Source organism: Ictidomys tridecemlineatus, chromosome 3, assembly GCF_052094955.1.
Source record: "Ictidomys tridecemlineatus isolate mIctTri1 chromosome 3, mIctTri1.hap1, whole genome shotgun sequence".
Lineage (NCBI taxonomy): Eukaryota > Metazoa > Chordata > Mammalia > Rodentia > Sciuridae > Ictidomys > Ictidomys tridecemlineatus.
Window position 1 is genome coordinate 17,680,108 of NC_135479.1, and position 57,915 is coordinate 17,738,022.

At 47.7% G+C, this 57,915-nt stretch overlaps 1 protein-coding gene and 1 non-coding gene across 3 annotated transcripts; both read left to right on the plus strand.

Moving 5' to 3' along the window:
* The first annotated feature begins 1,287 nt into the window (after nt 1-1,287).
* On the plus strand, nt 1,288-1,361 carry Trnav-cac (transfer RNA valine (anticodon CAC)). Its single transcript has one exon. It is a non-coding gene; the product is annotated as a tRNA-Val (tRNA).
* A 12,417-nt stretch (nt 1,362-13,778) lies between these two features.
* Nucleotides 13,779-56,514, plus strand: Map3k14 (mitogen-activated protein kinase kinase kinase 14). 2 transcript variants are annotated; one of them, XM_005328141.5, is made up of 16 exons: nt 13,779-13,893; nt 36,830-37,105; nt 38,198-38,267; nt 39,801-39,999; nt 40,102-40,716; nt 41,873-42,010; nt 48,170-48,299; nt 48,749-48,880; nt 49,396-49,500; nt 50,410-50,573; nt 51,062-51,212; nt 52,752-53,078; nt 53,198-53,304; nt 53,602-53,746; nt 54,599-54,699; nt 54,981-56,514. In XM_005328141.5, exons 2-16 carry the CDS (start codon nt 36,850-36,852, stop codon nt 55,143-55,145), a joined length of 2,805 nt encoding a protein of 934 aa, XP_005328198.2. In that variant the 5' UTR covers nt 13,779-13,893; nt 36,830-36,849; the 3' UTR covers nt 55,146-56,514. The 2 variants fall into 2 exon arrangements, with proteins under 2 accessions (XP_005328198.2, XP_077898069.1); XM_078041943.1 differs by lacking the exon at nt 36,830-37,105 and having other exon boundaries at nt 13,783-13,893.
* The last annotated feature ends 1,401 nt before the right edge of the window (nt 56,515-57,915 follow it).

Sequence of the window (57,915 nt, forward strand, 5' to 3'; positions counted from 1 at the left end):
ACAGGTAGCCCAGGATAGGAAGAGAAAAAGCAGAGCACACCCATCCCACCTTCAGGGGCCCAGGAAATGCAGAATTTTGTACAAGGATGAAGGACCATCTGCAGTGGCTGCTAAACTGAGTGTCTGAGTGCCAAGTGGGAGCAGAGCTGACTCCAGGCAAAAAGGGGATGATGTCTTGGGCTGGGGCTGGGGCTCAGTGGTAGAACGCTTGCCTCACACAGGTGAGGAACTGGGTTCGACCCTCAGCACCACACAAAAATTAAAAAAAAGATATTGTGTCCATTTACAACTAAAAAAAAAAAAAATTAAAAGGCTGGTGGGGGGGCTCTCTTCAGGGAATCTGGGAGGAAGCTTTTCTTAGAATGTGATTTGACCTGCATCAACAACCATGCGACAGGCTTACACAGGAGTATTTATAAGTGCAGTTTGGGAACAGGATCACTGTTAACCCCCTTTCTCTTCTTCATCCACGGAGCCTCACAGAAGAACTCCAGGCAGGACACACTGTGTCTTGCCTTCTTGCAAAATATCTCTCCACTGATCGATTAATTTCTTTCTTCAGCAGAGATCTTTGAGCACCTATTTCAGACCCCAAAGGTACAACTATAATCAAGGTAGATGAGACACCTGTTCCGATGGGGACAATTAAAGACAGCCATGAGGGGCTGGGGTTGTGGCTCAGTGGTAGAGCACTTGCCTCACATGTGTGGAGCACTGGGTTCAATCCTCACATAAATAAATAAAATAAAGGTATTGTGTCCATCTACAACTTAAAAAAAAAAAAAGACAGCCATGATAGAGTGGGATAATGCACTATGTGAGCAGAGAAAATACTAAGGGAACAGATGATAGCCCATCAGCAAGACCTGAGTGCCATGGCCAACCTGACCTCAAAGGACACTATCTCAGCTCAGAGGGGTTAATTGTCCCCAGGATCATACATCAAGGTAAGTGATAGATGCCAAATCAACTCACCTGTGCAGTTTGCCACTTTTTAGCTAAGCGCCCATGGGCAAGTTACTTACGTATTCTGTCCCTCAGTTTCCTCATCTGTAAAAGGAGGATATAAGAAGTCTGAGGGGCTATATGGGAAATTTTAATGCATCGGTATAGCAGTTCTCTCAAAGCATAAGGAATCCCAGAACTCTTTCAGGACGTCCATGACATCAAAACAATTTGCATAGTAATACTAAGACATTATTTACCTAGATTGCTCTACAGTGAAGTTTTCCAGAGACCGGATGATATGTGACATCATAACAGATGAAATGTAGATATAGATTGGCTGGGGATGTAGCTCAGTTGGTAGAGTGCTTGCCTCACATGCACAAGGCCCTGGGTTCAATCCCCAGCACCATACACACACAAAAAAAGAATGACTCAGATGAAATGTAGATATAGGAACCCAATTTTCTTTGATTAAGCTAGATGTTAAAGAGATTTACGAAATAATGTCATTTCACTACTTTTTTGTTTTGGACAGTATAGTTTTTTCCATAAAGAATGTTATTTATATGGGCTGAGGTTGTGGTTCAGAGGTAGAGTGCTCCCCTAGCATGCATGAGGTACTGGGTTCGATCCTCAGCACCACATAAAAATTAAAAATAAAGATATGTGTCCACCTGTAACTAAAAACTAAATATCTTTTTAAAAAATGTCATTTATATTAATAAGTAGTAAATTCTTTTTCTTCAGGATTGAGCCCAGGGGCACTCTACCACCAAGCTATATCCCAGCCCCTTTTATTCTTTTTTTTGAGAGGTATCCTAGGGATTGAACTTGGGGACACTCAATCACTGAGCCACATCCCAAGCCCTATTTTGTATTTTATTTAGAGACAGGGTTCTCACTGAGTTGCTTAGCATCTCATTGTTGTTGCTGAGGCTGGCTTTGAACCTGCGATCCTCCTGCCTCAGCCTCCAAGCTGCTGGGATTACAGGCATGTGCCACATCCTCGGCTTGTTATTAGAACTTTTGATGAATTTATATTTTTAATTTCTAATATAAATATCACTAAATATTTCAGTAGCATGCTAGAGTCAGCTTGCCCTGGCTTGGGGAAGTGATGGCAGGTTGTTATCTTGATCTTGGCCTCAGTAAAAGTATTTACACCGTAGAAATTGACAAATGCTACAAACCAGGACTTTCCCTCAAAGAACTAATTGTTAGACATTTAACAGCATAACACCAGATACAATCTACATAAATAAAAGCTCTTTAGGGTCCTCAAAAAATGTTATGAGCTAGTCAAAAAGTTTGAGAGCCACTGAATTAGCACTTATGAAATTCTTCCATCAGTGCCTGGTACATGGCTGGTTCTCAGTAATTAATTGTGAGCTATTAATCACCAGATTTCAAAGCTTAAAGACTTAACCTTTAATGGATGACCTTTTTTTTTTTTTTTTTTTTTTTTTTAAGCTGATGCTGCTGGGAATTGAACCCAGGGCCTCGTGAACTTTAGTCATGCACTCAACCACTGAGTTCTACACCCCTAAGCTCTGCCCTTATTTTTTGGTTGTTTTTGTTGGTTGGTTGGTTTTGTGGTACTGGGGAGTAAACCAGGGACACTTTACCACTGATCTACATATCCAGTCCTTTTCATTTATTTTTAAATTTTGAGATGGTCTTGGTAAGTTGCATAGGGCCTCGATAAATTGCCCAGACTGACCTCAAACTTGTGATCCTCCTGCCTCGGTCTCCCAAATTGCTGGCATGTGCCACCACACCCAACCTGGCCTTCCATATATATATTTTTTTTTCATGGTTGTGGACCTTTATTTTATTTATTTATTTATTTATTTATTTATATGCAGTGCTGAGAATTGAACCCAGTGCCTTACACATGTGAGGCAAGTGCTCTGCTGCTGAACTACAACCCCAGCCCCTGACCTTACCTTTTTGGGGGTATTTTCTAAGCTCCAAGATGCTCCTCTCATTGCCTGCTCGCTCCCGACCCCTCCTTCAACCCTGGCTCCTCTTATCTCGCACCACAAAGTTTGTTTGCCTCTGGGTTTTAAGGTGCCACTCATGCTCTGTACTGTGTCCCAGAGAACAACCACTGGGAGAGACTTATTGCCACCCACTTGGCATGGGCAGCACACTTGTGAAATGCTCCATTTTGCATTTGTTTGCATTTCCAACCACCGAGCTAATTGTTTGTGTCTTTAGCTAACAAGCTGTGGGTGATAACAGGTCCACTGTTGGTTGTGGGTGTTGCTCAGAGGCTCTGGCTTTGAGATCCTTGAAGGCTTGCTTGGGTTTGGTTGTTTCATCATATTATATTTTAAGAGAATTACTGGGCAAGCCTCAGCCAGATTATGCAAATCTGACTAAGTGTACTGTATAAAGGGCTCTGGCAGAAGCATCTCCAAACATCTCCAGAGCCAGGAATGATGATGAGGCTGGGCATTTGGAGATTCCAGTGAAAGAGATTCTTCTAAAAGGATGTAAATGGGTGACAGTTTATTAAATAAGACAAAAAACTTTCCTGACCAGAAGCCCAGTGATATCTAAGCCTAAGAATTATTGAACAAATGATAAATAAAACAAAGGATAAGAAAATAAACTGCCTAGCCGGACACGGTGGGAAATGCTTGTAATCCTAGCAGCTCAGGAGGCTGAGGCAAGAAGATCCCGAGTTCAAAGCCAGCCTCAGCAATTTAGCAAGGACCTAAGCAACTGAGAGAGAGACTCTGTGTCAAAATAAAACATAAAAAGGGCTGGGGATGTAGCTCTGTGGTTAAGCACTCCTGGGTTCAATCCCTGGGAGAGAGAGAGAGAGAGAGAGAGAGAGAGAGAGAGAGAGAGAGAGAGAGAGAGAGAGAGAGAAGAAGAAGAAGAAAAAGAAAACTTGCAAGGTGAAAATATGGAGGTGAGACCATTCCAACCCCAAAGTTGAGCGAGGATATAAAAATAAACATCCATTCAGGATAAAGAGGCTATCCTTTCTCCTTGCTTTGTTTAATTCAGTGGTTTTCTAACCTCAGTCGTTTGAATATCACATCTGAGTTCCACCTGTATGGTTATTTAACTTTTTTCCTAAATTGTCTCATCTTTAAAAAAAAAAATTATTTAATTAAATTAATTAATTTATTTAACCTTCATATTTCAAATGGACCCTTCATATTTTGAAAGGAAACTTCATACCCTATAGAGGGAACATCACTGTCATTTCTTTTTTTTTTTTTTTTTAAGAGAGAGTGAGAGGGGGACAGAGAGAGAGAGAATTTTAACATTTATTTTATTTTTTCTTAGTTCTCGGCAGACACAACATCTTCGTTTGTATGTGGTGCTGAGGATCGAACCCGGGCCGCATGCACACTAGGCAAGCGTGCTACCGCTTGAGCCACATCCCCAGCCCATCATCACTGTCATTTCTTACGTAAAATAAATTCAATAACAACCAAGTATTGTTATGAACTCTGGCTAGGCTCTTTTTCCGGCAAACATTCCAGCCCTGAGGCTAACACTCTCTGTCCGAAAGAGATTAGCAAGATATGAATACATCACCTGTGAAACCCACATCATGTACAACCTCCAGAATGAAGTCCTAATTAGAATAAGTTATACTCTATGAATGCATGATATGTCAAAATACACTCTACTGTCATGTATATCTAAAAAGAACAAGTTTTAATTTTTTTTTTTTAATAAAAGAGAGATTGGCAAGAGTCAGAGAGAGGTATTAAGGACACATTGGCACTAAAGTGAAACTTTCTCACTTTTAAAGTGAGGCTTTCTTTTTGACTTAATTAGGATTAAAAGAAAGTGTGACCCACTTCTAGGAATTTATTCCATGGCTATTCTCCACTGTGAATCAGCTACATGATCGTAGTCACTGTAGTCACTGCCAGACCCTCTGAGCCTAGAGCCAGTCTGGTGCTCAGAGGTACTTAGTAAATATCTGTTGACTGCATGGATTAATTAATATGCAAAATGAAACAGGCATAAGGATATTGACTCCAACAATTCTTACAGTAGGAAATAGCTAAAAACAAGTAACTCCATTAACAGGGGACCAGGTAAATTATATTTCAACCTTACAGTGGAATAGATACAGTTTTATAAAGAATGAGGCAGCTATACATATAGCATGCGGAACTCACCAATGTGCTAAATGAAGTAAGCACAGTATAGAGCAGTTGTGTGTAGTATGCTTGCATTATTTTTTTATAACTTTATTTTGTTTATTTATTTTTATGTGGTGCTGAGGATTGAATCCAGTGCCTCACGTGTGCAAGGCAAGCGCTCTACCACTAAGCCACAACTCCAGCCCCCTTGCATTATTTTTTTAAGAGGCTATATGAACATATGAGTTTGTTGACCCATAAAATATACCTGGAAAAACACAAAAACAGGTACGAATAGTTGCTTCAAATGAGGGGAACCAGGGTCAGGAAGTGAGAGAAGCATGCCCTTCTGAAGTATTTACAGAGCACACTCATCAACTACTCAAGAAATGGACACATGAAAACAAGAATTGGAAAAGAACTAGCCCAGCATGCGTTCCTATGTGACTTACAGTGCGGCCTGCTAGCGCACACTGGAGGACCCTGTGCCCCACTCTGGGGAGCCTCGGTTTATGGGAAGGCTCTGTCTGCATGGCGAGAGATTGTTGGAAGCACTCTGGCCTCCAGACAGGCGGCTTCGCTAATCTCCACATCTTAACACTCCAGTTTCCCTCCCCCCTAATTTAAGCATCCTTTATCTTAATTGGGTGAAACATATCTTGCTCCCGGATCGGCCCATTAGCAGGAGTCACGCAATCCTTGACTGACATTCCTGGCATCCATTCACCCATTATGTCATTCATCCCCTTCCACAGCTTTCCCAGGCCAGGTCCTTTTCTCAGAAAATGGGAGTGGCGCTCCTGCGCACCCAGCGGCAGACCTGCCTCTTTCCTGTCTCCATGTGTTACCCAACCCTAATGAGCCTACACTTGAGACATTTTGAGGCTTTTGTCACTGTGGGATTTCATCCTATGGCTACTTTTGACTGTTGGGCATCCTCAAGTTGGCTAAATCCTTCAAATCACTGTACAACCAGTCTCGCATGTCACAGACCCAGCTCCAGGGGCTTAACTATGTAGCCAGAAGCTGAAGGCGGACATCCCTGGTCATTTGATGGTTCCAGGAGGCTACCAGGGACCCAGAGCCTGTAGAGCTTTCTATCACAGAAGGAGGTTTTCATTCTTATGCTGAGACGCTGGCTGCTACACTTCCAGGCACCTGGTCCACATTCCAGACAGAAGAGAGGGCATAGGGCCAAAGGCAAAAATTCAATGTTAGGTTAAAACACTGTCTTTTGTCTGGTGTAGTGGCACGTGCCTATAATCCCAGCAGCTCTGAAGACTGAGGCAGGAGGATCTCGAGTTCAAAGCCAGCCTCAGCAACTTAGTGAGGCTCTAAGGAACTGAACGAGACCCTGTCTCTAAATAAAAATTCTAAAAGGGCTGGGGATGTGGCTCAGTGGTTAAGCACCCCTGGGTTCAATCCCCAACACCAAAACACACCAATACACACAATAAGGAGCCACAGCAAGTTCTTGATTTGAGGAATGGTTTTCAAATCAATTCCATTGAACACACATTTACTGAATACCAACTCGCCATATGGTGATTATAAGCTGCCATCAAGGTGTATACCACTGTGTGTTAAGAAAGATAAGGCAGGCAAATAAATAATTGGAAAATGTGATCCCTGGAGAGGAGGCATTTCGCTGGGGACTGCATGATCAGGTATGATTTGACAGGCAGAGGCAGGGGACTGGGAGGCGCGGTACACTTGGTCTGCAGCCTTGGGTATGGATGAACCAAGAGGTATTTCAGAAGCTTATCTGCAGGGAAGCTGCGAAATTTTTTCCCCTAAAAAGGGCTATACTGGGAGGACATTGAGAGCCAGATAGTAAGCTTGAACTTCATACCTAGGCAATGGGGAGCCATTGAAAGTTTTGAGCAAAGGAGTGAGAGACAATGTAGGAAAGATTGACAAGGAAATTAAAGGAAGAAAGAGGGAAAGGTGAGCTCTCCTGAGGGCATTGGCAGGAAGGGGAGACGAAGGTAGAGCAAAGACAAAGCGATGATGGAGATCAAGTCAACGAGGCTTGGGGTCAGATAGCAAGAAGGGTCTGGGGCTGGAGGTGACAACATTCACATAGAGAGGGCAAGGAAGAGTTTGGGGGACAAGGTAGAGTTGAAGGTGCCAGATGAGTAGAGGGCGGAAGACGGGCCCATGGAAATTCTGGTTTGGAGCTCAAGTTGAGCTCAGAAGTAAGGTGTTGGTTTGGAGGTCAAACACTGAGAGAGGACAACGAAGGGACAGAGGAAGCTCGGATACACGAGGTCCAAAGCCAGCGCTCCTCCTCTGCATCCCAGAATCCTCTCTCCTGCTATGGCTCATGACCTCAGGAGCAGCAGCGAGGCCCACCCCTCCCTCCCCACCCACACCCTGGCTTTCTACTTACTCACTCAATACTGAACCTCTCTTTCCCATCTCCGCTCCTTGCCTCACTTGCCTCGGCCACCTTGTCCCCATGCCTTTGCCTTATTACTTCTCCTACTCGGATGTCCTTTCCACCTCATTCACCTGGCTCACTAGTGCATCTGGTAGCAATCAATTCAAGCATCACCTCCTCCCTGAAGCCTTCTTTGATCTCTTCTATGTGTTCCCTCCACATTGTATCGTAGACATGCCCGTCTCCCCTGTTGAGACCCATTCATGACTCATTCATCTCTCTGTGTCATCAGGGCCTAGTCAAATGCCTGGCACATAGTAGGTGCTCCATTAATGTTTACTGAATGATTCTATGAAGCCAGGAGTGGATGAGAACTCCAATAGAGAGAGTGTAGGGAAGAAGGGGCTCAGGACTGAAAGCTGAAGACTTCTTTCATTTTTTAAAATATTTTTTAGTTGCCAATGGGCCTTTATCTTGTTTATTTATATGCAGTGCTGAGAATTGCCTCACACATGCTAGGCAAGGCTCTACCACTGAGCCCCAGCCCCAGTCCCTAAGCTCTCTGAATTTTAAGAATGGGAGAAGGAAACAGAAAGAGAAAGCACAATCTCTCAGAAGCCTTGGGAAAAGGATTGGCTCAAAATGCCAGGGATTGATGGGAATACTTTCGCCTCTTTAACGTCCCTCTTCTTTCAGGTGGCAGGTCCTGGATTCCCTCTCTGAGCATCCCCCCACAAGCTTAGTGGAACAATATGACCTTTGTCCTTTCCCACCCTGTATCTGTGCTGATCCTGGGCTGTGTGCCCTCTGCACTGCAGGTGACTGACCCCTGCAGTTTTCTGACCCAGTGAGAGGCTTTGGCCAGAAACTAGAAGGCCAAAGGAAAGGAGAATCTAGGTTTTCTCCCCATCCCTCCTGGTCTTGAGAGAGCTGTGGAAGTGGGTGTGTCTGCCCTGTGGTTTCAGCTCCTTCCAGGTGACCCTGGCCCCCAAAGGGGACTAAAGGGCCCAGCCCCTCCCACCAGGGGGCAGTAGTGGATTCCTGGTTCCTTTGGCATCTTCTGGCCTTCTCCACTTTTCTATCCCCTGTGACTTGTTCCCTACATTAAATTCTGTTCCCCTGGTTGGATCCTGCCTGACACAGTACTATCTATCCCTCCTGGGACTATCCTTGCCACCCTGAGGATGACTTAAGTTCTCATCTGCAGGTACTTGCTCAAGGTCTGCCCACCCACTAGACTGGAGGCTCCCTAAGGGCAGGGACTGATCCAGAGGTTCTTTGCTCCCTCCCCAGAGCCTGACACAGGGATGCTCAGGGTGTCCCATTTTCAGCTGCAGATAAGAACTGAGACGAGGCCATCTGCTAGGGGAAGAGAGTGGGTATCCACGGAAAGAAGGGATAATGGGCAGAGACCAGACTGCAAGGGGTACACTCAAGTGGGAGACCAAGCAGACACCTGGAAACAGCATAAGGAAGCCAAGACGGGGAGGTTTTATGCATTTCTTATTTCTAGGCTGGGGAGCTTGGTTGTATTTTCAGGTTAGAAGGAAAGGGCAAAGGAAGGAAGACGAAGGGCACCAAGGGCACCCATGTTGTAGGACTTGAGATGCTGGGGCTTTGGGTGGAACAATTTGACCAAAGTGTCTCTTAGGAGGATTAAATCACCAGAAGGGTTGAGGATGACATGGAAAGGAAACAATCGGTAGGGAGGTGAGTTAGGAAGAGAAAACCAGTCAGGAAACAAGAATTTGAATCAGGCCAGCTCCCTAAGAAAACTCCAAAATCTAGAGGAGGAAGGTCTCAGAGAGCTAGGTCCAGGACCCAGTCTTGGTAAGGTCATCTTTGCCCAGTGCCCCACAAAGTATCCCACCTAGGCAGCTCCACCCTTGGCCAAAGTTTGGCACCTCTCCTCCCTGTCACCTACATCCCATGGCTCCTTTTCTCCTCCACTAGCTGAATGGTTCATGGTGCTTCTTCCATCTCTCTGTGTGGGGTGAGTTTGGTGGGCAATAGGCAGGGGCTAGAATCAGCATGCACTGGTGTGCTGGTGAGTGTTTTACAACCAGGTGGGGGAGCGAGCAGCCCTGCTTGCACTGTTTGCCAATTTCCATGGTGTAAATACCCACCAAGTCCACTACTGAGTTACCAACCTGAGGTCACAGATTGCACAATAGGAAGAGAGCTGCATAATACCCCCGCCTGCCTCCCTGACCACCCTGTTTCTAGACCACCATCATCCCAGACCTCTGGAATGATGGCAGTAACAGGATGGGTCCAAACTGGGGATGGTAGCAATGGCACCACAATGGTAGACTTGGGTGGGCCCCTGATGGAGAAGGTAAAATTATTTCTCCTCCAGAAACATCCATCTCCATCTCATATCTCAGCCTCACATCTGAATTCTTCTCGAGTGAAACTCAGGATCTCACAGGAATGTGGGGCCCAAGATCCCAAGGCCCTCGGATGACTCACCAGCCACTTTCTCACTGGACACGGCTGGACACCATAAACTGTGCTGACTAAGGCAGTAAAAAAACAGAGTATAATTTCCTTTCTCCAAGGCAAACAGAAAAGGAAAAAATGGTCCAAGGGACCGAATTCTCTCATGAATGCATCAGGCTTACACACTCTTCCACAGAACTGATGGACAAGTTGGCTTCTTGAAGCCCAAAGTCTCTTTGTGGAGTTCTGCAGGCAGGAGGGCAGGGGCTCTGAAGTCACACCAGGTATGAATATTGGATCTTCTATAATAGCAAAGTGACCTTGGGACATTTACTTCTTTCTTAGCTATAGCTTACTCACCTATAAAATGAGAAAGATGGTAATAGTACCTACTCTATGAATTCAGACTGTAGGAGTTTTCAATGGGATGCAAACTTGCTCCCTTGGGGACATTTGACAATGCCTGAAGACATTTTTTGTTGTTCCACAGTATGGATAGAGGAATGCTACTGGTATCTATCTAGTGGAAAGAGTCCAGGAAAGCTCTGAAACATCCTACAACACCCAGGATAGACCCCTTCTAACAATGAGTTATCCAACCTAAAACATCAATAGTGCCAGGTTGAGAAAGCCTGGCGTAGAGAGAATATTCAGTGAGGTTAAATGTAGGAAGCAATAAGCATCTGGCTCAATTTACTTTTTTATCACTACCTGAAGGAATATATATATAACTCAGGTTGAGTTACCAACCTGAGGTCATAGATTGCAGAATAGGAAGAGAGCTGCATAATACTACCACCTAATATATACACCAATATATATATATATTGTAGATGGACACAATACCTTTATTTTATTTTTATGTGGTACAGAGGATCAAGCCCAGGGCCCCACACAGGCCAAGCAAGCACTGAGCCCCAACCCCAGCTCCCTGGCTTAATTTCTCAAGCTCTCAAAAAAAAAAAACCCGAAGAGGCCATTCTTTTGGAGTAGCACAGCCTCAGCCTTCTATTTTCAGACCTGAAATAGATGGGATGTGAAACCCCCTGAGTACTGAGAACCTAGTTCACTGCTCAAGGCGTGAGTCACCTTGTAAATGCCAATTATTTTATTTAAAGCAGGACCAAGGCTGCACCAGTGACTCAGGGCTAGAAGCCTTCCCAGGTTGTTGTGACTTAGGCCAGGAGGAAGTCATTTTGCCCTGAAGCTCTCCTTCTAGAGGGTGTGTAAGCATTTCAAGACTCAAACACCCCAGTGCTCCCTGGCAAGGGCTGTCAGATTGTTTTGTCTCACCCCACAAGCAGTGAGGCTTGAAAAGACCTGAGAAAAGCAGTCAAAAAGAAGTCCCATTTGTCCCAAATACTTTCTTTACTAGTATGTAGTGGTTGTTCCTCCCCTGACACCTGACCTGAAATTCTTTCTCTGGAATTGAAACTTCTGGTTAAGAGTCAGGCTCTCTCATTAACATGCATTAGTATTCATGCATAGGTTTAAAAAGAGGAAAATCCAGATGGGAGAGGTGGGGCATGCAGGGGAGCCAGGACCAGAGAAGGGTCAAGGGAAGCTGGGTAAGGCACTGGTGTTACCGCTGTTGACCGGTGACGAGTCCTTGCTTCCCCAATGTTGAAGAATAACACCAGAGAAGCACGCAAGCAGGCAAGGTCAGAGTGGAAAATTAGAAGTTTATTAAATGACAGAAGAAAAGACTTCTCCCGGAGGAAAAAGGGGACCCCAGAGGTAGAATCCATTGAAGGGAGAATGTGTTCCCCTTTTTATAGTATTTGGTGATGGAATGTAGGTGGGAAGGCCCAAGGGGTAGGACACAGGTGGGCCAAAGAAGTAATCTGGGCAGGAAGGACTTCTGAGGCAGTATCTTCAAGTTTGCTGTTCTTTAACACTTCTTTGGATGGGCTATCTTCAAATCTGCTGGGGCTGTTCATTAACATTTCTTTGGGATGGGCTATCTTTAAATCTGCTGGGGGCTGTTTTCCGGACTTCATTAACATTTCAAGAGTTGCTCAACTCCTCATCTCCATTTTAGATCTCACTCGATATTAGACCGGATTTACCTAACTACACTGACTACCTAATTTTAAATCTGGCTTCACTGGGACACTGGGTGTCCTAAAGAAGGGTGAAAAAGGGAGAAGGCAAAAGCAAGCCAGGAAGTGCCTGCACTATCTGGGCCTGTGCCCACATCTTTCCAGAGAAGTGCTGCACCCAGAGGCCAACAGGTGATGGGAGGGACCATACAGGCACCTAAGACCTGATACCAACCTGAACATCTGACCCAGCTCCGCCCTCTCCTTGAGTCACTGAAATGAAAAAGCCTGGGAATGGAAGGAGTTGTAGGGGCCCCCAAGTCCAGCTTCCTTCTTGCCCACCATCTCCCAGCAGGTCACAGGTAGAGCCAGAATATGCCCCAAAGACTGTTTGGCTCCAGAGCAGAGGCTCAATGCAACCCCCAACCTGAAATGTTTGGGGGGGGGAGGCCCAGTCGTGATATAAGGTTGAGTGGATTGGGAATAAGATAACCATCTGGGGACTATAGGAGACTGTAGGCTCTAGTCTAAGGCATTCAAATACACACACACAAAAGGGCCAGCCAAATAAAGCATATTTCTGACCTAGGTGAGTGGGTGAGGCCCTCAGGTTGTGAGTTTTCAACAATTACCTGAAGGAATGTGTAGCCCCCTAAATCAGATGTCTGCTGAGTACAAATCTCCAGAAAGAGGCTTTAGGACGGTCTGCAAAGTGGTCTCAAGCAAATGGTGGCTGTGGCCTTGGCTCAAACCATTCCAGAAATGGAGTGCTCATTACTTCTCAAGCCAGCCCCCACACCTGCAGGAGACCCCTTATGGAGTCAGGAAGCCTAGGGTAGGAATCCCTCATTATGACAACGTAAAATCTGAAATGTTTATGGAAATCAACTCAAGACCACTGTGGAAACATTAGCAAATACTGGAAAAGTAAAACTATCTATACGTTCCGTACTTCCCCCTCCTTCCAGCCCCACTCTGAAAGTGGCACTGTTGATACCTCAGTGTATACTCAAACTCTATCTTCTCATTTATGTAAAAATCTCTTCTCTCTGGCTCTGTGGCCTGTAAATTCAAGAGGTGATGCTTCGTGCAGCACTCACACCACACTGCTTTTCCAACAGCCTAAAGGGGATGTACCACGCCACAAGCACGCTTAGCCCTGGGTTTCAACACACGTGGTCTGCCCTGTGCAGGCCCCTAGCTCCCTAAGCTTCTCGAAGACAGGCAGTGTAACCTTCTTACTCATCCTCAGGGACTCTACAGTGCCAGGCACACAGTAAGTGCTCGATAAATGTATTTCCAACCAGACCACCCTCCACCCGCGCCACAACAGCCCCGCCCTCTCAGCAGAGGGAGAAAACGAGACCCGGGAGGAGAGCGCCTCTTCGTCTCTAGGGTAACCGAAGTTAGAGCTGGGAGTGCCCACGCATGCGCACAGTCGCCCTTCCTTCCCGTAACCTCAAGAAGAATGCAACCGGTTAAAAAAAAAAAAAAAAAAAAAGAGTGCCAGAATCCGAGTGCGCATGTGTAGTCACGCCAACACCAAGGCCGCCTCCGCCTTCTGTAAATCGGTCCGCAATCTCCTCTATAAACCTTGACCGGAAATAGTGCCCATTTCTGTAAACTTGACCTCGTTAACCAATCGTTGCTGGGGAGAGGAATGACAGCAGACTGGGATGGGCCGTCTCATTGGCTGGTTTGGGATACTGGGCGGGGCCAAGGGTCGTGGTGTGGCCAAAGAAAGGAGGCTCCAAAGCCCGGCAAAGTCGCAGCCGTGGGGGGAGGCGTGGCCCCGGGGATGGCCAAGAAGGTGGAGAGGGGGTGGGGCGCGGTCCCGGGGCGGGGCCGGGGCGGGGCGATCGTGGGCTCTGAGCACTGCGTTCGGCGGCCGGCGGCGGGAGATCGCTGGCCAGCGGCACGCCACACTTGCTTGGTTGGGGAGATCGGCGCTCAGCCGGTAGGTGACTGGGCGGGGCCGCAGTACCTGAAGCTGGGCACCAAGGGAGCGGCGGGGATGGGTCGTCCCCCAGTCCCGGGCCGGGCTGCGGCCTGGCCCGCCGCGCGGTAACGGGGAGGATCAGTGGTCCGGCATTGGCTTTCAGACCCACTCGCGCCGGATCCTGGACGCCCGGGGTGTCCGCCTGCGCGCCCTAGCACGCGCTGCCAGCGCCGCGGTCGCCCGGAGCCTGCAGGCCGAGCACCTCCGCAGGCCACACGTTCGACTCGATCGCGCATAGGGGCGCTCTGCTTCCCCTTCCCCAGTACCCTTGCTGCCGTGCGCAGCTGCCCCACCACCAGGTCCGCCCCTCATGCTTTGCGCCCTGGATGAACCCCTGAAGAAATGCGCACTCCCACCTGTTCTGGCCTTCCCTGGGAAGTGCTTGATGTCACACCCCATCAACGGCCACCCGCAGCATCCTCCCTTCTCGCTGACCGCGACCCATCGGGACTTTACCTGTCGGTTCAGATGGAAGCCCATCATGGCTCTGGCAACTTGCAGCCATTGGGCACCAGGCAGAAAGAGGCCAGTTGTACAGTGCAGATGCCCACCTACCCAGGAACCTCATTGTTGCTTGCTAACTTCAGAAAAAGTCTTTCCTTCCAAGTTGAAATTAAAATGTTGCTCTCAGCCCTCAAGGCTGGACTGGGGTGTGAATAAATTAATGTGGAGAGGATGAATGGAGAAAAGATACAGAAATCAGTGGTGTCAATGACAAAATTATTTTTAACTAGAGACAGTGAGCACCAATGACCCATTAAGGACTCTAAAAATGAATGAAATTAAATGATGAGATGGAACCATGACGCAAAATAGCAGACTAAAGTTTATTCCAGGAAAAATGTTGAAAACCCTGTGACTAAAAAAATAGTCTTTCTAAAAGATTAAAGGAAGATAGTATCTTAATATTAGTAATGCATTTTTTTGCTTATTATCTTCATACCTATAATCTTTTCCCTTCAGCCCTTTGTGTTCTATGATTGTCCAGTTTTATTGGTGAGGTACCTGAGGTGATAGGCATACATCTTGCCTGATGCCACATAGCTAACTGAGGGTGGGTGTCTCAGACTCCTAAATCAGGACCATGTAATAGCATTCAGATGGAGAAAGGATGGAGAAATGTTTGGTGTGAATTTATACTCTTAATGTGAGAGGACTCTTGCAAGATGCTTGTTGCTTAGGATGTATTTCAATTTTCTCTTGATGTTTCTAAAGTATTGTCAAAGTGAGTTTTTGGAGTGAAGCCAGGCTTCTGAGTTTCTCAAACACCTTTGAGACATCCTCATTTATTTGGAAGGGTGTGATGAACTTCTCAGAAGATGTCAAAAGTTAGGGTGTCTGCCTTTAAGTTTAGAAAGAAGTACCCAAGTATATGTACCCAGAAATATAATATGTACCAGTTTGTGAAATCAGACAGCAATAAGCTGCTAAGCTTTAGGTCATCTTCTGATTGTTTTCTGATTATAAGGAGCAGTTCTGAAGGGGGTTTTTGCCTCTGGTGTTGTCTGTTAGAGTTTGTGGGAGCGGCACCACTGAGACCCTGCCAAATGAGCCTTCATCTATTAAACAAAAATGTCTGGTTGAGCCGTTTCGCCTCAACAGATGGTAGTTTGGTTCCTCATTTTGGTCTCCTGGTGAACACTGACTCCTTTGTGATCTGCTTGGAGTGTTTATCACTTAATGCTGAGAAGAGGGCCAGCCCTGATTGGTTGTCCAGCCCTAGGTGACTGTTGTGAGCTTTTTGGTAAGTGATAAAGAATCATCTCTGGCTAGGATCTGGTGAGAGACCTGTAGAGGTGAAAAAGAGATAGAAACTTTATCAGAGGTTGTTTACTTGGTTTTTTGACCCCTCTTAAGAGTGTTGTATCGCTTTGGCCTGTCAGTTTTAGTTTCCTATTTTCTTCCTGTCTCAGTGGACAGCACATGGACTTTCCTAAGAGGCCCGCCTGGCTTGTGAAGAGCTGACAGATTCATCCTGGTTAGCTTCACAGATTTTCTTTCTGGGTAAAAGTAGAAATCTTAAAACTAAATTCTGTCCTAAATAAAAGGTTGCAATCAGCTTGATACACACACAACCAGTATATTTCTACTGATGGCTTCCATCATCTCATAGCTGTTTTTTTTTTTTTTTTCCTGGCAAAAGGTTAAAATGCAACTAAAATTATGCTTTCGTGATTAATAAGTCACTACCGCAGTTGTGTCTGATGCTTCCTGTTTGCCCCATTTTAGTATTTCAGTTAAACTGGAAACATCTGAGCATTATGGGCACTTTTGATGGCACCAGTGTGAAACTGGTGGAGAGGAGGACAATTCAGGGAGTGGATTGGGAAGCCATATGGATAAGTCAGCCCTCTGGGCTGGGCATACCAAGATCCCGAATAAGGGAAAGGAATGGGGGCTGAGAGTCCTCCCTGGGTCGGGTGAGCATTTAAAGTGTGAGAGCTCTGAGTTGACTTGGTGCTGCTGACAGCAGTAGATTAGAAAGGGAAGGCCAGACAGGCATGTGCGGAGATTGTATAGGAGAGCATTTCTGCTGCGCTGGGGACATTGAGGTGCGGGGTCCTTAGCTCTGGGCTTATTTTACTGCCCAAGTGACAATGCAGAAAAAGTAAGTTTTCCTCAGTGGCCTGTGTATTCTTCTTTGTATTCTGGTTTAAAAGATCCTCTTTCCTTCTTGCTGCTTTAAATCTTTATTTATTTATTTATACATACATATTGCAGATTGAACCCAGGGGTGCTCTACCACTGAACTATATTCCGAGCCCTTTTTGTTTTTGATTTTGAGACAGAATCTTGATAAGTTGCCCAGGCTAGTCTCAAGCTTGCAATCTCAGCCTCCCAAATTGCTGGGATAATGGGTGTGCGCCTGGCTGTTTGTTTTACATTCTTTAATCCCTTAGCACCCTGTTAAAAACCCCTTGAAATACGTGCATCAGGAGTAATTTTGTAGCCAGTCTTTATATTTTCTTACAGTACTTAATGAAGAAGCAGAGATCAGAAAAGTGAAGCCAATAAGAAGAAATAGAGTAGACAAGACTACTCAGGGAATCAATGTCTTGCCCAGAGTCTAAACTCACTTTTCCTGACATCTAATTCCTGTCAACTGCTTTTTCTAACTTGCTCAAGAAAGGATCAGGATTTGTGTTTGTTTTTGTTTTCCCCAAAACGTGACAATGTTTGAACCTAACTAAACCAAGCCAACTTTTCTATTGTAGCAATTATATAATTGATATATATAATCAATTTTCTATTGATTGATATTGCTAATTATTCAAGGGCTAAAAGATTAGTAGCCTGTCATCTAGACAAGTCTGCCTATGTCCATTTATTTACCAGAAAGTAAGACAGAGAGGTCAAGTGATCTGTTCAAAGCAATAGAGTCATTCCCGGTGTCCCTGTGTCAAGTGTGGTAGTTTTGGGCAGTCAGCACACACAGACTGGGGAGGGCGGGTCTGCTGCTGTCTGCCTGTGTGTCCTCAGGCAAATTGCTTCACTTCTCTAAGCATTGGGTGCCTGGTCTGTAAATGGGATAGGATACTTCATGGACTATTTTAAACAGAAAAAAAAAAAAAAAAAACAGAGGTGGTACTATAGTGTCTTGCTCAGTGCCAAATTGTTGTTGTTGTTGTTGTTGTTAGTGGTAGTAGTTGTTGTAGTAATAGCAGTAGTAGTAGTTGCTGATTACTACAGTGTGATTAGACCTGTTTTCTGTAAGATGATGTCAAGAAGAGTCAGATCGCCTGACAGGACAAGGAGGCATTTTCTCAGTAGGACCTCCAGGAGGCTGTTTCTCCGGCCTAGAGGTTTCAGCTGTCAACGTTCTCCCAGTTTTACACTAAATTCTGCCCTTACCACACTCTAAATGAGCCTTAAAAGGCCCAGGCTCTGTGCTGTCATAGTTGGCGATCCTAAGCAGTGGGCACCATCAGGACTTCCCAGGACTTCCAGCCTCTGGCAGAGCTGGGCCTGTCTAGGGACTCCCTGCTGTCCTGCATGAGCTAAGTAGGTTCCAGCACTAACTCTGAGGTGAAAAAAAAAAAAATGCTCTGTGGATCAAGATAAAAAATACTTGATCTTTTGGGGGTAGGAGGCAATATTTGGTTCTGTAGGGTAATATTCCCACCACCATTTGACACCCCCAGACCACCCCCTCTTTCTCCCTTAGAAAAATGTCTTATCAGCTTATCTCCACTACTTGGTCTGGGAGTCCTGGATCTGTAGAGTCAGGACTTATAGATTTCCCTTAAATTCTCAAAAAAAAAAAAATATATATATATATATATTAGACTAAATTTTTTCTTTCCCTGAATATAAAACAAAAATATAAACTCCCACCAGATGGATGTTCCCTTTAAATAACATTTTGTTTTCTCTTGGGGAAGCTGACTTGATGGCCGAAGAGTCATTTCTAAAGTGAACCTAGTTTTTAGAAAAAATAGATCACCGGATGTCAGGCTTCATGTGGAGCTCGGTTCAGATGAAAATGAAAGCAGCAGGCTCGCAGCAGCCCTCCCTTGGCTTCAGGCTGGAGGAGAGAGGCAGTGTTTGGACCCTGCTCAGTCACCGGCTGGCCCCACACTGCATTTGATAGGCGCCTTAGTCATTTTCCAAGCAGCTCTGCTTAGGTGAGCAGAGCACTTTCTCTGGAAGGTGAGTCACCCGTGCAGGGGTGTAGGTGACGGGTGATTTGTTCCCCAGCACAGTTGCAGAGGAAGTCCTGAGCAGACCTTGTTGAGAAGCTCTCTGCCAAAGATCACTCTCATTCCAGCCCAGGAAGCCAGCAGGAGGCTCTGGGCTTGCTGACTGACAGATGGCTCCCCTGGCGGGGGTCATGTGAACAAGGCACAAAGCCCAGATCAGCAGTGTCCCTATGCTCCTGAGTTGAGCCACCTTAAGGGTGGAAAATGGCTCACTTCCAGGGACAGTCAGCAAAGCAGCAGGAGGGGAGCTTTGGCCCCAGGGAGCTGGGAAATCCCTTGGCAGAAAGCAAAGAGATACAAACTGTACTTTGATATGAAAGACCTTTTGGGGAACCCTCTCCCCACTGCCTTCCTTCTAACTACCTGAGTTGGGGGCTTGCAAGAGCTCTGGTGATTGGAGAGGCTAGATTTCACCCTGACCTTGGGAAGCTTTTGGAATTCTAAGCCTGCCTCCACCTGGTTGTCCATGTTTCCAGGTCCAGTGTTTAAACTCAGCTTCTGCTGACTCTATTCCCACTAAAGTCACCATCAGGTGTCCATCAAGGTAGAGGTTTGTTCCTATTCTCTGTACTTGATTAATGCGGTTGGTGTTGAGTTGCACTGCTGATGGGTCAGGGACATCTATAAGCACAAGGTGGCCTTGACTTTATGGAGCTGCAACAGAGGAACTGTTATTCCCTAGCAAGTGTTCCAGTTTCCTGTCTCAGTCACAGACTCCTCCCCAGCTCCAGTGCCCACACCCCACCAGTCTAGCCTAACCAGCGGTCACTTTGGGCTGGCATGGCTAATTATCTTAGGCCCTAACTACTCTGTTAAGAAAATGGTTAGGCCAGGCACCATGGTGCATGTCTGTAATCCTAACAGCTCAGGAGGCTAAGACAGGAGGATCGCAAATTGAAAGCCAGCTTCAGCAATTTAATGAGGCTCTAAGCAACTTAGCAAGACCCTCTCTCAAAATAAAAAATAAAATAAGTGCTGGGGATGTGGCTCAGTGGTAAGCACCCTGGGTTTAATCCGTGCGTGCACCAAAAATTAAAAAAATCAAAATTTAAAAAAATAAAGAAGAAAGAACTATTAGCATTTGTACCCTCCCTGTTTTGCAGAAGACAAAATGGTGGCCCAGAAAAACTGAGCCAGTTGCCAAAAGATGCCCAGCTAGTTAATGGCCGAGCCTGAACTAAAACCTGGGCTCCTTTGAGCTGGGCTTTGCTGCCACTGGTCAAAGGAACTACTGCTGGATCAGGAATTTTATTTTGTTAACCGGCTCCTCCTTTTATTTCCTCTCATCAATCCTGTCTCTCTCAGCCTTCCTTCAAGCTCCACCAGGCCTAGAAAGGGTGGAGCCCAGCAGCTGCTGCCCTGTGTCTAAGAAAAAATAAACAGAAAGCTATTTATTTGGCACCCTCTTGTATGACGAGCTTTATGTAATCAAAAGAAGGCCAAGGTTGATAATACAGGTCTGGGCAGGGTTACCCGGAAGTCTCAAAGGTTGCCTGCACCTTTAAGGCATTTTCCAACCTTGCCAAGCAATGTCTGACCCAAAGTGGGCATTTGGTGACAATGGGTGATTGCTTGCAAGGCTCCCAACCCACCGGACACCTAGAAGCTCTTTCACATCTTTCTTCTGTAAAGAAATGGCATGTTGCCCATGGTGTACAGGTGGCTAGAAGAGCCAGAGTGCTCGGGCATCATCCCACCTGGATTCGCTGGGCTTCTGTCAGTGAGAGGCCCTTCCTTGAGGGCAAAGCATGATGTCATCTCCAGATGCTGGCCACCTATAAGTGCAAAGAGCCATTGTATCTGAGATCCACCACCCACCCCTTACTAACATTGACCTTTCCTTTAACTGGGACAGAATCAGTGTTCTAGTTGGTACACTGGAGAGACTTGAAAGGAAAGGGGGTATAGCCAGCCTCGAATGAGCATGCGATTGCCAATTAACATTATGCTTGGAGTCCTTTAGGTGAACCCAGCCCCTTCAGCCATGCCCAGCAGTCCCTCATGGCAGATGCTGTGCTTTGAGAAGCAGGAATAGCTCTACAGAGATAAACGTAAAAGACAGAGGTTGGTGTACCACCTCCCATGTGGCATGCATACGCACATCTGAGCCGGTGGACTTTGTCCGGGACACAAGGGTTATTTTCTCGTACATTAGGAATAATTGGGTCTCAGCTGGGTGTAGTGAGGCACACACATAATCCCAACAACTTGGAGGCTGAGGCAGAAGGAATCCAAGTTTGAGGCCAGCCTTAAGAACTTAGCAAGTCCATCTCAAAATAAGAAATAAAAAGGACTGGAGGTGTAGCTCAGCGGTAAAGTGCCCCTGGGTTCAATACCCAGTATAAGGAAGAAAGAAAGGAAGGAAGGGGGTCTCTGGGTCAGCATTTAGAAAAGGGACTGACAGCAGCCAGTTTACAGGACACTTTCTTGCTGGGGAGCTGTCAGAATATAACCTCCATGATATGGCCCCTTCTGCAGGGATCTAGTTCTTTCCCCTCCTGTGGGCCATACGATTAGACATCTCAGAGCCTGTGGCCTTCACTTATTCTTCAGGAGTGTGTCAGTCATTGTTTTATGCAGGGAATGTTTGCCAGGGTGTGTCAGTTGTGCCAGGCTCTGCAAATTGCAAGAAATTGGAGTTAAGGGTTTTCACCTTTATGGTGGTACAGAAGCAATACATATTCCGTTGAAATCATACTTCACATTTTGAATTTGATCTTTTCCCTGGGCAGCGACACATGGTAGGAGACTGTGGTGATGCTGGGCAGTGGCAACGAGCTGCAGCTCCCAGGCAGCCCTGCTCAATTGTTAGAGTGTTTGTCTAGCATGTATAAGGCCCTGGGTTCAATCCCCAGAACCACCAAAAAAAAAAAAAAAAAAATGTAATGGCAGTGGTTCAGGAGGCTGAGGCAGGAGAATCGTGAATTCAAAACCAGTCTCAGCAATTTAGAAAGGCCCTTAGCAACTTAGTAAGACCCTGTCTCAAAGTAAAAAGGGCTCGGGATATGACTGAGTGGCTAAGCACCCCTGGGATCAATCCCTGGTACCAAAAAACAAACAAACAACAACAACCACAAAAAAACAGGGCCGACCTCTCCCACCTTTGGAGGTATAGAGAAAAGGAGAAACCACACCTGCAAATCCCATGTGATTGGTGCCTCTCAGACTGAGTCATAGGCTGATAGCCCAAGACCTGAGAGTGATCACACTTCTTGATAACTAGGCCCACCATTCCAAGGCTTTTAGGCTTACCGCAGGGAAAGTTCTCACCTGACTTGGTTACTGTCATATTCCAGCTGGTCAGCACAGTGCCTGGAACATGGAAACTAACTGCTGCATAAGTATTTGTGAGCAGAATCACAAGAGTCAAATCTAAATTCCTCCCAGGAATTGGTCTGAGATCATCTGAGAGTTACACCCTGCTTCCAAGGTCTTTCCTTCCTTCCCAGGGGAGAACAAGAATGTGTCTTGTTATTATAAAAGGGACATGTCAAATGCACCCTGGCCACTTATGTCCTCAAGCTGGTCACTTGAGCTAGTTTGTCAGAGTATTTAGGCTGATGTCTGAAACTAGGTCATGATCAGGGTTCCACTGCCAAAGGGCAGAGTGGCCCATGTGCTTCCTTCCATCCCCCCCATGCCTTGGAAGTCTTCTGTGGAAAGCCAACTTATCTGGGTTTCTTGTTTATTCTGAAGTTCCTCAAACTAGTTCCTCAATTTCAGAACCAGTCACTAGTAACTACTGTGAACTTGAAATTTCCTCCCTTATAGGAGCCTGAGCCAGTCTTCATCTTCTCTTATTACAGGTAGACCCTGCCTGAAGCCAGTACGGCCTGTTAAAAACCAGATTTACAACCCCCAAAAGCAGGGGGTGGGGTTATATTTCAGAAAAATTGACTATATCCTAGGGTCCTGCTCCTTGTTCTGAATCTAATCTAAAAGGTCAAATAAGAGAGTTGCTTGTAATGATGGTCTCAAGGCTTGGCAATCATCAAATGCATTTTAAATGATGAAAGAAACTATGTTTGGCATGATTCTAGACTCAAGGACAGCAGATAGATAGATATTTGGAAACTGGTCATTGTTGAATGGTATATACTGCAGCCCCTACTGTATGCATGAGAATATTTAGTTACACAAAATATTCTAAAAAATTCCTTGCTGTTTTTTTGGGGGGAAGGGAGTGGGGCAGGGGTTGGAAGGGACTGGGGATGGAACCCAGGAGCACTTAACCACTGAGCCACATCTCCAGCCCTTTATATATATATATATATATATATATATATATTTTTTTTTTTTTTTTTTTTTGAGACAGGGTCTCACTAGGTTTCTGAGGCTGTCTTTGAACTTGCGATCTTCCTGCCTTAGCACCCTGACCCTCTGGAATTACAGGTATACACCACTGTGCCAGGCTCTGCTGCTTATTGTATAAAGTGAAGTACATGTGAGGTTGGTTTTTGTACTCACTACCATTTTCCCTCCTTGTTCTCCCACATTCCAATTGCAAATTGACCTCTGTGAAGCAATGATACTCCCTGGCACATGATTTCTTTTTGTTTTAGGCTGTCCCTGTGCATGGGATTTTATCATTAAATTGAAAATGCCATTGTAATGCTATTCTTTTAAAGTTTATCAAATGTCCTGTATCGGGGCCTAGAGACAAAGTATCGACCATATTTAAGACAATGGTAGTTGATACTGAAGGCTTTGTTATAAAAGAATAATAATATAGACAAGAAGATTAGAAGCCAGGAACAGTAATACACACCTATAATCCCAAGCTGAGGCAGGAGGATCACAAATTCGAGACCAGCCTGGGCAAGACTCTATCTCAAAATTTTAAAAGAACTGGGGATGTAGCTTAGTTGGTAGAGATGTTTAATCACTCTATAAGGAATAATGTCTGCCTAGCATATATGAGGCCCTGGGTTCAATCCTCCCAGTACTGGGGTTGGGTGGGATGGCCTGGAAGCAGCAGAATTATAAAATGAATGGCAGATTTGAACTTTGTCATAGAGTTGGTCCTTGGGATGGGCCCTGCGCTGGTCTAAAGAACACAGGCTTGCCTTAGAGTCTTTGCTCCCAATTTCTTTCTCCAGAACATTAAACTGGCTGTGTTCATGCTTCCTAATTAAGATGCTTCCTCCTGGGTCAGTCCCTGGGTTTCTCACCAACAAATCTTTGGCTTATGACAGCTTCTGCATTTAGGTCCCAATTTTAAAGTTTAGATCATTTGAAAGGGGATTCAGTGTCATGGCTAAGAGTACGTGTTTTGATGTAAAGTCCCCTGTGTAAATCTTGCCCTTGCTATTTCCCTGCAGTGTTGCCTTGGGCAAATTACTTCATCGACTGAGTCTGTTTCTTCCTCCATAAAGGGCTTTCTCGGATTTGTGAGGATTGATACACAGCAAGCACTAATAGTTGTCACTAGTTGGGAGCTGTGGCGCACACCTGTAATCCTAGCAGCTAGTAATCCTAGCAGCTCCAGAAGCTGAGATAGGAGGATCGTAATTTCAAAGCCAGCCTCAGCAAGGCAAGGCACTAAGCAACTCAGTGAGACCCTGTCTCTAAAGAAATAAATACAAAATAGGGCTGGGGATGTGGCTCAGTGGCCCAGTGTCCAAGTTCAATCCCCAGTACCTCCCCCACAAAAAATAGTTGCCATTATTAATTTGTATTATTATTGACAACCAGCATGTTGGTAGTGGAGACAGGCCAGATGGGGTCTACTGAATGTTCTTCAGAGGGTTGGTTGCTGACTGCTGTGCCCTTCTGCTCTCAGGATTCTCCTCCTCCTCCTCCTCCAACAGTGTGTAATAGACTTTCTGCTACTAGGGCTGCTGGCTAGAAACTGGGAGTGGGGGTGGATTTCAGCTCTGCATAGGCAAGGACTTGCAAATAACTTGCACTTCAAACATGGAAAGGACTGCTCATCTTAACAGCTTCCATCTCACTGGAGGAACATTATGCTGGTGCCAGGCACTGTATTGTATAAATTAAACATTGTTCGTATAGTTAATCATTCTGTAAAATCCTGTTAGGTAGGTTTGAGAATGCCTATTTTACGGATGAGACAAAGTCTCAGATTAAATAAACTGTGCCCTGGTGGTCACACACCAGAATGTTGAGGAACTATGATTGAAAGTTGGCTTTTGCAACTCCAAGGCCACACTGTTATATAGCCAGATAGCCGTCCCTCAGCATTGGTAAGAGATATGTTGGAACAGATTACCTCTAAAGGCCCTTCTGATCCTATGACCATTTTGGAAGTCCTCTATTTATTTATCCCTCTACCCAGTTTGCCCCCAACCCCAAATACCTTGAGGGCAAGGATCATCTTTCCAGCAATAACCAGTGTGTTTGGGAACCACTGTCTGATGCTGCCTACTTGCCCAATCCATAAAAAAAGGAGAAAACAGTCTGCTAACAAAAGACTCACCCAGAAATTCCAGCCCCCAGGATTTACCACTTACAGTTACTCATATAAATATACAAAAATGTGATAAGGGTGGGCCTTTTTGAACTGTAAGTGAAAAATATGGCTCAGTGGCACAGCACTTGTCTAGCATGAACAAGGTTTTGTCTTTGATCCCCAATACCACAAAAAAAGAAAGAAAGAAAGAAAGAAAAAGAAAGTGAAAATTTAATTAGTAACAAACTCCATCCATAGAAAAATAGGTGGAGAAATGATGATATATCTGTAGCAGGAATCTCAGGAGCCATTTTTTTTTTAAGTGAAATATTAATTGGGAGACTGAGACTGGAGGATCATAAGTCTAAGACCAGCCCAGGCCTCAAAATAAAATAAAAAGGGGTTGGGGATGTAGTTCAGTGGAAGAGCACTTGTCTAGTTTGTACAAAGCCTTAGATTCCATCCCCATTACCACAAAAAATGAGACAGATCTTTATGTACTGAAATGCAAATTAAGTGAAGGTAGTAATTTATATAATATCAGGCATTACATTCCCTTCTTTATCTAAAATATAGTGCCATCCTATATATTTTTTTAACTTTTACTTTTTTATATATATCTTTATTTTATTTTTATGTGGTGCTGAGAATCGAACCCAGTGACTCACGCATGCTAGGCGAGCACATTACCACTTGAGCCATATCCCCAGCCCCTGTATGTTTATATATGTAGAGTAATGGAACTAGAAGGATTTACACAAAGCTTAAATATTTCTTATGTTTCAGGGAAGAGGGAATTCTTCAGGGATTTTTGTTAGGTTTAGTTTTTTATTGTTGTTTTGATTTATAGAGCACTTATGTATTGCTTAAATTTTAAAACGAACAAGTATTTTGTATTTAAAAAAAGTGAATATCGTATTTATTTATTTATTTATTTATTTATTTTGGTACTGGGGATTGAACTCAGGGGCACTCGGCCACTAAGCCACATCCCCAGCCCTATTTTGTACTTAATTTAGAGACAGGGTCTCACTGAGTTGATTAGCACCTCCCTGTTAATGAGACTGGCTTTGAACTCCTGATCCTCCTGCCTCAGCTTCCTGAGCCGCTAGAGTTACAGGCGTGAGCCACCGTGCCCAGAAAGATTTTATTTTATTTTATTTTTTAAGAAAAGGAGGGTTTGAGATCATATGTAAGCAAGGTAGGGGAGACTAGCCAAAAAACTTTCCCCCCGGGGCTGGGATTGTGGCTCAGCGGTAGAGCGCTCGCCTAGCACGGGCAGGACCCGGGTTTCATCCTCAGCACCACATAAAAATAAAGGCATTGTGTTGTGTCCATCTACAACTAAAAAATAAATATTAAGAAAAAAATGGGCTGGGGATGTGGCTCAAGCGGTAGCGCGCTCGTCGGGCATGCGTGCGGCCCGGGTTCGATCCTCAGCACCACATACCAACAAAGATGTTGTGTCCGCCGAGAACTAAAAAATAAATATTAAAAATTCTCTCTATCTCTCTCCCTTCCTCTCTCACTCTCTCTTTAAAAAAAAAAAAAAAAGGAAAAAAAAAGCTTGCCCCGGGGATAAGCCTAGGCCAGCCCTCCAATCCCAGCCCTTCATGCCAGCAGCAGAGGAAGGACCAGTGGTTTTCTCTGTGGTCCAGTTCTTCTATATTTGCCACTCTTTGGGGCCATTCATCCCAAGAGCATCCCTGACATTCAGCCTGAGCAAGGCCTGTAACCACTGCATACGTTCATCACTGGATGATGACAGATAACAGCAAGGCAGTGGCCATCAATTTGAGGGCAGCTGATGGAGCTGTCTCCGAGCACCTTCCTTCTTGAGTCACAACTGATAAAACTCACAGCCCCCAGGGGAACAAGAAAGAGAGTGAAATGAAAACCAAAACCATCTCCAGCCTGTTGTTTAAGTAACCCAGCTGCCAGAGCTCAGTGACCACCTCAAAGGTAAGGTTTCATGTGCGCCTGCGCGTGCATGGGGGGGAGGGCGGCTCACCCCGAATTTATCAAGCCCCCTCACAAAAATGACCACGTCTCCTAAGTCCTTATCCCATACGAGGAGATCCATTTTTAGTTGTAGCTTGTTTTCATTATAAAAGTAATACAGAGAACATCTGTGGAGGGATATACAAGAAACTAAGGGGGATCCCCTCAGAGGAATGCGGGAAGGGTGGGAGGGACTTATGCTTCATGTTATGTTTTTTCTGTATTTTTTTAACCACTTGAAAACATCTATTAAAAAAAGTGAAAACTGAGAAGACTAACACATACTTACTGGAAAAATTTAAAAACTATAAAAAATATTAAAACATCCATAAACCTACCACCAAAAGAGAACCATTGCTCTATGTCTGGGCTGGGTATCTATTTTTTATGAATGTTAATATACTATATAGACTTGGGGGGCATACTTTAGATATAATTCTGTGTCCTTTTTCTGTTAACATTGTATCCCATAGGCATTTCTTCATGTTAATAATTATTTATAAACATTTTAATGGCTAGGCAGTGATTTCGTTAATAATTACCTTTTGTTTCAGTTTTTTACTATTATAAAAATACTCTATAAACTCTTTGATTATGCATCTTTCTCTGTGTTTCTATTTGTTCCATACCTAGATGCAATTCTGACTTGTACACACACAAAAAGTAGCTGTCATCTCTTGGTATAATCCCTGATATCTTTCAGCTGCATTATTTTGAAGAGTGAAAGGGGGTGAGTGTGTGATTAAGGGCCAGGGTGAGGGTGAGGAGAGAGGTGCTATTAGCAGTCAAAAAAGGGGGGCCAAGCTGTTGGGAGGGGCTTCCTGGAGGTGGAAGGCCTGAGCTTGCCTGTGAAGAATAAGTAGGAAGTGCGGGTGGGGGGGGCATGAGACCCACAGAGTTGAGTAGTTAGGGGATTGGGGAGAGGTTAGACTAACCAGAGTCAAAGTTTCCCATGTTTCGGAAACAGTGGTCAGATAGATTGTAGACCACAGACTTGGGACTGGTCCCACAATCAGTGCCAACAGATGTCTTTGAGCTTGAAGTTGTCTGAAGGACATGTTTTGGGATGAGCTCAGGAGGGTGTGGATGGGCGGAGATCAAGGAGAAGCTGGAAGTGGGTGAGATCTGTGCTGGTAGAACAGATGTGAGGTGATTGCTTTGGGCATCTGAGGGGGCTTTGTATACAGAAGCAGTGTTTCTGTACACTTGGGCCTCCTGATCCCAGACATGCGGTGAGAATTGGAGGACAGTCATAAATTGTATTTACCCTGCAGTTTGGCCTGTGGAATTGGCAGTAAGACCATTTTTTTTTTTTTGTGGGCATGTCAGATTTTGGCTTTGTTTTTATTTTTTTCATAATTGATCGGGAAGACTTTAATGATTGATGAACTGTCATATTTCATATTCTCTGTAATGGGAAATGCATATGCAGAAATTGCTCTCCTGGGAAGCAGACTTCAACCTGGCCTAGGAGCAGGTTCCAGATGCTCCTCCAGCTAAGTTTCACTGAAAGTGCCCAACCCCGGGGATGCCCCTGCCTCCTTTCTAGTGATCACTTGCCCACTCTGTCTCCACCTGAGAGAAAAAATCAAGCAGGCCTTCCAGCTTATAATGGCATTGTGCCAGCTTGGCATGAGGGTTCTGCATCACAAGCCATATTTTCTTGTGATGCCCAGCATCCCCCATCTCCCTGTGAGGTCCCCCATCTGCAGCTCTGCCCCCAAGAGTAGAGAATAGTGCAGAATTTTAGCCCCCTCATTTTTCTGAGAATAAAGCGCTGACCATATATGAGGACTAAGTGCACTTGCATGGCCTGGTACCTCATCTTCACCTGCAGTGTCATCTCCTGTGACTGTGTGGCTTAAGTTTACTCACCCACAGCTTCAAGGCATTTGTGATCCCTACTCACACTCACCTCTGGGCCTTAGCTTGCTGTGCCTTCTACCTGGAACACCCTCTCTTTTTCTTGGGCAATTCTTGACTTTCCCAGTCAAGGCTGGGTGTCCTCCTTGTGCCTGCTGCATGTCTCTGTTCCCATGCTCCTATATGCTATATACCTCCCCAGTGTCCTCCAGCACCCAGCACACCCAGGGCTTGCCCCAGGCCGGTTGTGCTCTAGGACCCTAGAGTGCTCTGAAGTTGAACAGGACACGCTGATTGATGACAAGACCTTTCCACCAAAAACCTCACCCACCCTGCCTCCAGCCATGGACTCTGAGGCTCTTTGTTGGGTATCTACTAGTGAATGTTAGGTCTTTGTGTCATAAGTATTCTGTCCAGTGTGAATATTACATGTTTTTTGGTTAGTTTGGCCTAGCATCTCTCCTCCCATCCCTCTATTTTCAAACTCTTCTCTATAATTTTGTGTTGATTCTTTTAGTCAGCATCTAACTATACCCTTTAAAATTCTGGTTTTTTTTTTTTTTGGTTTCTTTGGCTTGGGGCTTGGTTTTTTTGTTTTTGTTTTTTATTTTTGTTTTTTGTTTTTGTACCGGTGAGGCTGGCTTTGAACTTGAAATCCTCCTGCCCCAGCCTCCCAAGCCACTGGGATTACAGGCATGCACCATCACTCCCACCTAATACGTAAACATTTTCATATATAAATTTTCCAAAAAGCCAAGGATCTTATTACCTTTTATCCACTGAACAACCCACTCTACCCTTTTTCCTTATTCTTGTCTAGATTTTAATGTTTAAACTAATTTTTTATCCTCAGTTGTTAATTAAATTGGCCGACATGAATTGCATCAGTTCCCGTGCGTGATGTTTCTGGCATCAAATTTCTTTTCTCTGGTTTACTTTTATTTTTTTCCAAAGAACATCCTTAAATGTTCTTTCAGTAAAGGCAGCCCCATGTTACTGGGAATTCTTGGGTTTTTTACATGTATATTGTGTGTGGATTTTATGATTTTTAATAAAGTTAAAAATCATAACACCTCAGGAACATACTGATGCAATTCAACTAGAAGTCTGACCTGTTCATTGCTGATTCAACCTTTACTGATGAGACCGTTCTTTCTTAGTTCTTGTGTTTTCTGTCTACAAGGGCTGAGAAATTACTACCAACAGTGGATGGGAAGATCCTATGGGTAATAATATTCACATAGCTAATAATACTGCTCAGTTCTTAGATGTTCCAGATACCATAGTCAACAAGCTTTTATTCTAGAGAAGAACTTGCCATCCTTGGTTCGTGGGGAATGGGCCAAGAGTGTCCTGGTTGAAACGTTAACTCCCTACTAGGTGCTTTAATTGTGTAAATTGAGCCTTCATTTGTTCTGGCATGTAACTTACCTCTCTAAGCCTTAGGGTTTTTTCATCTGTAAAATGGGAACAATAACACCAACCTTGCAGAGTTGCTGTGAGGTGCATCAGTAATGCAGGTAAAGCACCCAGCACAGCGCACAGCACATGGAAGTGTTTGAGAGTTGTGGTGGTTATTGCCTTCCTGGCATTTAGGAGATACTTCGCGATCACTTGCTGAGTGAACGCAGGAGGCTACCATAAAGGCTTCACCAAGGAGATAGGTCTGAAAAAATATCTGAGATTTGCGCATACATATAGAAGAGGCAAGAAGGTATTCTCTGTGAGAGGAATGGGGACAAGGAAAGGAATTAGGGACTTAACTGCCATGGCTGCCCAGCTATTCAAAGAATCAGTTCGGCTGGAAAGAGGCCAGGCAGGGGTTCAGGGAAGGCAGGCAGGACAGAAAAGGGGGCCAGGGCTGGGCCTGTGTGGAGACTTCGGGTCCTTCTAGTCAGACTGGCTCACTTGACCCTGGCACTGGCCCTTGTTCCCCCTTCCTGCACAGCCCCTCATTTTTGATGGCAGGAGCTTGCCCAGCGTGGCCTGATGGCCAGGCAAGCTGAAGACTGAAAAGAGGAAGCATCAGGATGACACTGGTTTTCAACCAATATCTTATTGAGGAAGTTGAGTCATTCCACTTCTGCTATTACCCTCTCTGGGCATTCAAAGAAGGGCAGGGTTTTATTTCCAGATGAAATAGGCGTGAGAAGGATTTGCTCTGGACCCTCCGTGGGCATTTTGAGATGGCCCTGTAGGGCAGATATTTGCATTTCTTTTTCATATATGGAGAACCAAGGATCCAAGTATGGGTGCCATAGCCATAAGTCACCTGCAGACACCTTGGTTACAGGCTGCCAAAACAGAGGAGTCACAGTAGCCAGGTGATAGCACTTAGCAGCCTGATAAAGGGGAAGGGAATGAACATTTATTTAGCATTGTCTATTGGCTGGGCCAATTGGTTGGCATTTCATGTATTGTAATCTCTCTGAACCCTTGAAACAACTCTGAAGAGGCTGAGAGAAGTCGGGGGTGCTGCTCAAGGTTAATGCGCAGGCTCAGGAGGAAGCAGCTAGGCCCCACCTCTTTATTCCATAGCTGCAGAACTTTCCTGCCACACCACTCTAGGCCATACCTTCACATCTAAAAGTGAGATTGGTAATGGTAGGTGCTTAGTAAATATTGACCATTGTTGTTCTGGATTGGAGACACCCAGGCCACAAATTATTCTGACAAATCTGTTATGTTCTCAGAACTAGAAGGAACTCAGAAGATTTCCAAGGCCAATGATTCTCAAACTCTTTTCTTCAAGACCTGGATTCTTCAGGGGTCCTTGGTGGTTGGAGGAAGTGGAGCAAGTAGAAGTCTTGCCCACCTCCCTGAACCAGAGCCACTAACATAAGACACATGCCAGTTGCTTGCTTTATATATAGATTGAGGTGGAATTTCATTCCACAAAAATGGCCATACTGCACTTTTTTTAAAAAAAGTTGCCAAGGCTAGATAACCCCATAACTTCTGGTTCCCAGTTTGGCATTTTCATTGTACTGTGCACTTACTAAAAGAGGGAACTGAAATATGATTCATTTTAGAAAGGTTATCTTCTATAAAGAGCAACGGTTAGGACATTATTTTTGTATCTTCTAGTGAATCAAAAACTCATTTAGCCTAAACTTTATTCCTGTCCCAGAATCCTAAGAAAAAAATTTTGCTGTCAGAGAAAGTTTTGCTGTCACAACCTCAGATCAGCATGACCTTGGAACTTTCTGCAGGGATGGAAATGTCTTCCATCTGCAGCGTCCAGTGTGGGAGCTACTCTAACAGACTGATTTTTAAATTTTTCTTGATTTTAATTAAATATAGCTACGTGTTGCCAGGCACTACCATTTTGGACAGTGCAGCCTTAGAGTATAGAGCAGGGGCCAAATGACAATCCCTGGCCCCTTGATATCAGAATCAGCCAGAGAACTTGCCGAAAGTACAGATTCTGGGCCTAATGCCCAGTGACTCTGATTCAGCAGGTCTGGGATGAGTGCGTTTTAAGAACTCATTTGGTTATTCTATTTGCACTCAGATTGGAAACTTGCATTATGTGAGCTCTTGGAATGAAAGAGGAGAGCCAGAATCAGCCATCAAGTCCTGGCCCTGAGCTTCTAGGGAGACTGGAGCAACCTTCCCGGGGAATGGCAGACCCTTAGCAAATGTGTTGAATGCCATGGGCCTATTCCCTGGAAAAAATGCAAATTGCATTTCATTTCTGGGACTCACAGACATCCTTGAACTCAAACTAAGAGCTCCTCTTACAGATATGGCCCAGGGTAAGTCTGGTACCACCCCAGACATTCCTGCCTCCAGACTTCTGCTGGGGTCATCAAAATATTGCAGAAGGAAATTAGGCAGTGTACATGCATCAGGCCTGAAAGAATGCTGAATGAATACTGCTCCTTTTCTTTCTTCCTTTGTTTTGGGGGCTTGTGGGTGTGGCTATTGCCACTGCTCTGCCCTTTTTTTTTTTTTGGTTGTGGGGAGTACTGGGGATTGAACTCAGAGGCACTCGACCACTGAGCCACATCCCCAGCCCTATTTTGTATTTTATTTAGAGGCAGTTGCTTAGCACCTCAATTTTGCTGAGGCTGGCTTCAAACTCATGGTGCTCCTGCCTCAGCCTTCCAGGACGCTGGGATTACAGATGTGTGCCACTGAGCCCAGCTTGCCCTTTTTTTTGGGGGGGGGGTACCGGGGAATGAACTCAGGGGCACTCAACCACTGAGCCACATCCCCAGCCCTGTTTCATATTTTATTTAGAGACGGGGTCTCACTAAGTTGCTTAGCACCTTGCCATTGCTGAGGCTGACTTTGAACTCGAGATCCTCCTGACTCAGCCTCCTAAGCCGCTGTGATTACAATCATGTGCCACACGTTCTGCTGCCCTTTGCTTTTAATGGGATACTGAGAGCAGGGGCTGAAGAGCTGGAGATGGGGATGCAGCTGGGAGAGCACAGTGGAGCAGGATCGTGACTTGCCCTAAAGACCAAGGTGAGGTATAGAGGCTCCCACTTAGTCCTCACTCCCCACATGCTGGAGGAGGAAGAAGGAGCAAAGCTGTAGGGCTGTGAGCTTGGGGAACAAGCCAGTGACCAAAACCCAGGGCTGGGAAGGCCACCTGGCCAGCAGTCCAGGGATGAATAGAGAACCCTGAGTTTTGTGGACCAGACCATAGAGAAGCTGGGAGGGAGGGAACGAGTCGTGTAGACGTGTATGTGCAGAAGAGCTGCCATCGGGCCAAAGCTTCCAGAGAACAGCCTCTTGAACTTGGAGGCTGTCTGTGAGGGTCTGAGTCATGGTCATGTGGCATGGGAAAGCCAGCCACAGGAGCAACTTTGCCGCTCCCAGGCCATGGTTTTGTGCCCCTGGGAGGTGAGTGACAGCCTGTTCTCCCTGTGCCCTTCACAGGTCCTGATGCTATCTGCTGGGTCAGCTTCTCAATAGCCTCCCTTGTCTCTCTGCCCGCCAGGCTGAGTGAGTCATCAGGACGTGCACAGGAGGCTCTGAGCTTGGCGGCTCGACCTCGGCCTCAACTTCTCCCCAGAGAGAGAGGGCCTGGCTTGCGCGTGGAGGGAGGATCAAGGCTCCTGGCCTGCTGCCCAGCCAGCCGTCAAGATTTATGTGTGGTTCCTGGGACTAAGGGAGTGCCCCATAGCCTCTCTGGAGGAGCTTCAGCTCAGGATCAACTTTCCAGAACATAGGCTATCTGAACCTGAACACAGCTAGGCCTCTGAACAGCTAGGCGCCCACTCAGCCTCATTTTACTCTTTCATCAGCTTTGCTATCTTCATTCTTGGTGGTCAGGGTCATCCTGACTCTGAAGGTCAAGGAGAAGCACTCCTGGTCCTTTGATTCCTTTGTTCAGCCAACAGCAGTTGTCTCCTTAGTACCCCGCTGTGTTATGTACTGAGGATGCCACTGTGTTTAGGGGCCCTTCTCCCCTCTGCAATCCCCTGACTAAAGTGATTACATGAGTGCCCCCCTCCTTGTGTTTGCCCATAACCCAAGAGATGTGGGGAATAGGCACAAAATCTAAAGGGCCTAGGGTCTGGGATTTAGTTGGTGAGCTGGGTAACCTCAGGTTAAGTCTCTATGTAATGAAGACACAGATTCTGTAATTGAAAACGAGGAGATCAAGTAGCATTGACCTCCCTGTAACTGTAAGCACACCTCTACTACTGTTCGGTTTGGAGGTTTTTTAGTTTGTTCTTTTTTCCTCCTTTTAAACTTTTTTGTAGCTGTAGATGGACAGCATGTCTTTATTTTAATTTGTTTATTTTTATATGGTGCTAAGGATGAACCCAATGCCTCACACCTGCTGCAGCCCCACCCCTTTTAGTTTGTTCTTAGGATCACACTTTCCCTGGTAAAGAGGCTGAGAAAGATAAGATCTACTCCACACCTTAGATCAGTTCTTCTCTGGAGGAGGGGGCCTTGGGGCAGTGTATAGGGCGATGAAAGAAATTACAAAAATTAGCCTTCCCTGGAGGCCTTTGGCCAGTTTGAAAGCCAGAACAGGGCTGGGGATGTGGCTCAAGCCGTAGCGCGCTCGCCTGGCAAGCGTGCGGCCCGCGTTTGATCTTCAGCACCACATACAAACAAATATTAAATATTAAATATTAAATATTAAATATTAAAATTAAATATTAAAAAAAATTCTGAAAGCCAGAACACCCTTAGACCTTTTAAGATGGCCAGTCATGGTGAGGTTGCCCATCTGGCCTGCTCAGCACCTGGCCTCAGGAAGCAGCCATGTCTGCTGGAAGCTGGAGCTGCTTTGAGTTGAGAGCCAGGCAGCCCTTGAAGGCTGAGATCCAAGGAACAAATTAACAGCTCAACCAACCCCTCCTACCTCCAAGTCCCACCTCCCAGCCCAGGGCTATTTTACATAGTAATCTGTGGGAAAAGATAAGTGAGGCAGATTAGAAGTCTGGCCTGGTGTTCTTCAGCTTCCGAAATCTTGTTACAACCTTTGGGCCTGACGGAGCAGAAGGCCAGAGGGTTAGTTTTGTCTACCTGTGGCCTGCCTTTCTTCCTCAAGAACAAACAAAGGCATTTACCTGATTTAATGGCATTATAGCAGAGAAGACTACACCTGTTAGTGACAGCTTTAAGACTGACCTGTGATCCGAAGGCAATTATTAAAAACCTGTCCGCGTTTGGTTCCGTCTTAGGCTTTGTCTAAAGCAAGACACACCCTAGCAGGCCCTGCCTTTAAAAAGTCCCTGTCTTTAAAAGAGGTTTCCAAATGCTAACAATCTCACACTGCCCCCCCCCCCCCCGCCCCCGTCCCCTTTCAGGATAATTGTGGTCTCTGTGCTGTTTATATGGATGGTCAGCAGCATGGGGCTGCTCTCCCCTGCAGCTTCCTTGGGAAGGCTCAGGGCTGGTGAAGAGGATCCCAAGACAGATTCCCCATGCTTTGACCTCAGATTTCTAGAAGTATTGGTTGGTGTTGGGTTTCCAATATAAATGCCACTACTAACACTGCCTAAAAGAAAAATGATATCTAGAAATTTTCAACGAGTGAGTCTGAACAGTAGAGGAAAAAGCATGTCAATCCCTTTTGGAGAACACACTCATATGCATCTTGGGAAAGGAGCCACGTGCTGAGCACCATTGCAGATTGAGTATTAGACTTTGTAAGATATACATACACATATATACTGTATATATGTATGTATTATATATGAATATATTTTTATACATTTATGTGCTGTGTATCAACATTTTGATCAATATTGGATCAGATAATATAACAATGGCCCCATTAAATAATGTTGTCTAGTGACTCATAGCCATTATAGTGGTGTATGTACATTCTATGCCGTTCACACAATGGTTAAGCTACCTAAGGATGTGTTTCTCAGGACATATTCCCATCATTAAGCGATGCAAGGCTATGCATGTATCTACCTCTTGTGAGGGAATAACATAGTACCTTGATTTTGTCCACTTTTTTTTTTTCTGGAGAAAAGGCACTGTGGGCTGCATAGACATGTCCTCTGTGAAGGCAAGGCTTCTGTGGGGACGAAGAAGTGATGGTTTGGAGGTTGGGAATCACTGCCTGTCCTGGGGAAAGAGTTTGCCAAACAACAGACCATTCCGTTATTGTAAAGGGCAAGAAGCATCCAGGCCTGATGTTTATATTGTTGCTGTCCCAGGGGGAACAGGCTGGAATCCTCCCTGTTGGCCTGGCACAGGAGTAATTTATGTCGGGGTACCTGTGGGGGTCAGGATCACACACTTGGAACATGTGTAGATGAGAAGGTTGACTCCTTGGCCACTTGCAATGTTTGAAGGTTGTGTGCATGGCATGAAGAAACAGAGACCATTTGTCCCCTGTGTCTTTCCTGACCCCTGAGCCTGCCTTACACCCACCCCACTAGGGCCTGAGCTTAGGAGTGACCTGCTCTGTGTTGGTTCTCCTCAGGGTGAGAGTGAGCCTGGGAGATGGCAGTGATGGAAGTGGCCTGCCCAGGCGCCCCTGGCTCAGCCATCGGGCAGCAGAAGGAGCTGGCCAAGGCCAAAGAGAAGACGCAGTCACTGGGAAAGAAGCAGAGCTGCGTCTACAAGCTGGAGGCTGTGGAGAAGAGCCCCGTGTTCTGTGGGAAGTGGGACATCCTGAATGACGTGATTACCAAAGGCACAGCTAAGGAAGGCTCTGAGGGCGGCCCAGCCGCCATCTCCATCATCGCCCAGGCTGAATGTGAGGGCCTGGATTGCAGTGGGCATGGGGCACAGGGGCGGGCTTGCAGGTGGGTGGCTGACCACAAATAAAGGCCAACCTCAAGGCCCCCTTTGAGAGAGCAAGATCAGGGTGACCACTTCATAACGTTCTCAAAAGACACCTTGGGAGTCTAATCCCCAAATCAATATGAACTGGGAATGATAAAAGTGCCCGGATGGAACACTGAGCTGGGGCATAGGCTGTGTCCATCGTTGTAACCAGAGCAGAGGAAGAAAGCCAAGAGGAAAGAGCACTAGGAGGATCCTCAAGCAGGCCACTAACCTCTGCTGTGATCTTGAGCAGCCCAGGTGTCTGGAGAGGCCCAGACAGGAAAAGCCAGGTTTCCTGGAAAGCCCCACCGGGGCTTCAGGCCCTTCACCACTTTCCATCAGAGTGGCCCCACCCCAGAGAATGAGCACCCTCCTCTCGGGTCTGCTGGACCAGTCTAGGGGCAGTCAGGCACTGCAGGGTGAGGCCAGCATGGCCCTTTCTGTTTCTAGCCCAGATGCCTTGGGCTGACTAGTAATGGCAGCTACCACAGAGGCAGAAACTCCAGGAGGGCTGGGGAGGGCCAGGATCCCCCTCCTACTGTGTCACCTCACCTTCAACCCAGGAGCCGGACAGCTGCTGGTGGCGTTTCCCCACATAGACACAGCCTTTGTCTCCCACTGCCTTCTGGTTGGTTTTTGAGGTGAAAGAATATAAATTAGTGAAGACACATGTATACATAAACATGAATGTATAATAGCTTATATTTGTTGAGCCACCACCGGGTGCCAAGCACTGTTTGAGTATTCAGGTGGCCTGTCTCACTGAAGCTTCACAGTGTAGTGAGGTGGGCACCGTACAGCCCCCATCTTGTAGATGTCCCCTCTGTTCTTGACCAATAAACTGGAGGGAGGGTGACCACAAGGGAGAGAAGGAAGCTTGTCTGGGAGATGAGCCAGGTGAGCTGGGAGGGGAAGGAGGAGCCCCCAAGTGGGACTGTCTCTAAAATCTCTCTCCTAAGTGCTGAATTCCTGATCTTTCTCTTCTTTCTGCTAATCTAACCCTTTTTCCTTGACTTAAAAGGTGAAAATAGCCAAGAGTTCAGCCCCACCTTCTCAGAACGAATCTTCATCGCGGGGTCTAAGCAGTACAGGTAAGAAAGCATGCTGGCACAGAAAGGGGACACTGCCAGGTGTCCACCTCTCCAAACGCCTGCCCTGGCTGCTCCCCACCACCCCTGGCTCCCTGCTCAGCACCTGGGCTCAGCCCCTGGCAGCCGCCCAGCTTTCCCAGCCGAGCCACGCTGTCAGCCAAGCAAGCTTTGCAGAAGTTCCCCACAGCTCACAGAGGACTCCTGGCTCCCATCAGCTTGACATTTTATTTTTATTCTCTTCTGAGTCCTGAGGCACCCCTGGTTTCCCATCAATAGGAGGATGCTGGGAACAGCAGTTACTTCCAGCTGGTGTGCAGCCATGAGCACAGGCCCAGAGAGGCCACCCTTACTGTCCTCAGAGAAAACACCTGAGATGGCTTACTCCTGTGTGACACACCAAGTAGGCATAAGGCTTGTGAAAATAGTAAGGGACACAGATTTTTTTTTTTAAGTAATAATTTGAGCCTCTGAATTTTTTTTTGTTTGTTTGTTGTTGTTGTTGTTGTTTTAGTTGGCAGTAGACCTTTATTGTATTTATTTGTATGTGGTGCTGAGACCAAACCCAGTGCCTCACACATGCTATGCAAGCTCTACCACTGAGCCACAGCCCTGCCCAGGTCACAGATTTGAACCATTTGATGGCCCTGTGGAAGGAAGCCAGGGCCAGACTCTCTCTGTCCCCAGATTCCCCATTCCCTCAAAGGTGAATTGTGGCAACTGAGAGTTCAACCTAGAAACAGTTCCCTCCACCCCACCTGGCAGACATTTTATCATCTTAGTAGGAAACTGCTAGTGATGAAAAGGCCAAAGGGACTTGGTTGTTGCTCAGGAACCAAGAAATGCTTGGCTGGGTCAGGCTTGGTGGCGCATCTGTAGTCCCAGCACTCTGGTGGCTAAGATGGGAGGATCCCTTGAGCCCAGGTGTTTGAGACTGGCCTGGGCAACATAAAGAAGTCCCAACTCAAAAATTAAAGAAAAAAGAAATGGGGGCTGGGGTCGTGGCTCAGTGGTAGAGCACTCATCTAATATGTGTGAGGCACTGGTTCAATCCTCAGCACCACATAAAAATAAATAAATAAACGACCAACTACAACTAAAATATATATATATTAAAAAAAGAAAGAAAGAAATGTTCAATGCTTGGTCAATTTGCTTACATTGCCTCCGACTACATATGGCCCAGAGAAGGGGGATTCTAATGAACCCACTTCTGTCAGCTGCCTGAGAGAAGCCCACAGGCCTCCAGCCACCTTTGTGAGGACAGTAGACCACATACACAATAATGGTCCCGTGAGATTACATCACCTAGTGACTTTATAGCCGTCTTAGTTCCTGTAAGTACAATCTGTTACATTTGCACGATGAAATCACAGAATACAACATTTCTTGGACTGTCCCCCTTTTGTTAAGTGATGCATGACTGTAATGAGAAAGCTGGGATTTGTGCTCAAGTCTGTCTCACCCTGTTATCTGAACCATTCCATCTTCCTGCTTTCTTGTACTCAAACTGTGGATCTGTCCCTTTTTTGACAGCCATCCTGAGAGTCTTGATCAAATCCCCAACAATGTGGCCCATGCAACTGAGGGCAAAATGGCCCGTGTGTGTAGGAAGGGAAAGCGTCACAGCAAAGCCCGGAAGAAACGGAAGAAGAAGAGCTCGAAGGCAGGAGTGTCCTTGGCCAAACCTTTGCCCAGAACCCCTGAGCAGGAGAGCTGCACAGTTCCAGTGCAGGTGAGGCCCACGGCCCCCGCCCAGGCCCCAGCTCACAAGGCCTTCGGAATGGAGCCTGTGCCCTGATCCTGGCCCTGTGTCCTAACACCTATTTCCCCACAGGAGGACGAGTCTCCACTAGGTGCCCTGTATGTCAGAAATGCCCCCCAGTTCACAAAGCCTCTGAAGGAACCAGGCCTTGACCACCTCAGCTTTAAGAAACTTGGAGAGGATCTACGGCCAGTGCTGCCTCGACCGGAACTCCACAAACTCATCAGCCCCTTGCAATGTCTAAACCACGTGTGGAAACTCCACCACCCGCAGGACATGGGCCCCCTGCCCCATTCCGCTCACCCCTTTCCCTACAGCAGATTGCCCCATCCTTTCCCGTTCCACCCTCTCCAGCCCTGGAAACCTCACCCACTGGAATCCTTCTTCCTGGGCAAACTAGCCTGTGTAGATGACCAGAAGCCTCTTCCCGGCCCACACCTAAGCAAACTGACCTGCATAGACAGTCAGAAACCCCTGCCTGGCCCACACCTGGAGCCCAGCTTCCCGATTCAGAGTTCCCGTGAGAAGTTCGTGGAAGAGTACCTGGTGCATGCTCTCCAAGGCAGTGTGAGCTCAGGCCAGGCCCACAGCTTGGCCAGCTTGGCCAAAACATGGTCAGCCGGGGGCTCCAGGGCCCAGAGGCCCAGCCCTGAAACCGAGGACAATGAAGGCGTACTGCTTACTGAGGTAACTATTCCCTGCGAGTCCTTTATGCATACCTTCACCCTAACTCCCAGGCCAAGAGCCACAGCTGGGGTCAGGTGGTGCCTGCTGTGGGATGGTTCTCTCCCTGTCAGAGTCACTCATGCCCATGGTAACAAAGCAATTAGTAGCAAAGTACTTGGGGATTATGTTAGCTCCCCATTACTGTGACAAAATACCTGAAATAATCGGTTTGAAAGGAAGAATGGTTTATTTTGCCTCATAGTCTCAGAGGTTTCAGTCCATGGTCACTTGATCCTGTTGCTTTGGTGGTTCAGCAGGAGTGCCTGGCGAGGAGGCCTGTTCACCTCCTGGTGGCCAGGAAGCAAAGAGAGAGACAGGAAGGAATCCCAGTATCCCCTTCAAGGACACTTTCCCCCAAATGACCTAACTTTCTCCCATTAGGTCCCACCTCTTGAAGGTTCCACAACCTCCCAATAGTTTGGCGATCAAGCCTCCAACACATGGGTTTTGAAGGGACATGTAAGATCCAAACCATAGCAGTCATATTTCTTTCAACCTGCAGCCTCACTTTCCACAGCCTTTCTAGCTATTTCTATTTTTTGTTCTTATTATCCACCTCATTAATATTGAACTGTACGGATTGTATGAATGATACACATACTGGAAAATAGGAATAACCTGATAGGGAAGATGGGGACTTTGCCATCACCATTACCCTTTCCTTTCTTTTTCCTCTAGTTCTTTCCCCAAATACCTTCAGCCTGTAAATGATTGATCTTAACGTTACTTTGGTGGGTTTTATTCCATTTACTTCACATGATCCCTTTAGCCCTGCCCTTTTTCATTGTTCCTCTCTTTCTTCTTCCTTCTGGCTCCTGAGTTACATGGTCAAGGTTGTTGCAATTCTATGTCTGTCCCTCCACGAGAGGTCTTCCTCACAAGAACCTCCTGGCCCCAGGCAGCTGGTGCACTTACCTTTGCCTTCTCCTTGTTTCTTTAAGCCCCATTGCTTCCTGTTCTGTGGTCCCCCTCAGAGCCTGCCTTGACCCAGCCGTGTCTTTGGAGGCACCAGCAGCCCTGGCAATGGCCCACAGCTGGAGAGCCTTCCCCACTGCATCCCCTTGTCCCTCTGCTGTCCTGACCACTGAAACTGGCCTCTCTCTCCTGCCAACTCTAGAAGCTCAAGCCAGTGGATTATGAGTACCGAGAAGAAGCCCACTGGGCCACGCGCCAGCCCCGCCTAGGCAGAGGCTCCTTCGGAGAGGTCCACAGAATGAAGGACAAGCAGACAGGCTTCCAGTGTGCTGTCAAAAAGGTATGCCAAAAAGGTACATCAGGGTTCTGGGGGCTACAGGGGAGCCAGGCAAGGGCTGTTGCCATCCACATTCTGTCTTTCAAGGACAGCCACAGGGTTGCCGTGGCTCTGACTTGATAACAACCTGGCCATCGCTAGCTGCCCTCGGTCAGCTGGAACTGGAAGGGAGCAATGTGTCACATGGCCTGGGCTGGTCACTGCCCTCGGTATGCATGTCTGTGAGAGGCAATGTGAGAGCACATAGCTTTAAGGTCTGAGTACAGCCAGGGCCACTGCTGACACCAGGGCCTGTAGGGGCAAGTCCAAACCTGGAAGGTGGTCGGATCCTCATGAAATCCATGCTGAGCTAAAACCTGCAGGCCACCCGGTGGGGCTACTGTACACTTGGACCGGAAGGTAATTAGAACAGTAGCCTCCACTTGTCAGGTGCCCCCTGGAAGGTGGCAGACACAGGGAGTTTCACACGGGTCTGCTCCAGGTTCAAGCCATGCCACCTGCTGGCCAGGTGCAGCACAGATGGCCATCACAGGGGAACACAACTCAGCAAGAGATGGAGGAGCTGGTTTAGTGCAGCAGAATTGGGGTTCAGACCCAGGCTTGTCTGACCCCAGTGTGGCTCTGTGCCCCTGTTCAGGAAGAGAGGAAGGAGGGAAGAAGACTTATGGTCCTAGGGTCTTGATTAGCAGCAGAAGGCGGAGTCGCCTCTCCTACCCCTCATCTCCCCAGTGACTTGCCCAGCTGGGCCTAAAGCCCAGGCCCAGGTGACAATCAGCAGCAGCTGCAGATCCACAGACATAGAGGGTGTTGGCCCTACTCCCCACAGCACTGTTCTCCCTCCCAACTTGGAGCTCCCCTCAATCGGAAACCACCTTGTTCGCAGCCCAAACTCCAAACCCCAGGGTGAACCATTTTCTTGGCCCCTGGGGCAAGGTGAAATAGGCTCAGAGATGGATTGGTTTCAAGTGGCTTATGTCAAAGACTCTGATCCCCAAAAGGAAAAGGATCAAGCTGCCAGACCCAACAGGCCCCACACACTCAGGTCCTGTGCAGAGTGAACCCTGCCACTCCTGTCCTGGCTGCCTGTGACTTCAAGGGCTGAGGCTCTAGCTGGACGGTGAATGACCCTGGGCCAGGCTGTTGGAGTTCTTGAGTGTGATCCTCAGGGTGGTGGGATGAGAGAGGGGTCAGTCTGTCCATTTTACCCCAGACTTCACATACACCGTGTCAGATAAGCAAGCACCTCCCTCCCCATCCACCACTGGCAGAAGCACATGCTGAGCTCTTGCCAGCACGGATCATCTTCCACTTGGATGCCAGGGCCACGTGCCTGACCTCCTCAGCTGCAGTTCCCTTCCCCAGGCCACCGGAGAAGGCTCAGCTGTCCCTCCTGAGAGGCCGTGGGAGGAGGGTGAGAGAGTGTGAAGTGTCCTAGAGACGAGCATCCAGTGCTGGGAGCTTAGTCACTGGGTTCTCAGCTGTTCCTCTGCTGAGGTCCTCAGAGTCCCAGGCAACAGGGTAAACAACCCTGATGAGGTGGAAGAGGACAGTACTCCATTTCTCATCCCCTGTGCCCAGGCAGTGGGGAATGATCCAAGCATAAGACCCAGCACCAGAGGTGGCCACGCTGAGGACTCCACCTCCCCCCACCCAGGAGCCCCAGCAGGGATGGTCGTTGTCCTTTACCCAGCCGCTGTTGCTTGGGCAGGCAGTGGTGTCCTTTCCGTGGGGTGTAGCTCAGTGGTAGAGCACTTGCCTAGCATGTATGAGGCCCCAGGTTCTATCCCTAGTTCCACACACACACCACAAAAAAAGGTCCTTGATGATGGGGACGGGACAGGGGAAGTAGGGAAATGATCAGAAGTCGGGCTGTGCCTGGGGTAAGAGCAAGTCCGTGCTCCTTTGATGCTCCTAGGGAGGATTCAGGATGTGTGATATCACGTGGTAACACCAGCGTTCCCTTGGTCTTCCTTCTAGAATATCTTTGGCCTTAGGTCACATGATGATTGACCACAAGTCTAGGGTTTAATGCAGTTTTGGGGGTTTTGGGTTTTTTTTTTTTTTTTTTTAATAAAGTTTTCTTCGGTCTTTGTTATTTATTTATTTATTTATTTATTTATTTATTTATTTATTTATTTATTTTTGGTACCAGGGATTAAACCCAGGAGTGCTCAACCACTGAGCCACATCCCTAGCCTTTTTTTTTTTTTTTTTTTTTTTTTTAATTTTGAGACAGGGTCTTGCTAAGTTTCTGAGGGCCTCACTAAATTGCTAAGGCTACCTTTGAAATTGCGATCCTCCTGCCTCAGCCTCCCATGTCACTGAGATTACAGGCATTCACCACCATGCCCAGCTGATCTTTATTTTAATTTCAAACAGATACAGGCTTATTATAAAATCATTAATGAATGCCAAAAAAAGAAAAGTCTTCTTGTTCCCCAGTCCTGTTCACCAAGATAAATGCCACTTGACATAAATTTTTTTAAACTTTTTATGCATATATAAGTATGAAGTTATTTCTTTTATAAAAATGATATCCTACTCTCTAAATCATTTTGTACCATGATTTTTTCATGTAATACATATATGGACAGAGTTCCTTGTTGGCTCCTGTACAGCTCTTGTGTTTTGTTATGTTGTTTTGTTTTCATTTTGTTGTTTTGGTTCCAGGGGTTGAACTCAGGAGTGCTTAACCACTAAACCACATCCCCATCCCTTTTCTTTTTTTTTTAACCTTCATTTTATTTGTTTTTATTTTTATGTGGTCCCGGAGAACAAACCCTCACACATGCTAGGTAAGCACTCTATCACCGAGCCACAACTCCGGGCCTCTCTTTTCATTTTTTGTTTTGAGACAAGGTCTCACTAAGTTGCTTAGAGCCTCTCTAAATTGCTGAGGCTGGTTTTGAATTTGCCATCCTCCTGCCTCATCCTCCTGAGCTGCTGGGATTGCATGCACCCACACTCTGTGTTTTTTAACGCCTACATATAAATTCTTATCACAGTTAGTGAGTGGATTCAGAGGATTCCTGAATTCCTGGAATATGATTCAAAAATGTGTGTGTTGATGTGTGGGCACACACACACTTTTAAATGTAGAAGGGTCCATATCTTTTATCAGATTCTCAAAACAGGTCTGTGGGCCAAATAGGGTTAAGAACCTTTTGTTTTAGGACATCTGGCTCAAGTATGGCATTCTGGGAGCCTCCCTTTGGCTCTGCCACTGATCTGAGATAGTGTGGCCTTGGCCAAGTCAAACCAGCTGTCACCAAGCACCTGCTTTGTGCCAGACACTGTACAGGGACTGTGGAATCCACAGGCCTGACCTGAAGGAACTTGAGTTATAACCTCGGATAGGCTTTTACATGGCATGGCAGTGATGTAGCCAGCCCTAGACACGTGTTTAGAATGAAAACAACAAAGATGAAGGGGAGACTATTTTGATAGTGATGAGGAAATGGGGACCACCTAGTATTTCCTGGACATCTATGTTCCCAGTCCTATATTAGTCACTTTCCTATGTTTATATTGCTAGAATCTTCTAAAGAACTTGTAGAGTTGCTTATGCCTCTTTCTTTACTGATAGAATAAAACAGATAAGAATACAAAGAACACAAAAGGAGAGAGTTTCCAGGAGGAAAAGTGGTCTGTGACAGGCAGGATCTCTGAAGTGAGGGGAGTGGCTTCTGAATGTGACAGAAGGCTGATGGCAGTCCATGCTTCCCCCTGGGGGGAATGTAGAAACCTCCAGGATTAAAGTCTAAGCCCAGAAAGTTCTTCAAGAGGTAGAGCAGCTGGCACCTCTGGTGTCAGACTTCCCTGATCAAAGTTCTGGCTATGGTACTCTCTTCCCAGTGACCTTGGACAAGTCACTTGTCCAGGTTTCAGCTTCCTTGTCTGTGAAATGGCAGTGGTGACAGCAGCACCACACAGGCTTTTGTAAAGATACATAAATAAGCCATGCTTAGAAAGGGCTTAAACTGAGCCTGGCTTACGCCAGTAGGCATTAAACGCTAGTCCTCATGAACATCCTCCTCACCCCCAGCCCCCTTTATTTGGGCATGAGGACCCTGAAGTCCAGAGAAGAGAGGTGCGCCAGATGGACAGCTGGCCTGAGCCAGAGGCTGGGGTGCTTTCTCCACTGATCCCCTGAGGACAGCCCTTTCTCCTTGCTTCCTTGGGTTCACCCAGATTTGTGAAGCACCTTGTTTTTTGAGGCTTCCATCTGACCCACTTTGGTCTAGGTGATGGAAATGTCTAAATGTCTTGGTATTACTGGATACTTAGAGGACATAGGTATTTCTTAGAAGTGAAGCCAAAGTTTCCCACACTGTCTTGGTTCACAACCCTTAATATCTCAGACAATTTTTCATGGCACCCCAAGCCAAAACAAATACCTAACCATTCATTTATTGGATAGTTAGGTTAAATAATAAATCTATCATAAAACTTAGCAACCATTTGAAAAGCGAGACATATAAGTTGAAAGAAAAAAAAATTCTCCTTCTTAAAATTACTAATGGGACCTAGGCCTTGTTGGCCACTGCATGGCTTCTTGAACTTTGAAATCAGATTGGATAGCACCACCTTCATTTCCTGTTCCACATCCCACAAAGTATTTTTTATCACAGCAACCTCCAAAATCCTAGCTTCTTAAAGACATATCATCAAAAAGAATGCAGCCAGCTGGGGAGAGCTCCGTGGTAAAGCATTTGCCTGGCACACGTGAAGCCCTGGGTTTGATCTTCAGGACCATTTAAAAAAAAATGAGAGAGAATTCAGCATGATCTAATGTTGGAACTGACCCATCTCTAAAAGTAGTTCACACCATCTCCTAAAGATGTTGAGCATCCCCATTTACTTCAAATACAATATCCTATAGCACCTTTCTGAATTCCCAGTGGTGCCCTGGGGTGCTTCACTTCACAGTTGGGGGTGGTGGGGGCACAGTGATAAGGTTAAAGACATTTGCTGGTGCAAATCCTGCTGCTGAATTAGTTCTAGTCAGTTTCAGTGACCTTTTAGGGCTGGAAATACTGACAAAAGTCAAAGTTCATGTAAGTTGGTAACTGAACCAGATAGTTCTTTGACCAGGTGAGAAAGATTTCCCACGAATAGGCAAAAGTCCAACAGTCCCATGTCAACAGAGCTCCTGTTGGTGGAGTCAGCAAATCCCCAAACAAAACCATGGGATCCCTAACACATCTTTTCCAGCGGTTCTGTGACCACTGGCGCCCCCTGGTGATGCCACTCCAGGCTTACAGGAGAACCAGTGGCAGCAGCAAGGACTCTATGCAGAAATCTGAGTGTTTAACAAGCTGCTGTTTGAGTTGGTGGGAGGAAGTAAAGAGCTAGCCCTTCCAAATCCTCATTCTAACTGAAGTAGATAACACTGTTCCCACCATGGTAGCATGGTTGATGGGAAGTATGCAGCACTCTTAAATGGCTGAGCCAGGATCTGAGACCAAGATGTCTGTACACAAGGCCTATTTCCTCCTACCATTGCCAAGCTGCAGGTCCCTGCAAAAAGTAGTGGACATCCCCAGTCCTGTTAGTCACAGCAGGAGTGGCCCTGGCCAAAACCTTCCCCAGAAGCCTCATCAGTACCCAAAGCTAGGAAGAACTGAAAATAGAATAAATATAAACACAGGCCTGTCTATGTAGACATTTTAGTTCTCTGAGGAATAATTACAAGAAGAGTAAAGAAATGTGCTGGGAGGGGTGCTGAGGGCCAAGAGACAGGAGACAGAAAGGTGGGAAGATTTCTTCTAAAGGGGAGACTCGGATGTTGACCAACAGAAGGACCCATGTCCTAGAATATTGCCCAGACAGTTGGGTTGGGGGCAAAGAATGTTCTGGGTTTGGCACATTGAGGGTAGGCAGCCTGCCAGGAGCCTGGATAAGGACTGTGGTTTGTGTGACTGTTTTCTCACACCGCCAGCACTGCAGAACTTTAAGTATGAGCACTTGTCCCTGACGCCAAGAATACACAGTACAATTTAGTCCCTGAGGACCCAGCAGACCCATCCGGCCCGTCTGGCCTGGGCATCATCACTGGAAGTATCAGCAACATCTGCATGTGGAGGACCAAGGGTCCCCATGGGATGCCAGCATCCAGCTGGCCCCTCTCCCTTGACACAAGCTTCCACTGGGTCCTTTCAGGTGCGGGTCGAGGTATTTCGGGCAGAGGAACTGATGGCATGTGCAGGATTGACCTCACCCAGAATCGTCCCTTTGTATGGTGCTGTAAGGGAAGGTCCTTGGGTCAATATCTTCATGGAGCTGTTGGAAGGTAAGAAGCCAGGGCCCATTCCTTCTCCCTCACAAGTCAAGGGCAAGAATTTCCCCAAGTCAGCCAGGCACAGCGCGGCACATGCCTGTAATCCCAGCAGCATGGGAGACTGAGGAAGGAGGATCACAGGTTCAAAGCCAGCCTCAGCAACGGCGAGGCACTTAGCAACTCAGTGAACCCTGTCTCTAAATAAAATACAAAAAAGGGCTGGGATGTGGCTGAGTGGCCGAGTGCCCCTGGATTCAATCCCTGATACCCCCCAAAAAAATAAAGTTTCCCCAAGTGCTTCCCAGATTGACAGTGGTCTCTAGTCAGTCCACATATAACCTCTTGGCCCTATAGTATCTGCAGGAAAGGCCTGCTTTGCCACTACCTGCCCTTCAACCTTGTTCTTGGCTGTGTGGAGGCCTGGGAAAGCCCCAAGTAAAGACTGGCTGTTGGTCTCCTAGGTGGCTCACTGGGCCAGCTCATAAAGCAGAAGGGCTGTCTGCCAGAGGACCGGGCCCTTTACTACCTGGGCCAGGCCCTGGAGGGGCTGGAGTACCTCCATTCACGGCGGATTCTGCATGGAGATATCAAAGGTGAGGCTCCCGCCCCCACAGCCTGGTCCCACAGGCTCTTGCCCCGTGCCTGCCTGGCTTCCTCCCAGTTCTTCTGGGCCTGCCTGGTCACCTCCAGTGGCAGGGTCTGAGTCAGGCTGACAGGACTATGCCTTATGGGAAGAGAATGTTTTCCACGCCCTACACCTGGCACTCTGGTTACCAGTGGGTGGTACCTACCGAACTGAAAACCAAGCTTTGACCTACTGGTGACCCCTGGGAGAGGGTAGGGCAGCAGAGTGGAGTGGCAGGGTCCCCAAAAGTAGCCCCTGCTCCTGTCTCCTCGGGCTCAGATCCGGCCTGCTGCCTGCCTCTAGCCTGCACTTATACCCCCTCCCTTCCTCCATATCTAATGAAACAAATCTGAGGCAGCAGCTGCCATGTAGGGTAGGCCAGAAAATTACCTCACTGGAGACCAGGCCAGCTGAGCCCTGGTGGGCTGGGACCCGTCACGACTTAACTGTTCTCTTCCTCCCTGTGCTGGTGCTGGCCTTCAGCTGACAACGTGCTTCTGTCCACTGATGGGAGCCATGCGGCCCTCTGTGACTTTGGCCATGCCGTGTGCCTGCAACCTGATGGCCTGGGGAAGTCCTTGCTCACAGGTAAGTCCCCAGAGCGGCCCTCCCCATGATGACAATAGCCATTGCCCTCTACTAGGCATTAGCCATGTGCCTTGTTGCTTCCACAGTGGGAACGATTATGTGAGCAAAAGATGTTATGTTTATGTTCCCCAAAAGATTTGAGCCCCACAGCCACCCTGGGTTGTTACAAGGCTCTTGTTATGTGTAAATGAAGAATGGATGTCAAGCACTCAGTTCTGATGCTCCAGTGAAGAGAGCAGGAAGGTGGAGAACTCCGCCACAGGTCCCAGGCTTCACAGATGGTGATTTTTTTTTTTTTTTTTTTTTTTTTTGAGACAAGGTCTTGCTAAGTTGCTGAGGACCTCACTAAGTTGCTGAGGCTGGCTTTAAATGTGCGATCCTTCTGCCTCAGCCTCTTCCAGAGCCTCTGGGATTACAGATATGTGCCACCATGCTCAGCTAAAATGTCTATTTTTGACCTCCATTTCTCTGATTATTAAAATAACCCATGCCTATTGTAAAATACTTGGCAAGAATGGAGTTAAGTGGTATTAAAGAGGAAGGGAAAAGAATTCATGCTATTCTTGATCAGAGAAATAATTGTGAATTTTTTTTCTTTTTCATTTTACTAACATTTGAGGAGCATCATAGCAGCAATTAATCCTCTATTACTGAATTTTCAATGCCCAGCCCCCTCCCCATTTTAAGGGTTCAGTCTGGAGGGCAGAGCCGTGTTGTGGAGGACAGATTGCTCTGCACCCCAGCAGAGTCCCCAGCTGAGCAGGTTTGCCTTAGAGGCTTTATTTATTTAAAGTACTTCAACTGAGACGAATTCAAGGAACCCCTGGATTTAACTAGAATGGGCAATGCTGAAGTTCTTGCCCACCCAAGGTCACAGGTGATATTTCTGTCTTTCCCTGGCCTTCTCAGGGGACTACATCCCTGGCACAGAGACCCACATGGCCCCAGAGGTGGTGATGGGCAAGCCCTGTGATGCCAAGGTGGACATCTGGAGCAGCTGCTGCATGATGCTGCACATGCTCAACGGCTGCCACCCCTGGACTCAGTATTTCCGAGGGCCGCTCTGCCTCAAGGTCAGTGGTAGTGGTGACTCCAGGAAGCCAGCAGGGGAGGCAGCAGGGCCACAGGCCTGAGCTGAAGGCTTGAGGGGGCCTCCCATTTTGGCTGCTGTGTGACAGATGTGAGCAGGAGGAGGCTTTGCCATAAATGTGAGATTCTAATTAAAAGACCTGTCACCCAATTCTGGGGGTTCAAGAAGAAGTCCCAGCTGAGGGGTCTCATAGTTCACGGCAAGTCAGAGCTCTCTTCTGCCTGCACACTGGGCCACCTCTGCCTGCCTCCTAACAGGGCATCTTGCTGCCTGGCTCTGGCTCGTCCCACCCGGCTTCTTATTTCCCTTTTCTAGGAAGAGTCCAGCCTTGGCTCTGCCCCAGATCTCTCCATTCTTTGTGGCAGACCCCAGAGCAGCATGGGGGTGAGGGATATGGCAGAGAGCAAGCACAGAAGGCTGGATAGGGAACGAGGGGGAGGCAGGCCTCACATGTTGTCTTTTGGCCCCCAGATTGCCAACGAACCTCCGCCTGTGAGAGAGATCCCTCCCTCCTGCTCCCCTCTCACGGCCCAAGCCATCCAAGAAGGGCTGAGGAAGGAACCTGTCCACCGAGCATCAGCGACAGAGCTGCGGGGCAAGGTTGGCCGGGCACTGCAGCAAGGTAAGAGCTGGCAGGGCACAGAGCAGTGGGCCATGAGAGGGACGGGGCAGGGGTGGTCAGCACTGGGGTCCTCAGCCTCTGGGATCCTCAGTCTCACCGCCATCTGGAGCAGGGGGTGACAACAGCCTTGGGAGTGCTGGGAAGATTGCTCTGCAGTGAGCAATGAGGGCAGTGCTCAAGAAGTGGGAGAAAGGAGCTATCACGCAGAAAAGTGGGTCGAACTGGTTAGGGATCAGAGAGCGTGAGCTGAAGCCACGCACCATTTAACAGCCATCCTGAAAGTCTGGAGCATCAGGTACTCTGGGCCGGGGTGCAGCAGGAGCCCTGGGCACTGCTGGAGGCTGTGTTGGTGAGGCTGCAGGCTCAATGGAAGACACCTGGTAGCCGTCCAAAGTCAATGGATCTGGGAGCTGTCCCCTCCACTCCTGGGTGCACTGTCCACCCATTCTGCAGCCTCATTTTAGTAGGAGAGTTGGGTGGGTCTCTCACCTGGAGAGTGGAGTGGCAAAGGATAGGGGATGGGGCATCACTCAGTCCCAAAAGCCACTCCATGATCGCAGAGTGGGGACTGAGCTGAAGGCCAGAGTGCTGAGTGAAAAGAGGAACCAACAGGAGACCTGGGGCATACATCTTTATTGTATATTAAAAATCAATAAATGAGCTCGGGGCTCCCAAAATCCCAACTCCTGGGGAGACTTAGGTATGAAGGATCACAAGTTCAAGGCCAACCTGAACAATCAAGTCCTCGTCTCAAAATAAAATAAAAAGGGTTGGTAGAGCATTGCCCAGCATATGTGATAACCTGGGTTCAGTCCCCAGTACTACAAAAAAGGAAGAAAAAGAAAAAAGCAGCAAGTGAAAATGACATATTTTGCAAGAACACAACCAAATCAAAAGGAACACAACAATGTGGATAGAGGAAAGGCAGTGGCTATAGAAATGAAAGGGGAATAAACACAACAGAGACTTTTCACAGCCTGTCACCAAAATCAAGTGGTATTTACAATTATAAGGATGCCCCAGGGAACTGCCCCCACACCAGAGAAATGGCACCCTGGGGAAGCACCAGTCTAGGGCTGGGACGAGAGAGCCAGTGGGTGGCTCTTTACCTGGGAACTCTGGGTCGGTGTTGCTGCAGAGCTGTTTTTTGTGTTTGCAGTGGTGGAGATGGAACCCAGGGTTTCACTCCTGCTAGGCAAGTGCTTTACCTCTAAGCCACACTCCCAGCCCCCAGAGCCCTTTTTAATCTTTTCTTCACTCACCAAAATCCTCTGGAACTGATTTTGCTGGAGTTTTCAAATTTGCTGCTAACATCTAGAAGGAAAATAGATTAAAAACAGAGATGCAGTCCTATTCCTGTTTTATGGGCCATCAGAAGAGGCCTCCTCCAGGTCCCCCCATGCTGCCTCCACATCAGGGCCCCAGCAGCCCCACTCTGCTCCCCTCTAGCCCCTCTTCCACTCAGGAGAGGCCATTCCTGTGGGGTCAGCATCTATGCTGTGTGTTTTCACCTCCTCTCATGTGCTCTCTGTGTTATAGTGGGAGGTCTGAAGAGCCCTTGGAGGGGAGAATATAAAGAACCAAGACATCCACCGCCACACCAAGCCAATTGCCACCAGGCCCCACATGCCCAGCCAAGGGAGCGGTCACCAGCTGTGGACACCACTGGAGGGGCCCCTAAGCTTCAGCCTCCTCTACCACCAGAGCCCCCAGAGCGGAACAAGTCTCCAGCCCTGAGCAAGGAGGAATCTGGCATGTGGGAACCCTTGCCTTTGTCCTCCTTGGACCTGGCGCCTGCCAGAAGCCCCAGCTCACCAGAGCGGAGAGCAACCTTCCCCGAGCTGGAGCTGCAGCAGCTGGAAATAGGTATTGCAGCCAGGCTGGGGCCCTGGCCCAGGGCTTCTCTGTACATCAGCCTGACTTCTCCCAGCCCCTTCCTTGGGCCCTTCCAACATTTCACATTCACTTTCCGCTTTTCCCTACAGAATTATTTCTGAACAGCCTGTCCCAACCTTTTTCTCTGGAGGAGCAGGAACAAATTCTTTCATGCCTCAGCATCGACAGCCGCTCCCTGTCAGATGACAGTGAGAAGGTGAGTTGTCCATGGACGGGGAGTCACGCTTCTCCTGGCCCCGGGCACAGAGTAGTGGCTTTATGTCCAGCTGGGGAATGGGCTATGGTGCAAGTGGTGGTCAAGAGAGGATGACGGGAGAGCAGGGAAGTTGGCTTTGGTCCCTTGTAGACCTACACCTTACCCTCCTTCAGACTAGGACATGATAGCTCCTCATCTCCCCAGAGGGTCCAGGCCACTTTTGTCCCAAAAGAGACAAAGACAAAGATAGTTCCCTGAACCCAGGGCCCTGAATCTGTGCCCAATCCTGTGTTTCAGAACCCATCAAAGGCCTCTCAGAGCTCTCGGGACACCCTGAGTTCCGGTGTACACTCATGGGGCAGCCAGGTGGAGGCTGGAAGCTCCAGCTGCAACATGGTGCTGGCCCGAGGGCGGCCCACCGACACCCCGAGCTACTTCAATGGTAGGTCCCCTTTTCACCTGCTCAGCAGCCCCACAGCAGCTGAGCTACCTAGGGCTAGGGAGTCACATAGGGTTTCACGTCCCCTTCCCCGGGCACCCTGAACATGAGGTCCTTGGCAAGGACCCTAATCATCCACAAGCCTTTCCTGGTGGGACAATGAAATGTCATTGTCCTCTTATTGGCTGCTGATGGAGTCCCAGAAGGTCCCCTGGCTTGGGGAGGGGAGCAGACTCTCCTGGCTTGGAGTCCAGAAGCTGAGTAATTAATGTGTTCTGAGGGAAAAAGAAGGAAATAGGATCCATGAGCATTTTCACCAAGAAGTCAGCCATGAGTCCATTGGACTCTTCTCCAGGGATTTGAGGTCAGAGGATAAGAAAGACAATGTATAATTTTCAAGCTTGGTTGCATGGAGTGGTGGCTGGGCTTCATCAGCCTACAGCTGTGGCCGGTGTGATTCGTGGCAGCAGGTCCCCCCTGCCTGGGCCAAAGGCCATCTCAGCTCAGGAAGCAATCTGTGTTGCCCACAATCTAATTGAAGAGTCTTTGTGTTCAGTTCCTTTCTGTTTTGCATCCAAGTTGGAGTGCTGCTTCCCCCTGGGAGCCAACCTCAGCTCTTAGCAATGTGCAGGCTAAATTCCAGGTGTTGGTGGCCACTGAGAGTTATAGCAGTTGTGTACTAGGAGGGCCACTCCAACCTAAATTTCATCTCTGCCACTTGATCACAGCTGGACCTGCTCCCCTCTACAGAGAGCAGGGTGACTTCTAACAAAAGGTTCCCCTGTCCCCTGCCTGTCCCTGCTCCCTGGGAAGCCAACAGCTGCCCTCCTGACTGTCACCTTGCCTGCCATCTAGGTGTGAAAGTCCAAATACAGTCTCTTAATGGTGAACAGCTGCACATACGGGAGTTCCACCGGGTCAAGGTGGGAGACATCGCAACAGGCATCAGCAGCCAGGTAAGGGGGTTACACACCTAGAGCAGAGTCCCCACTCTCCAGGAAGAAGGCTTTCAAATAAATAGAAATGGCACTCTCAAGAAAAGTTGGACGTGGCTTCAGATGTCTCAGCGATTGAGGAGCCAGGTGGGATTCGCCTGGTTCTCCAGAATGAGAGGCTGCCTGTTCAGCTGGAGGAAGATGTCTCCCAGGGTGGTTGGGGACCCCATCAGTTTGACACTTCTAGGTGACTTCTGAGCCCTGTGCCACTGTCTCAATCCATTGGTTTGTTCCACCCCTAGATCCCAGCTGCAGCCTTCAGCTTGGTGACCAAAGATGGGCAGCCTGTTCGCTATGACATGGAGGTGCCCGACTCAGGCATTGATCTGCAGTGCACCCTGGCCCCTGATGGCAGCTTTGCCTGGAGCTGGAGAGTCAAGCATGGCCGGCTGGAGAATCGGCCCTAGCCCTGCCTTCCATAGCTAGCTCCAGTCCACCTGGAGCAACCTTTCTTCTGGGTGCTTGATGCCACCCTGAAACACAGATCCAACCTGTTCCTAGGGATCTGCTGTCCCCTGACTCAGTAGTGGGTCCAGGGGCTGGCAGCAGCAAAGTGGGGGCAAAAACACCAGCCCTCCTGGACTTCTCATCTGAGTCCTGCCACCTCTGCCAAGAAAATGCTCCAGTCATCTCAGGAGACAGAGGAAGGAAGGCAGGAGGACTCTTCCCATGGGAACCAAGAGGGTCTTCTCTGCATTGCTTCACACGAGTTGGCCTGACCCATTTGGATCAGTGATCACTTGCTGGCAATCGGAGGAAAGCAACTTCCGGCCAGGGGCAGGAGAAGCAAGAGAGCCCTGGGCCCCTCGGCCCCAGGCAAGTGTGAGAGTGTGAGGGCCCATGCCCAGGTCATCTAGGACCAGAGCAGCAGGTGTTCCTGCCCTTGCATTAGTGGGGGCTTCTGACCTCTTGCCTGGCCTTCCTGGCTGCAGACCCCCTTTGGGATAGAGGAGGAAGAAATGCCCAGCACTGGGAAGGAAGCCTCCTTGGTAGAACACACCACCTTTGTAGGTTGTCACAGCTCAGCTCCTAAGTCAAACTCTGGTTCAGCCAAGAACCAAAGAAGGTATTGCAGTGAAGTGGTTCTCAGCCCTTAGGCACAAGCACGTGTCCCTTTGCTGCTCCCCAGAAGAGCAGGCCCCGTGCCCTGCCACAGACTGGCTGACACTTAGTTCCCTTGTCTAGACAAGTGAAGATCGACATGAGACCCACCTGAAAGGAAAGGTCTGCAGATGGGGCACCGCATAGGGGCTGTTCCCCAGCCACACTGCCAACATCCAGTACACTTGCCCTGCCCAGCCCCTGGTCCCAGGGCACTGCCAGATACACTTTGCACTCCGTTGACCTCAAGCACTTTCCTGGCTGCCTTCCAGGAGGGCAGTGGCTCTATACGGACACAAGCAGACCAGGGTATGGGTGAAGGGACTCAGTCTTAACTGTCCATGTGCATTTGACCCCATGTGCATTTGTCCATGTGCATTTAAGGTGATCACTCCCTACCCATGGCCCCTTCTCAGCCTCTTATTTGCAGGGAGCTGCTTGAGACTCATGTAGCATTAAATCAACTGTGAATTGTTACAGGGAGGGGCACAAGATCCCTCCTCAGAAGCAGCTCATCCCCCACCCAGCCGATGTGGCCTTTGTCCAGCTGTTAGCATGGCACCAGACAGCTCCAAGGAGAGCTGGCCCCAGTACACGAAGAACCAAGCCCCTCCAAGCTGCAGTGTTGGCTTAGAGAGAACTCTGTGAATAATAAAGTTTGGGGTGATGACATCATTTAAGCCACGGGTGTCTCTTTTTTTCCTGCGTGATCTCTGGACTATCCATTCAGACTGGTTAGGCAAGATGCCCTGCCCATGGTAGAAAGGAAATCCCTGAGGAAATTGCAGGGCCAAGTGGGGGAGGGAGAAGACACCAGACCTGCACACTTTGCCAAGGCGGTCAGCCCAGTACCTCCCAAAGGCAACTAGAGGTGGGATGTTAGGCATTGACCAGGCACAGAGAAGTGGGTGCATGTCACATGCCTCAGCTCATCCCTCCTGTCCCTGAGGCCTGGCATCCACTGAACTGAACTGAGTGTGGGCCGGGGCTCTTCCCACTTCCAGCTGCTCATGAGCATCTGCATGAGGGTGGAGGGTGACTTTGCCTGAATGAGTTCCTTGGACACAGAACAGGGTCTGGCTGAGGACCAATGTGGCAGGGACAGAGGATACCTTGAATGATCTGGCTCCACACCCCCAATAGCTGTGCACAGTGAATGTGCATTGCACACCTATGCAGCTTGAGTTGATTCATCGGTTCTGGAGGGATCTAGACCCACGGAAGGGCAGCGCCTGGTGCCCAGAGCGGTGCTGAGTCCAGTCTAGCAGCCTCCCGCTTACCACACCCTCCCTCTGTGTGATCTGCCAGAGCGCAGTTCTGGAGCCTAAGGAGTCGCGGCGGGAACGTCACAGAAGCGGCGACATCACAGGCGCCAGCGCCCCCAGTATTTCCAGCGCCCCCACATCCCCCCCGCACCAAAGAGCGCACTGGAGGCGGAGGGGCAGCAGCCACCAGTCCGCTCCCCGCCTCCCAGACAGAGCCTCGGTCAGCATGGGGCTGACAGGTGGGAGCGCCGGCAGGGTGGGCGCCTAGGGCGGCGGGGCGAGCGCGGGCGGGGGAGGGAAGCGAGAGGGAGGGGGCTGCACAGAACGTGCCTGGGGCGCGCGAAAGGAAGGTGGACCCGCCAAAGCCTTATGACACCCCTTACTCCACCCGAGGCCTCAGCACCCCTAATGATTGTGCACGGCCGCGCACTTGCTCCTCTTGAGCTGAATTCAGGGTGTTCTTGGAAGGGAGCTGGACCCACGGAAAGGGTAGTCGCCGTGTGTCCAGGAAACGACTCACGAATTATTCCTAACTGCAGATACTCCCCCAAACTCACGTCCAACTCCTTGGTTGATGCTTGGAACTTTACAGGAAGGAGCAGTCGATTTTCAACCAGTATTTATTGGTCACCTTTTCCACTTGAGGACTCAGATAGCAACTGAAATTAGGACTTTCTTCTTGGAACCAGCTATCCCAGGACTTGAGCCAGTATTAAACATGTGCCAGAGAGCAGCTCTCTCCGTTCCCAAAATCCATGGTTAAGGAATTTTCACAGGCACCATAAATCACTCCTGTGACATTTATTGCACC

Excerpts from the sequence above, each read along its gene's own strand:
- Map3k14 (XM_005328141.5), top strand. The coding sequence starts at position 36,850 with ATGGCAGTGATGGAAGTGGCCTGCCCAGGCGCCCCTGGCTCAGCCATC. Across the intron at positions 48,881-49,395 it reads TCTGCATGGAGATATCAAAG|CTGACAACGTGCTTCTGTCC; the intron begins GTGAGGCTCCCG and ends GCTGGCCTTCAG. Across the intron at positions 49,501-50,409 it reads GGGGAAGTCCTTGCTCACAG|GGGACTACATCCCTGGCACA; the intron begins GTAAGTCCCCAG and ends TGGCCTTCTCAG.